This window comes from Bactrocera oleae, chromosome 4, assembly GCF_042242935.1.
Source record: "Bactrocera oleae isolate idBacOlea1 chromosome 4, idBacOlea1, whole genome shotgun sequence".
NCBI lineage: Eukaryota > Metazoa > Arthropoda > Insecta > Diptera > Tephritidae > Bactrocera > Bactrocera oleae.
The window spans coordinates 64,555,043-64,627,131 of NC_091538.1; the positions used below are offsets into that span (position 1 = coordinate 64,555,043).

At 33.1% G+C, this 72,089-nt stretch overlaps 3 protein-coding genes and 1 long non-coding RNA gene across 6 annotated transcripts; 3 read left to right on the forward strand and 1 right to left on the reverse strand.

The window, feature by feature from the left end:
* The first annotated feature begins 16,939 nt into the window (after positions 1-16,939).
* On the forward strand, positions 16,940-23,225 carry LOC106627822 (solute carrier organic anion transporter family member 74D). Its single transcript, XM_070107732.1, has 9 exons — positions 16,940-17,550; positions 19,070-19,299; positions 19,355-19,687; positions 20,262-20,784; positions 21,380-21,586; positions 21,658-21,805; positions 21,930-22,100; positions 22,175-22,494; positions 22,581-23,225. The coding sequence occupies exons 1-9, from the start codon at positions 17,300-17,302 to the stop codon at positions 22,753-22,755; spliced, it is 2,358 nt and encodes a 785-aa protein (XP_069963833.1). The 5' UTR covers positions 16,940-17,299; the 3' UTR covers positions 22,756-23,225.
* A 1,705-nt stretch (positions 23,226-24,930) lies between these two features.
* On the forward strand, positions 24,931-29,537 carry LOC106627796 (solute carrier organic anion transporter family member 2A1). Its single transcript, XM_014248072.3, has 9 exons — positions 24,931-25,272; positions 25,373-25,602; positions 25,666-25,998; positions 26,744-27,215; positions 27,271-27,477; positions 27,546-27,693; positions 27,779-28,012; positions 28,090-28,409; positions 28,537-29,537. Exons 1-9 carry the CDS (start codon positions 25,028-25,030, stop codon positions 28,703-28,705), a joined length of 2,358 nt encoding a protein of 785 aa, XP_014103547.2. The 5' UTR covers positions 24,931-25,027; the 3' UTR covers positions 28,706-29,537.
* A 1,152-nt stretch (positions 29,538-30,689) lies between these two features.
* Positions 30,690-32,449, reverse strand: LOC118682206 (uncharacterized). Its single transcript, XR_004977928.2, has 2 exons — positions 32,172-32,449; positions 30,690-30,990 (listed from the first exon to the last, which is right to left on the reverse strand). It is a non-coding gene; the product is annotated as an uncharacterized lncRNA (long non-coding RNA).
* A 494-nt stretch (positions 32,450-32,943) lies between these two features.
* Prip (aquaporin prip) lies at positions 32,944-56,652 on the forward strand. Of its 3 annotated transcripts, none has more exons than XM_036369972.2 (7): positions 32,944-33,143; positions 49,388-49,546; positions 50,291-50,394; positions 53,421-53,564; positions 53,660-53,807; positions 54,846-55,129; positions 55,648-56,652. In XM_036369972.2, the coding sequence occupies exons 2-7, from the start codon at positions 49,456-49,458 to the stop codon at positions 55,660-55,662; spliced, it is 786 nt and encodes a 261-aa protein (XP_036225865.1). In that variant the 5' UTR covers positions 32,944-33,143; positions 49,388-49,455; the 3' UTR covers positions 55,663-56,652. The 3 variants fall into 3 exon arrangements, with proteins under 3 accessions (XP_036225865.1, XP_069964004.1, XP_036225860.1); XM_036369967.2 differs by having other exon boundaries at positions 32,945-33,143; positions 55,691-56,652; XM_070107903.1 differs by lacking the exon at positions 55,648-56,652 and having other exon boundaries at positions 54,846-55,597.
* The last annotated feature ends 15,437 nt before the right edge of the window (positions 56,653-72,089 follow it).

Here is a 72,089-nt window from a genome sequence, read left to right on the forward strand (position 1 = left end):
TTAGTAGAGGGGAAAAAGCAAAAGCCAAAAAATACGCATCTTAATGAGTTCCCTTCTCAAGTGCGTACATTTTAGAGGGTTGTATGTCCCATTGCAGAATAAATAGGCAACTGGCAATTCACAAAAAAGCCACAACAACAAGAGAAAGTAAATATTACAATAGAAAAAATATAAACCTTTTCTTGCTTGCCATTAAAAGGATTTGACGATGGCTTAAGCTCAGAAGGTTTTCATTGCTGCTATTGTGCGTATGTAATGTGCTGTTTGGTGGACGTTATGTTGGAGCTTTAGCGGAGCATAACTGCTTTTATACATCATTTCTTCAACGCAAAAATTTATAATTCTTTTGTTTGTTTTTGGAAAAAAATAAAATAGATTTGGGGCAATGATGATACCAATTTCAATTTTTTCGGTGTAATGCGGGTATGTGTGTGCTTAGGTGCTTAAGTTCGAATTTCGGCGTAAATCACCTAAGCAACGCTGCAATTTCTGTGCATAAATACCACAGATTTTCATGAAATTCCATTGTTCAACGACACGAGTAGCTATTGTGTTGCACGTTTAAGGCACTGTTTTTTTTAATTTTTTCAATGTTTTCTTTTTTTAACTCCTTTCTTAACCGTTTTATTTCCCATTACTTGTTTGCATTTTAATTTAGCTGGATTTAGCTGTTCGGTTGTGGGCTTGTCCTCCAGCCGCCTTGGGTCACGTTTCCGTTTCGACTTAAATTCGTTATTTTTGCTATCATTTCATAATTCTGCAGCTCAATTACAATTGGTTTGTTATTTCACAACTCGCAGCCTCTTTTCGTTAAACTTGAGTGTGGTTTTGGGCGACTTTTTAGTGGCAACTCGCGCCCACTTAAATATTCTAAGCTCACCACTTAATCCTGCTACTCAGTTTGGTGTGTTGTTGTACAACTTTGTACTTTGGTGGTGGCAATTGTGTTGTTGTTTCTCGATTGTGCGGAAAAATAATGTGAATAAACGTTGGAAAATAAGTATTTTCCCCTCAAGATTTTCATCCCGTTTTTTGTACCGAATTTTCATATACAACTTCACTGAAAACAAAACCGCACATCAACCAGCTAGAGCAATATTTCACACACACACACACAAAAGCTTGTTTTAATATTTGAACTTGCACGCGTTCTATTTTAGCAGCCGCGTCTGTCTGTCTATCTCTAACTATGCCAGCCAGTCCATCCGGCCGTCGTGTTGCCGATTGTTCTGCAGCGGTACAGTTCGCGCATATCCTTATAAGCAGCTAATTTAAAAAGCAATTTTAAAAACTTAATTTTTCAGCGATTATGTTTGTAAACAGCCAAGCGCTTGTTATTATTCCTTGAATTATAACTGTATACACACACACACACAATTATGCTTTCATATTTTGCCTCTTACCTTGTTGTTGTCGTTTGTTAATAATAATATTCTACTGTTTTTATTATGTGAAATATGGTTTATTTTACCGCCTGCTTTTCAACACTCGCCTTTACACGCTATCTATCGCTTTGTTTTGTTTGCACGCATTGCCTTAAGTCCTTGGCAAAGTGACCCTTTTAATTTTTCCACTTTACGCTTAGCGTTCATGGCAAAAATCGTGTTGATGTTATTTTCCGCGTTTTATGCCTTTTTTGTTCTAATAAACTGCTATGATTTTAATATATTCATGAGCATATTTTTCAGCATTTTGACACGCTCCTTCTGGCGTAAATTCTTAAGGAGAGCTGAGATTGTGTCCTGTGAACTTTGCTTGAGCATTAGCGTTTGAGTGAACTCAACTGGATGTTAAGACATATGGTTTGAAGGAACTTGAGGGACCAGAAGTAATATGCTTTTGCCTTTCCGGTAGCATAGGTAATCACAATTTGTTGAAGATTCGAAGAGTTTTTTCAGTAGTCGCTATCAGTGAATACATTATTTTTCCGCTCTAAAATCCATAAAACTATCACTTTTCTTCTCGAAAATTAATTGTTGTTTTTTGCTAAAAGTTCCTGCGTAACTTCGATTACATCTGGACTACAGTGGAACCTACTTTTGGTGATTTATTTTTTACGCACATACCGGCGGAGCACATGAAAGCGGCGCGAAGTTGCTGGAGAAGAGGCGTAGTGAGAGTTTTTACGATTTGATTATAGCTCAGGATGAAGCTAGGTAAGGATTCTTCTTTCGGGAGCTCTAAAACAACTCTAGCTTCAATCTCAATTCAGTGTCACTCTGCACGGCTCTTGGAATGAATCTAGCTACTTCGATGTGAAACTTCTTTGTATAACTGGTTATAGGGTACCGTCAACTCATCATCTTAGCTAGCAAAGAAAAGCACCCTTGCCCTAGTTTTATCAGATTGGGAACGAGTTGCTGCATCTTAGTCCTCTTGCGTTGTATCACTGAACATATGCAGCTAGCGTGAGCTTGATTAGTCTTGGCCAACGACCTTTACTCGAGTGGCAGGTTTCTCTGCTCCAAAGCGGAGCCCAAGATGTCCATAAAATAACTTGCTCTTGGCAATTTTCACGTTGACGCAATTGTAAAAATTCTAACCGGAAACTAGACAATAAGCATATATGCAGTGAGATCAGATAAGGCTCTTGACGGACGCAAATTGCTAAAATCTATGAATGAATGTGAGGTCGAAACATATTTATACCTTTTCCATTGTCCAGCTTTCGCTAGATTGCGGTTGAAATATCTCGGCAGTTATGCCTGCGGGGAAAATAGGAAATTGGCTCGAATCCGCCTAAATAAATTACTGATAGGCTCAAAGAGCTTAGTCAAGAGTATATTTTGTTACATACTTAGGATATTTTGGCATCATAAAGGAGCTATCATTCAGCTATCCAAGAACGATCAGCACCGTAGCATAAACTAACCTAACTTTTGTTGTCTACCTCATTACCCTTCCTCTTATTGAGTACCTTGTAGAAGACATAATGGTGGTTTTTACTTAATACGAGGAGCTTGAGTTTTGATGTTTCTCCTACTTTGTACCTTCATATTCCATATTGCATTTCCATACAATTACTGGAGTTATACGCTTCCTCTGTTTAACTCATATTTTTTTGGAATGCATTACTCTAGAAGTAAAAAGAGTTCGTAAATAATTTTACTTCGACTTATTCCTTAATTGAAAATCTATGACTTGATCCAAAACATTCATTTTCTCCTCTTACTAGTTAATATCTAATATAAAAGAAGCCACTAACCTCATCCTACTCAACCTTAATTTCTTGAAAATACTTCGTCTTTACGTTAACCGAATGCTGTTGTTTTTGCTTTCTCCGAGCGTGAAGGATTTTTAAATTGTACTTAACTCTATGGTATAAGGAGATAAATGTCGGCATGAAGATGTCAGAAAACCAGACGAAGTGTAAATAAATAAGCACCGAATAGGCTTAAGCGTAAAGCGTAAAACAAAAGCAAAAGAAAAGTGTAATATAAAGCTTCGCACCAAAGCGATGAGAGCATGAAAGCGACTTAAGTATGCATGTCAGTTAAATACACACACATACACATGTGTTAAGCAAAGTTTACTAATAAAATAAGCCTACAAAAAATATGCGCAGGAAAAGAAAACTCAGCGTGTGTTTGCGGTTATTTAAAAGTGATTACTTCCTTTGTAGGAACCAAAAAAAAAAACACGCAGTAAGAAAAGTGAAAGGGTGTCGGCAAATGTCATAGAGCAATAAACGGAAAATTAACCCCAATTTCCACGCGTACGCACACATGCCACACATGAAAATGCCTATGTGTAAGGGTAACAAGGTTAACAGTTGTGTTGTTGTTAGAAAAAAAAAACGCGAAGAAACTCTTTATTACCTTCCACATATGCCAACTTCCAGCGAATAATGCAGACATATCTATGCTTCATATCTATGTCAATTCACATATGTATATGGGCGAGTGTGTGAGATATTTTGCACACCACCGCAGCGTTAGAATGAAGTTATCTCCGAATCCAAACAAAAATCTCACAAAACCGTAAACATCTTGACACATTAGCGTGCGAAAAGGGCTGTGAGGCGATAACGTTTATATAGCATGGAATTTGCTTAGCGAAACGGAAACACAAACGACGCGTCACCGGAAACGGAAATCACTACAAAGTGATGACAAACACATGAAAAGTTATGTTTGAGTGAGCATTTATTTATTATGTGTCGACTGACATTTACAAACTCACAGTCACACACAGCAAATGAATGGTTTTAGTGGCTCAGTTTCGCCAGCAATTTGTGAGCTCAAGCGGTTTTCTTACTAAGTATTTTCAGCACAACTGTGGTTGCCGTACTTTTGCGTATGCAAATTACAATTGTTCATATGTATGTTTTTATCTTTGTCAGTATGTGTGTAAGTAGGAGTTGCTTGAATGACTGAGACCGCGCAAAATTCGCAAAATCTTACGCGTCTAAGAATCGCATATGTATGTGTATGTACTTACAGATGTGCTTCACAAGCTTATGCAGATGGGAGCATATATGTAAACATATATAATTCAACAATTATGAAGTGCAACTATTTGTCTGCTAATAGTGTCAGTAAGCTGTTTGTAGTATAATATTAGGCGTGAAATACACTTAAGTATTCATTTATCCGAATAATTGAATTAAGTTAGAGGTACATATATATATATGAGATCTAAAATTTAGCAAGAATGTAATGGCATATGTTACTAAAAGCATCTATTATGTTCAAGTAGAACACTAGGCTATGTTTTATTCCCAAACCCCGGCATAAGAGTATGTGATAATGTTAAATATATTCCGCACAACGACGAGAATATTAAGTTGTTAGAGGCATTGATAATAGCTTTTGCTTACAAACCTAATTAAAGACTTTCTTTTGACGATTGCATATCTGACTTAATTGCAAAGATCTAAAAGATAGGTAGGGTAGGTTGTGTTATTTTAAAAAAATCCGCCTAAATACAACAAGCCTAGAAGTCTCTAACTTAATACAATTTTTAATTTTAAATAAAATTTCCAACTTGAGTCCACTCTGGTTTACTTGTTTAAAGGTTAATCTACAATATCTCTTCCTCAAGCTTTTCAGCCAGTGCTGAAGCCTTGCGAATTGTTAAAAGTGACAAAATAATAAAAGTTGGAGTTAAAAGTCGATAAAAGGATGACTCCTGTTGGAAAAGGAAGATGAAATAACGAGAAATTAAAGAAAAATAATCTTAAATCCTGACGAGGATGGGAGAGTCATTTATTGGCGTCTTTTTTGACAACTCCTGAGTAATTATTAAATTAATAAAATTAGTATTGCATATTTTACATTATCAGAAGGTAGTGGCTACTTTAATAATTATACCCTATTCCGGGTATAAAAATTACAATATATATGGGACACAAAAATAACATAGTTTATCTAAAATTCCATGAAAGAAAAAACGTTTTTGTAAAATATAAAAAACCAAAAACACGGTTATTTGAATTTTTCACATAGTATTGCATATTTTACATTATCAGAAGGTAGTGGCTACTTTAATAATTATACCCTATTCCGGGTATAAAAATTACAATATATATGGGACACAAAAATAACATAGTTTATCTAAAATTCCATGAAAGAAAAAACGTTTTCGTAAAATATAAAAACCAAAAACACGGTTATGTGAATTTTTCACATAGCCATTTACCTTTTTTTCCTTAGGACTGGTAGTTTTGCTGGAATCGAGATAAGCTGTTAAAAAGTCAACCAATCCCCTCGTCCTCTTACTCTTCTCGACCTCAGCTCGCCCGTAATTTATGTTTTCTTTGATTTTTGTTATTTTATCTTCTTATTCCAATGGGTTTCATTCTATGATAATTTTTTTTTGTTTTCAAAAATTGCCGACCCTGTTCTATTTATTCAACATGGATTTGAGTTTATTAAACAGTTTTATTATTGACATTCTGATATATTATGGCAGGTTCGGAGCCGAATTTCGGAGTAACCCTTTTCTAGTGGGCCTTGACAGGCGACCGTGATTTTAAGAACTCATGCTATCTGAAACAAATTAAAAACCAGAGTTCCCTAAAGTGTTTAAGCCAAATTTCCATACATAGGTACATATAATGTGTATTTATATAAAATTTCTTATCTAAACTTAACTCACTTGAAAAAAAATCAGTTTCCAAATTAAAAATAAAAGAGTGTTTAACCAACTCACCCTTAGCTTTTGCAAATGCTAATGAAGCGGTTATGAAGCTAAACATTTCACGCTGATAAGCGCGTCACTCAGCATTTCCTGTCATTATTACACACATTTCTTTCAGTCAGCATATTTATGTGTGTATTTGTCCTCGTCGCATTGACAATAAATTGTTTTTCTTTTTTTTTCAGCGTAGAAGATAACAACTGCGACGCGCTGCCAGATTTTTATTATTCATTGTCAATTTTATTGCATGTGATTTGCGAATATTATTTATTGTCAACGCATTGCCTACTTTTAGGCATATCAATGACATGTATTATGTTTCAGCTACAAACAAACATACAAGCATATGCAAATGAGTGAAACGCGAAATTTTTGTTTTCTTGGTTCAAAGAAGCAGTGCACGAGTCCATGTGGAGAGGGTAAGCCGCAAAAGAATTATTTTGAGAAGTGAAGCAAAGTAAAGGGAAGAAGGCATGTATGCCAATTGGCAGTGCAAAATCCTAGCAACCACAAACCGATTGCATACAAACAATGAAAATCGGCATTTAAGTACACATTTATATATGGTACATAAGTGCGTAAGTGTCCCTGTAGGAAATTTTTCCAAAAAAATGTTATTGTTAGAATTAGATAATATTATATAATATATAGAATAATGATTGTATGTCATGACATATACATACATACATGTCGAATGTTAGCATAATACAATATATAGAATTAAACTAGTTTTTCCTATATTTCTTAACATTTTGCAAATTATTAAGTGCTCGTCGAAAAACCCATAAAAATGCGTTGCACAAAATTTCCTCACTGCAATTTTCACTGTAAAGATACCGAAGAGCACACCCGGGCGCAGAAGATCCAGTTCTAAAACTAAAGCAGTTCCAATATCTCCAGAAACATTGTTTTCCATTTGAGGTGCTCTTTCTTCACTCACAAAGCAAGTGCAAAACATAAAACAAACAACAAAAGAAATCCGTGTTTATAAACTCGGAGGCGGAGTTAGCAAAAAGAGCAGTAGAGTTGGCATGAGCGATAAAAATTTTGTAATGCCAATGAAGCAGAAAAATATTGCGAATTTGCATACACATATCTTAAGCACTACTCATCTTCTACCACTAATGTGCAAAAGCCAGCATATCGCTAGGGGGAAAAATGAAAATCAAATTTTCGCAAACAAATGCGGTCCACCATAATTTTATTGAGGCTGCACACGTTGGTCTTAGAAGCAAAGACACACATACACATCATCGAATATGCATCTGTTCCATGGACTGTGTGCTTTTCTTTTCTACCAGTGTTTTCTGTTTTGTGCTCACACTGCGTTGCATAAGCAAAGCGTACGCGATAAGAATGTCTTCTGCTATTTTCATCGTGTTACACAACCCAACTGGTGGTCTGGCATGCAACTGAGCGCGTCTTTACGGCGTTTTATTTATGCTCACCACTTTTTAAGGCATACCAGCAAACAAACATATGTATATGTGTAAGAAAATCTCGCCCGCGCCTTTCGGTATGCTACGAGTATGTTCGCTTACACTGAAGGTTGTGTGTGCTTCATATATGTATGTATATGGTAGAGTGTGTCTGGCCGTGTGTTCGCAAGCATTTCGTTTTCACCAAATGAAGTTGTTTGCCTATCTTGTTTGTCCGCCTATTTGTATGCTTGGCGTTGTTCCTTTCTTCCTCCCTTCACCTCCACCCTGTGCCCACATTTGTGCGCGCATAAAAGGCGTATCATGTGTAGTACTTAAAATCAATGAGCTATTCAAAATACTTGTACAATTGCCTTACGGTATTATATACTTAAGTTCGTATTTATTTATTTGCTTGTATTTATTTCGCCATTTTCCCCCTTCTTGAAGAGTTTTGCTGCGTGTAGCTACGAAAATGTTCGAAAGTGGATCATAAAATTATGTTTTGATTTTTATTGTCGTACACATATGTCCGCTTCGCTATTATTATTGCTCTTCCTTGAAAAGTAGCGTTGTTGCTTTTGTAAACAACAGGCGTGTGTGAGATTTGCCTTCAGGTTTCAGTGGAATAGCAGAGCGAGTGTAGTTGGTATGGCTTTTGTTTTGTTTATTTTTATTGGTGCGGGTAAGATTACACATACACTTATGTACATGCGTTGTAAAATATTTGAAATTTCTATGTATATAATTATGGCAATTTGGAAAGATTTATTGTATGTATGTACGTATGAACACCTTTTGGCTTTAGTTAATATATTTACTGTTTTGGAAAAATGTATCATAACAAGTATATGATAGAGTAAACGAGATTGTAGAAAACAAGTTTTGGATACTCTATAAAGTATATAACGGGCGATCCAAGTAGAGGTAATGCTTTCAATAGCCTTATGTTTTGACAGATCACGTGTGAGTCGTGTCAAGCTGTCATGTTCTTTTTATTCAATATGGTTTGGCATTTCATCATGGAAAGTCTTACGCCTGAATAACGTTTATAAATCGTTCAGCGAACAGCAACCTGAAGAGAGTCAAAAGCTGCCATTTCATTTAGAAAAAAAACGGGTTGAGTGGTTTGTGGGCCGGTGGATTAAATGATCTATATGTCTTCAAAAATAATGCCGTGGAGAACGTAAAAGTCAATCTCGATGGCGCTATGATAACCGAATATTTGATGCCTGAAATTGAAGCTCGTGATCTCGGCGACATTTGGTTTTAACAAGACGGCGCCACTTCCCACACATCGCATCAATCAATGTATTTATTGTGAGAACACTTCGATGAGCAGATAATTTTACGTTTTGGGCCGGTCGATTGGCCACCAAGATCGTGTGATATCACACCGTTAGACTTTTTTCTGAGATGATATGTAAAGTCTAAAGACTATATGGACAATCCCCAACTCAGGTTGTAGAGCAAAATATCACGCGTATCATTCGCCATTTAACAGTCGAAATGCTCGAACGAGTCATCGAAAATTGGACTCAACGGTTGGACCATCTGAGACGTAGCCGCGGCCAACACTTGAAAGACATAATCTTCAAAAACTAAATACCAAAGAATTTTCTTTCGATTGATAATAGACATTCCCCAATAAATTTGAATTATCTGTGTTGTTTTCTTTAAAAAATTAGGAAACCTCGAAATGGATCACACTTTATAAGAATGTTTGTAAATGCATTTATTTTTATTTACACATTTAAAAAAATGTACATACATATGTACATATGTATAAGAATTCACCAGCATTTTTATCTCCTCTCAAGTGTTGTGTGTTCCTTAAATTTAAGCAAATACTAGATATTGCATTAATGATTTAGATATCTGACGCTACGACATTTCAAACTTAATAGGTGTGTTGTGTACGATCCGGCAGCTGAGTGCTGTCTTAAGGCGACAATATGCATTTAGCGGCTTGCGGTTTCTCATGTGAGCATTTTAAATCAAATATACACACATACAGATGTGTAGCGTAATAAACTTAATCAAGCGTAAGAACAATTGTAGTTACATCTACCATACACTTATGTACGTATAAGCTTCGAACAAAATCATCTGGTTACATAAGTTCTGTTACGTGTACAAATTACTTATGTACAAATATATTTACATTAATGTTAGTAAGTTGATATCATTAAGTACCTTAGTAAATTTTTGTAAACAAGTATATTTGTGTTATAAATTGTTTGTATGTTTCATATATATACTAGCATTACATATATTTGTATATGTGTATGTATGCATCTACATTTACTTATCATTTGAAATAGTGATCTTTATCTTCTGCTCCACATTTCTCTCAACTATCTTCTTGCTTGAATGAGTAAAACGATAACAGACATTTTGTAGGTAACATTTAAGTTCTCATTTCTGCGAAGAGCACATTCGCATTATAATTTTACTACTTGTAAAAATAACAGTCTGTGAACATACACCTCTGCTGCCAACTAAACATAGCGTAACTTAAAGCTAAGTTGTTATGAAAATTTTAATTTTTTTGTATTATTTTGAATAAGGAAGACATATAATATGTAGTTATAAGAACTTCTTTATAAAAAATATAAAATTTTAAATTTTACATCTTTAGAGAAAATATAATATATAAAATGTTGCAGAAATGTTTTGGGGAGACCACTTTACACCTTAATTGAGTGGCACGAAACATTCAGTGAAGGTCGTAAAGTAATCAACTTACCGCATGTAAGTTCTTCATCCACCTATATTATTGACGATGAAATCAAAAGAGTTAAAGAGAAAGTATTTGCTAATAGTAGTTTTGACATCGGCATTAAATGTTGGTTAATGTTTTGGGTATGGATCATGTCAGTGCTTGACTCGTACCAAAAGACCTCAATCTTTTGTTAAATTACGTCGCAAAAAAGACACTTGACAGTGTAAAAAGTTTATGGAAAATTGAATTAAGCATTGGCATATTTGTATTGGTTTAAAAGGAGTCTATGTTGAAAGCAGTATTAAATAAAAATCTATAAAAATACTTGAAAATATAATTTTTGTTTGTATGTCCGGATCTAATATGATCAGATGGTAGGTCATAACAATGTCCAAAGCTATGGTGCTAACCAATGAGATTCGAATTTTCGAAAATAGATTTTGCAAATTCAGTACTCACTAACAACAACAAAAACATTCGGCTAACTATTAAAAAGTTGATTGAAAATTGTTTTTCTTTTAAACAGAGAATGAAGTAACTTTAAATTTATGCACAGCTGATTGCAAGCTTTGAATTGCAACAGATCCGCGCAGTAAGACGTAACTATAATCATTCGGACTGCGTAACTATATATATATATGTCTGTATATATATTTATTGTTAGTATATATAGTTAGTATATATATTAGTCTGCATATAGTGTATATATATATACCATATATGTGAGTACTTTTACATATATATATTGTATAAACATTTTTTACTGCACATGCAAGAGTATAAAAATTAGTTACGAGCTATGTACATGTAGCATGTTTGTGTATGCAAACACCCATAAATACAGTTATCGCACAGCATCATATGTAAATTCCATAACTATTCGCAATTTCTTTTTATCACATCTTTCGCTACTTTCTTAAGCTGCGAATACAGAACGAGACAAATGCTTACACATCCACATACTTATATGTTTATAGGTATATATATATATTCATTTGTACATGTAAAATATATACACACATATGCAGTTAGAAGATCATCTAAGACAGATCGTTTACGGCAAGTTGAACGAATTAATTTTGAAGGCTCAACTTACAAAGTGTGACTTGGTTTTGCGGCGACAACGCGAATACCTTTGTGGGGGGTTGCTTGATTGCATAGGCGGGGATGAGTCGCTGGCCGTCGGGCACTTAAGCAATTGAATTATAAATAAAATTTTCATGAAATACAGTAAGAAATGTGTATAGACTTATATTACATTTAGGAGGCATTCCATATACATACGTTTATACTTGCATACATATATATCAATGTGTTTATGCATGCCTTACTTATTTAGTGATTGATAGTCTTGCTATCCATATAAATACAAATTCATACATACTTGTATATACATATATATGCATGTATACTGTCGTTTGCGACATTTTTAGTCTGAATTGAAAAGAATCAGTAGCAGTTAAGTTAGTCGTTGAGCGCGGCTTAGTTGTGACGGTGAATTATTGTTGGTGAACTTGTGGCGATTCTGTGTCCAGCACATAAATTTATATCTACTAAAAGAAAGGGCAGCAAATGCCCTGTAGTAAAAGAAGCGAACATTGAAAAGCTAAATGGAGATCAGTGTTAAAATTTCTTTAGAAAAAAAATATAAAAAGTGAAACTTAAATGAAGTATTAAAAAAAATATATATATAAATTAACTAAACTAAAAATACAAATGTGAAAATTGTAATGAAACAAGTGTTGAGGTTATATGCAAAATATGGCTTGGTGTTTATCTTATCGGAACGCAAAGAATTATTTTATAAAACCAATGTGAAACTGCCATTAAACATGTGTGAATTAATAACTCGCGTGTAAATAATAATAGCCACATAAGTGAATAATAAGAATAAAAAATAGGAAAATCATTGTATGCGTGGTCCAGAGAAATTTTATAAATTCAATTTCATAAAACATTTTGGTTTTTTAAAGAAAGTGTGAGGTCAATAATAATTGCACATACGAAAATTTCACACTTTATATTAAAAAGTCTACATTGCGCTGCCTAAAGAAGAAGTTATATCCACTTGAAAGTCAGAAAGAGCCCGTTTTTTTTAAATAGACATTTTATTAAATAAATATATAAAAATAGCATACACTTTCAGAATTAAATGTACTTTAATAATCGGCGATTCATTTTGAAAAACTTTGAGTTCCTTTTATCCCGTAACCTGCTGGAGGATCTCGGAAAAAAGGTGTCAGGTATCAAACATCTTATTCTTTTGATCGTTATTTGACAAATACATATATGTAAAAAGGGAAAACAGTGAGAAAAACAATAGCGTTCGTGAAAAAGCAAAAAATTATGCTGAAAGCTTAAAAAATATCAGCATAAGTAATGCTGGAATGCTTAAATAATATATATATATATGTATATATACATTTTGTCGGAAAAAGTATAGTTTGCATTTAATAAAGACAATATATCTAATAATAAAATTTAAACTTTAGTTGAATATTTTTAGTAGTCCGAAAGAGCCTTTAATATAAGGAAAACTTGTCTGCTTAATTGAAATCCCTCTCTACGCTTTGATCTAGATTCAAACTAATAAAATATTTTCTTAATTACATATGTACATATATATGTATGTGGTATACAATTTTTCTGAACTCATATATTATTTTAATTTAAATGGCACTAACATATAATTGGCATTTCAGATTTTAAAAATAAACTTGCTTTGAAACGTAGAATTAAACAACAAATATATGCCATATAAACTAAATATAGAAACAAAAGTCCCACAAGTCCCATCTACCGCGCTTTGTTGAATGACAAAAATGTTTGTTTAACACTAAGACGCATGTACATACATATTCAAATAATTAAATTGGACTTAAGAAAGCTTAATCAACAAATAAGCAAGACCATATCTTTGTCCGGATATTATAATCAACTAAAATTTAAATAAACTTTTTTATTTCAACTCTTAATTTATGCGAAAGTAGGAAGAATTGCTTTGCTTCAAACGTGGGGATGTATGTATGTATGTATATAAATAATTGCTTCTTAGAATTGAGAAATGTATGTGGCTACTAAATAAATAATAATCTATGTATGTATGGATATGTGTACATGTGCTGTGAAAAAATATATAAATATAAAAGCATTACTGTATACTGAATTCATTATACGCCCTGTCCAACCAACTCTTGGCTTCATGTTTTATAATGAAGAAAACCTTTAGTGTATACGTGATATTAAAACCGGTGGGGATAAATAACGAACGCTGTAATGATTTTAAATTACTCATTGATAATCTTCAGAAGAACGACTTACAACGTGCGTTCCAAAGTAAACAGGACTTTAAAAAAAAGACAGAACAAATGGTTTTATCGGCAAAATCAATTAATTCTTTTGAAAATAGTCTCCTTCTGCTTTAATACAGCTTTTTGCATGGTCTAAAAGCATGTCGAACGAGTGTTTTAGCTCGTTGCCCAGTATGGCCGCCAGTATGCCGGTGCAAGCCTTTTGAATGGCCTTCACGTCTGCATAACGCTTTAAAATGTGATTTTGGTCAAATAATCGGCCACAATCGTCGGTCGATGAGACGGCGCATTATCGTGCAACAAACGCCAACTTCCATCTTCGCGATATTCGGGTCAAACACGTCGAATACGGCGCACCAAACGCTTCAAAACTCCAACTCATCAATTGAAACGTTTCGGTAAAAGTTTTACCAATTTTAAAACAAAATTTAATGTTGACTCTTTGTTCGAAGCTCATTTTCGCACCGATGACAAAAACATACTGACACTTAAAACGCAATAACTTCACTTCCAATAGATGAAATGTCATGAAATTTTTACTGGAAGTCGAAAAAGAATAGCAAATTCTAACACACTAGTCGACGTATAGATGGCGCCACTAGAGTTTAGTTTTTTACTGTTTACTTTGGAACGCACCTTGTATTATTCATCATACTCTTCCTAAGCTAATCCAAAGTCCAAACATAGTCACTATTATAACTTTTCTATATTCATTTATATAGTAAACTCCTTCAGTGAAGTTCATTCATAAAACGATCAGTTCATTATAACCCACATATTTTTTTAGTTATTGTTATTTTTTATACATTAGATAATGTTAAGTTGAAGCTCACTTGGCATATCAAAATTCGTAGTATGTAGATTGTAAAACTTTTCACAAAAAAAAAAGTTTTTTTAATAAGATTTTTGTTCTTTTTTAAGCTCAATTTTGTTATTTTCAAAATTACGGTTAATCGATTCTTTACACTAATTAGGTAGAGCAACAAGACATAAATAAATAAAAATGATTACATTTAAGATTAGTTCATAAAACTATATTCATTTACTCAAATGCTAGACAGAAAGACAAATCAACAAAAATTTGGAAGCACTTTGATAAAGTTGCTACTTATTGGGGTCTACATTGATTTTATTATTTACTTTGTATGTACCGAGTCAACTTTTGCTTGTTTAGATTACATTATAAGTGAGTGAATACATATGTTTAACGTAAAATCAGATTGGTTTAGCCAGAAGCAGGTGCTGATTTTGCTTCTGTAATATATTTATTTATTAATTTTTAAAGCTCTCCATGAAGTTTATTGCAAAACAAAGTAAGAATAAGTGCCAGAGAAGAGGATGGATAATGGATATAAGTTCAGCAAAAATAAATTGTAATTAGTGCTGAAAGTGTGAGGAATTTATTTTAGACTTTATATAATACTAAAAAAAATTATAAACAAATTATAAAGCCTTTGAATAGTTTCATAACCTAAAAAAATATTTAGATATCCGTAATTTTTTAAAGCCTAAGTCCGGGTTACAAATAATGCATTAAAAAAAGAATTAAAATTTTAATTACATTTTTAGTTTTTTTTAATCCCAAATGCAGAAAAAATTGTATTCCCGCATACTGGATTAAAAAATAATAAGAAAATGTAATCCCAAAAATCGTATTAAAAATGGTTTTTTAATTTTTAATCCCAACTACCGGATTGAAAAATAAAAAATAAAAATTTTAGACTCAAGCACATAATTAAAAACTAATTTGTTTTGGAATTAACATTCATTAAAATTAAAAAAAATAATTTCCAGTTTTCAATTTTTAATTCCAAACATCGGGATTAAAAAATTAAAATCTAAGTTTTAATTCCAAAATCGGGATTAAAAAATGAATATTTAATTTTTAACATCGGGGTTAAAAGAAATTTTTTTAATATTAAATTTTAAACATTATAAATGATCACAATAAATTTCATTAGCATGATAATGTCTTTCATTTACTTCCATTTAAACGGTTAAAAAATATCTAAAATACAAATATTTTGGATTCAAAAATAAAAATTTTCTTTTTTATTTAGAAATAGTAGGTTTCTACGTTCCAGTAGATCATTTTTAATGATGATAGAGTCACAGTGTGTCACATTGTGTACATAAATCATAAATACAATATATTAATTTAAATATGTCAACGCTCGCTAAGTTTTTAAATGTTTTCAAAATGTCCGACACGAGCCATAAAGTGTATAACATCTATTATTTTTACACTAATAATCCACTTTACAAATATAGGTTCACATTTGTTTGTCTACTGTTGATAATAGCTATCGAGTACCACTGCGTGGTGTCTGTAACAGAATCACAAAACAATGGCCCTGTAGGAAAATTTGTCAGAGACTTTGATTGTAATTATTCCCTGATTACTATATTAAAAATAATACAAATAAAAACGCTTTAAAAAGTTAAAAATTAACGGATATACTTTATTTTGATTTTATACTATATAATAAAAAAAAAGTTTTGTTGGAATTTAATTATCTAAGTTATCAGTTTTAGGCTTCCTAAATAATATATTTTCATCAAAAAAAGATATTTGTGTATAAAAACAATAGCCAACAACAGCCAACATCCATAATATATTTTTATTTGAGTATTCAATATTCTTCCACACCCTACCAAGATCCAAATATATATTCGATTCATTTTCACTGAATTATTAGAAAATGAGTAAGACGATTATATATATAGATAGGTATAGTCCTTCACATATAATCGAAAAAATAAAATTAATATTATACTTCTCAAAAAAGTATAGAAATCGATAAAATCTATCACACAGCAGTTACGCATATAATAAATATTATACAATTTTTCCTACATACCTCACTATCACTTTGAAAATGCTCAATCATTCCTATTGCCATAATTCATAAAAGATGTGAATCTGTAATTATATAAATTCTTCGCGGATTAAAATTTAAGAAAAATTAACCCGCTTACATAGTACACACACCAACAACGTTATCATAGTATCTAACAGAGTGTTTATGGCAATTATATGTAATATACATGGGTACACAGTAAGTGTGACAAGCAACAACAATGTTTGAAAGACTACTAAACAAAAAGATTAACGGTATTTACATCGCATGTATATACGAACTCACTCTTATCCACCGTATTATATATATGTATATAAACATGCACATTCACACAAATATATGTGCACACACACATACATATGTGCCAAAGATAATATTTGAAACAAATATGTAATCTTTAGATAGGCAGCCGACAATTTGACGGTCTACTTGACATTTATCGTTGAACAACATCGCTAAGGCGTCATCTCTAATGCAAATTTGTTGCTTGGTGTTTGTTTGTGCACTTGGATGTTACTGACACTTTATCTCCGCGCCTATCGAAGGTGCCGTGGGATCTTACACCGATCGCGTAGAGTTTATAAAATAGCAATAGCTTTCACGTTTTGTTGCCAATTCATAATTTGCCGCTCATGGCGCTAACAGAACAGTAGTGAATAAAGAAAAGCGCTAAAGTGTGACGAAAGGGTTCAAGCTTGCCCGGTTAAATTAATAAAAGTGTCAAAAATAATTTCAAAACGTTAAGCGGTAAATGTGAAATATCGAGTGTGTGTGTGTGTTGGTGCGTTCCGAAATTAATTTAAAGTTTTTAGTGTATATTATATAAAAAGTGCATTTGCAACCATGGTTGAGCTTGAGAAGGATGCACAGGACAATGGTGGTGATACTTATCGTGAAAATGATGTCGCTTCGCGTTTGCTCGATAATGGCAACGTCAAAGTTGAAAACACAAATGGTGTACAAAGTAAAGAAAAACAGGATCTGGATACGGATCCAACAATGACCGAAGAAATTAATAAATTATTAAGAGATATGCCATTAACGGATGATTTGACCTGCGGTTTTTGGATATTTAAAGGACGCTTCTTTCAAAGGTAAGCCGAAGAAGCTAAAAAATTATATTGTTTAAGGTATATCATTATTAATTGTTTTTTTTTTTTTTGAGAAAGGTATTTACAGAAATTAAGATATTTTCAAAATATAAATTGTTTGAAAAAATACGGAAATGTAATCAAATTGAGATTGAAATATAATATATAGATTTTAACAGAAAAAACCACTTATGATAGGAAAATTCCTATCGGATATGAATAATAATAAAAAAAATTACAACTATGATTAAAAGTAAAAAAAATATTAAACCAAGAAAAAACGTTAACCGAAGCTATAATACCTTTCACAATTGCTTTGGACAATAATTTATGCCAAATTTTGTGAAGATATCCTGTCAAGTAAAAACCATTAGATATAAGGACTTCAGTTTGATCGGTCAGTATGTATGGCCAATATATCTCACAGCTGTCCAATCTTAACAATTTGCTAGGATTTTTTAGCGTTGGCTTGGTCCATAATCCCTCAAAAATTTAGTGAAGATATCTTGTCAAATAACACAGTTTTCCATACAAGAACTTGATTTCGTTCAATCAGTTTGTATCACAATAACATCCTATAGCGGTTCAATATAGGTGGTTCCGCCAAATGGGCAGCTGCTTTGCGAGAAAAGAACGTGTGCAAAATTTCAGATTGACAACTCAAAAACTGAGAGATTAGTTCGCATATATACCTATATACAGACGAACAGACAGACAAACATGGCTAAATTGACTCAGTTCGTCACGCTAAACATTTACATAGCTACTTTTATAAGTGTATAAAAAGATTTAACATATTAATTTCAAGGGCTCATACTTATTATTCTATCAACTTATGTGTAGATTATTGTATTGAACGATCGGAATAAAGTGGTTGTGTGGAAAGCTTTCTCATTTGGCGAGATATCTTCACAAAATTTGGCATTGATTATTGTCTAAGGTTATGGTTCAGTTTGCGAAGCAATATTTCAGATCGAGTCACTATAGCGTATAGCTGCCATACAAACTGACCAACCAAAATCAAGTTCTTGTAAGGAATCTTTAGTATTTATGTATTATAGCTTCGGTGCAACCGGAATTAACGTTTTTCTGGTTTTTTTTTCAATTTAATTTTCTAGAGCTCCTTAGAGAGTAATAATGACCTTTTCATACTATTTAATTTAAAACTTCCAAAAATTACCCTTTAGTTGAATAAACGATTAGTTAAAATTTTCAATAAAAATGTTTCACAAGAAAAAATTTCAGATACCCATTTTAAACTTTTTTTTAGTGATATTCTTAAATTAGTCCGACAGTTTCTTTATTCAATACATTCAGGAAGTAACGTATACCTAAATCTTGATAACACAAAGCTTTTGAGTTTTTTTCATGGGTCTGAGATTTTCATAACACATCTGGACCTTCCCAAAGTGCACAAAATAGAGCACAAAGCCATTTTTCAGGAACAACTTTCCATTTTCGAAAACACTACTAGATAAAATGCAAATTCGTTATCGCTAAAAATATGAAACCTCTTCCATAGATTTGCGAATCAAACGGCCTATGTGTTACTCTATGGCATTGTGGGTTGTGTTTTCTCAATGACATATGCCTACTTCAATGGCACCATCACAACCATTGAGAAGCGCTTTAAAATACCATCGAAAAATACCGGTATCATATCGGTGGGTAATGATATTAGTCAAATGATGGTATCAGCGGTGCTTAGTTATTATGCGGGTAAAGGACATCGACCGCGTTGGATAGGATTTGGTAAGTGAAACTAACCGAACATTAAATTTTTTTTATTTACATGATTCTTTGTCAGGTCTCTTAACAATTGTGGTCTTCTGTTTAATGACTGCATTGCCGCATCTACTTTATGGACCTGGTGATGATGCGCTGGCGTTAACTGCAGAGTTTGGTGCACAACCCGCCGAAAATGCGACCCTGGAAGCGATTGAAAAACAAGGCTCGAAGACATTATGTCGCCTGAATGGCGGTGGTGCTGAGTGTGAGATAGGTGAAGGTAATTTAGCTCCACAACTGGTACTGTTCGTTGCACAATTCATCTCTGGGATTGGTGGATCTCTATACTATACTTTGGGTGTTTCATATATGGATGATAATACAAAGAAGTCGCGTACACCAGTTTTGCTCAGTAAGTATTAGAAACTATAGTGTTTAGACAGGAAAATGTTCTCTTCAAGAAATCCTTATCGCGCTTAGCATTCTGCTCGGCTAAATTGGATGCTGCAAGTAAAACGGCAATGTCATTTTAGTATTAAATAAAATTAGAGATATGCATATATGCTGATAACGAATTATCGCAAAAACTTTTTTTGATAAAATAAAAGAAAACTGCAAGCGAAAATTTATGGAATTAGGAGCTTGACTTCTAATCTTTATTGCTCAGCTGTTTATTTAACTAAATTTAGAGCAAAGGTGTAAAATGTGAAATTTGCACTAACACCATTTACAACTAGGCAATATATCAAAATATTATATATAAACTTTTACAAAGAGATAATGAGATTAAGTAAATATTGAAATTGCATCGGGTAGCCTTTCTACACTTCTATTGAAGTGCGCTAAATGCAAGCAAATAAGATAAATTTCTGACAGCTAATGTCAGAAAGTGGAGCAAATTAATAAAGCTTTTTCTTAACAACACTTTTTAGCCGAAGAACTATACATAATTATTAATGAACTCCTTTGATTGCTCCAACTTTCAGGCTTATCCTACTTTCTACGCATGTTAGGACCAGCATTCGGCTATGCGCTTGCCTCCTTCTGCCTACGCGTCTATATCGCGCCAAATTTGCGACCGGTTATTAATAATAAAGATCCACGTTGGTTGGGCGCTTGGTGGTTGGGTTGGCTGGTCATTGGTGCTATGATATTTTTTTCGGGTATCTTCCTTACAATGTTCCCAAAGCAATTACCACGTGCTATGGCAAGACGTATGGTCGAAGAGGAGCGTCGTAAGCGTTTTTCATTGAAGGAAAATGCAGAAAATGGCATCAAAGAACCAACAGAGAAGCAAAAATTGACCGCAGAAATGGAGGAGAAACCGAGTGAGGACGCCAAAGCTTCGTTTTGGGATATGTTGACGACTTTCAAGCGACTTATAAGAAATAAAACCTTGATGTGTAATAATTTCTCATCGGTTTTCTATCTGTTCGGCTATACACCATATTGGATATTTACACCGAAATATATTGAAATACAATATCGGCAATCTGCAGCGACTTCAAGGTGCGTACGAACAAGTGAAATTGTGGTTGTTATTTAACTTAGTATGAGTAGCGGAATTTTGAACCCCACGAAATAATTTTTGTTATGCTTTATTGTAAAGATATTTTATTTTGGAATAGTTTAAGTCTCGAATGCAGCTTATTACCTAAAGTATTCCATACTACCTTAAATGTTCATATATAACTAATATTTTAATCGGCCTTATAATATTGGTTTAAGTACAATAGATCCCTTTTATATTCCTTTCTTTGCTTGTTGATCTCTACCAACTAACTATTTAAAACGCTTCTGTATAAAAAAAGTCTCCAAATCTTCAAAAATTATTCATAAAAAGTTCGGATGCCGTCATCAACAGTTTTGGAAAATGTTTCTTAACTTCCCTTCCGTTAAGTATTCAACTAACATACTGCTCTGGAGAGAATAACTCCCTTCAAATTTCCCATTTACAACGATTTCCGATGTACCGTTTGGTTTCAATGGTTAAGCAGACAGAGAAAATGTTTCTAACGAGTCTTAAGAACTCTCTAACTAAATATTTACTTAAACAAATATTTTCAACATATTTTCTTACTCTATTCTTCCATCTTCTTCACAGTTTGGTGACTGGTACAGTTGCGTTGGCTTTCTCCGCAGCAGGTATTTTGCTATCGGGCTTTGTAATATCACACTATAAGCCCCGAGCACGCTATATGGCCGCCTGGAATGTGATTGTGGGTTTCTTGACCGTAGCTGGTATCCTGGCATATGCATTTATCGGCTGCCCTGGTAATGAACAATCGGTTATCGTCAATATACATGACAGGTAACTTCTATATAAGATGTATGTATACTTGAACACAGAAACTAAATTTATAATTTTTCTTCAAATCCTAGCGCTTTGAATAGCACACCTACCTGTAATTCTGTATGCCATTGTGATTATGTGCGCTACTCACCAGTATGCGGAGAGAACAATATGACTTATATCTCGCCATGTCATGCGGGTTGTAAGAAGCAATACAAAACTGCCAGTGGAAGAAAGGTAATAAACAAATTAATTTTGTTGTATTTCTATTAATTATACAGTATTTATTATAAAGCATAACCGTAACTCATTTTCACTCTTTCTCTCTCTCTCTCTCTCGAACTTTCAATTTCATTTTCAGATTTACTATGATTGCTCTTGTATACCGAATGACAGACGTCTCACCGTTATGGATTTAAAATCAAAGGAATTAGAGGTTGATGAGAATTTCACTACAACGGTAATGCCCGACGAGTTGTCCAGCACAACAGTGGCGTCGACTCTACCTACAACGCTGAGCACGACACCTGATGTAAGTAGAATCGAGATTCCCAAAAAGCTATTAACAAACAAATTCTACACTTTTTTCTTCCAATCAACCTTTAGGTTCTACTTGGCGGTCAGGCTATAACCGGTGCCTGCCCGGTAAACTGTTTCGCTCAATTCGTCACTTTCCTATCGGTGATGTGTTGTTTGAAATTTGTCGGCGCTACTGGGCGCGCTTCGAACTTTTTGGTGTCTGTACGTTGTGTTTCTGAAAAGGACAAAACGGCTGCAATGGGTTTCGGCATGATGATGATGTCGATGTTAGCATTTATACCCAGTCCGATCTTCTTTGGTTGGGTGCTCGATCGTCTTTGCCTGGTGTGGGGTAAAACGTGTACGAACAAGGGCAATTGCTGGCTTTATGATCCTGAATCGCTAAGGTATTGATCTCTATCATATTAATATACATATTTATTTGATTTTATGTTTTAATCATGCAATTTTATATTTATACAAATTCTCCCAGATACACTCTCAATATAACCGCTTCGGTATTTGTTGCTATAGGCGCTCTGTTCGATTGGGGTGTTTGGTATTATGTAAAAGATCTGAAAATCTTCGACGAAGAGGTGAAAGATTTCGAAATGAAAGTTGTACAGCATGAGGAAGAAGTGAATTCAATAAAAGATTTGGAAGCATAACCTAAATAGAATAGGGTATAATTCGTTGTATGAAAGTATGGGTCTGTTTGTGTGCGTCTAGTTTGGTTGTGAGTGTGGTTGACGTATATACTAAGTAGACATGTAAATAACAAATACCAATGTGCTTGATCTTCTATGTGTATTTTTTTTGTTTTTGTAATAAAAAGTTATATAGTTGCAAATACATTTAGTAAATATCTAGCTGATTTTGTATATAAACTGCAGGAATAAAACAAAAGAGTTTGCTAATTTACTAAAGTTATTGCTAAACAATTTTGTAAATAAATACATTCTGTATTATAACTCTGTATCAATATTTAGTTGTGTACAACTTGTAGATGTCTAAGAATGAAGTATTAATAGCTAAGTTTTATGTATCAATCCATCAGTTTAATGTAAGTTTAATAATTGTACATACATACATTCAAAAATACATTTACTACATTTTCAATAAAATAAGAATTCTGAAACTGTTGATTTATTTATGGTAATTCTGGTGACGGTACAATCTCATCATCGATTTCAGAAACATATCTTCAACAGTGGTCCACGAATAATTTAGTCTTAATTGAATAAAAATTCTTAGTTTAAGTCAGTTATACATGAAAAAGTTGGCAGCAAAACTGAAGCAACCTAATTCTCACAAAGCTTTCGGTGTTGCTCAATGCAATCAGTCAAGCTCTACGCGCCTTTCTTAAGATTTGAGAAATAACTAAGAGCCTCGTTATGAAAAAAATTTAAGTCTCTCATGTTTTTTTGGACATGTGATTTTCAGGAATAAATAAACGCATATAGTTTAATGTCATGTCCAAGAATTTAGCTTCATTATAAAGATACGATTTACCATTTTGTGCTACAAATGATTTCGGGTTAGTAATCGCTGCGGCTGGCACGAATAAATTCCAGCCGAGAGGCCCAATTCATTCGACCACTTTTTGCAGCAATTGAGGCCGTATATTAACAATAACGCACTGTATATTGTCTTTCAATGCGTCAATCGTCTAGGGCTTATCTGTGTCAACACATAACCCCATAAAAATAGTCCAACCAAAGGTCGTCCACATCAACATCCTCCAATTCATGCACGAAAAAGTTATTAATCATGGCTCTATGGCGTTCTTCAATGACTGTAACATTATGGCCGAATTCATATTTGAAGACATATGGACCAATGATTCCCCCTGCCCATAGAACACACTAAGCAGTGACTTTTTGTAGATGTAATTGAGTCTCAGCAATGGCTTGTGGATTAACATCACTCCAAATGTGACATTTTTTTTTTATTAACGTTCACATTCAATTAAAAGTAAGCTTCATCGCTGAACAAAATTTTCTTGTGACATTTAAAAAAAAAACACGAGCATTAAGGCTTCAAATAAACGGTATATTTGGCGTATCGCGTCGTAGTGTCAAGTGCAGCATTAAAAACCATAGCATTATTTGGCTATCACCAGATCTCACACAAAAAAATAAAAATTATTAGTTACATTAAGTTAAAAGATCGATCCTTGCAACAAAGTGCCACTAAGAACATCACTTGGCAAATACCTTTCAGTCTTTTATAAATATTTTATCAATAGCGGACCAGATATGACTACCGAGATGTTTCAACCGCCGTCTCACAATAGCTAGACAACGAAGAAGGAAATGCGTGGATGTTTCCATCACACCTTCCTCCATACAATTTTGATAACTTGCGTCTTACCGCATGTGTGTCTATTGAACAATGTCCCATAAGAACTCCTACAAATGTATCAAGATGAACTTTGCTAAAAGTAAGTAGTTCTGTATTCAGTTTTCAGAGCTATTCCGCTTTGAGTAGACGCTCAAACGAGTCTGATAATGGCATAGTGAAGACAGACACTCCTTGACTTACCTTACAAGCCTTAGCTAGCAATGCTCAGTTTGCCTACACGCTAGAATTGACGTTATCGCAGTTAACGCTCACCTCCCGGTCGGATTACTCTCCGAAGAAAGCGCTAATACTTACAAAGAATGTAGGCAACCCATCCAAAATATTTGATTAGATTAACTATCCAAATACAATTAAAAAGTGTGCCATTTGCACTATTAAGCGTGCTCCACAAAACTACACAACGCAATTAATAATTAAGATAATGCAATATTTAAGATAATACAAACTGAGGTATCATCAAATGTGATAAATGTCAATTAGATTTCATATGAAAACAGTAGTCTGCCAATTCACACCCTCAGTTAGTTCCAGCAGCTGTGTCCAAACGAGTTTAACTCTCTTACCGACAATGCAAAAATGGTGCAACTTATGGATGATAAATTGAAAACGGATGCGCGAAAAGATAGTGCCGTCGAATTAAACCTACTAACTGAATCGAAATTGGAATCTCAAACGGAAGCGTGTGCACAGGAACAGCGCAAAAAAGCTGAGGAGACGAGTGACAGCAATAAAAGAGAGATTCATGCCGTTGAACGGGATATGCCGCTAACTGATGATGTGAGATGTGGTTTTTGGTTTTTTAAAGGTGCATTCTTCCAGAGGTGAGCGACTGAAAAACGTATTTTCAAATATTGGTAATGTCGGCCTTTACTCATATGTGTTAATGTATTAATATTATTTTTTAATGTGGTGTTCTAATAGATTCGCCAATCAAACCACATATGTAATGCTCTACGGATTAGTGGGCTGCGTGCTATCCATGACTTATGCGTACTTCAATGGCACGTTGACCACACTTGAAAAACGTTTCAAGATACCTTCAAAGAATACAGGCATAATTGCGATTGGAAATAATATCACTCAAATGTCTGTATCGGCTATGCTAAGTTACTACGCCAGCAAAGGGCATCGACCGCGTTGGATCGGATTTGGTAAGTGAAAAACAGTAATTCGAAAAATATTTAAATTCATCTACTATTCAACTATCCACGCAGGCATTATGACATTTGTCGGTTTCTGTGTGCTAAATGCAGCGCCGCACTTTCTTTATGGGCCCGGTAAAGACGCACTTGCGCTTACAGCCGAATTTGGTGGCGTTGTTAATGAAAATACCACTCAGGATGTATTGGAAAAACAACGCGCCAAGGAGTTATGTCGTGATCGTAGCAATGAGACCGCTTGTGCACTCGAAGAGGGTAACTTCGCACCACAGGCGGTGCTTTTTCTGGCGCAAGTCGTATCTGGCATTGGCGGTGGACTTTATTATACGCTTGGCGTATCCTACATGGATGACAATACGAAGAAGTCTAAAACACCAGCTCTATTAAGTAAGTGCCGCAAGTTTTTATTGTTATTTATTGTTAATCTAGCTATGCAAAACTGCCGTACAAATGAAAATTATCACAAAATATATTGTTTGTTAATGGTTTAGAGTTGTCATAAAGCGAGATAAGAGGAAATCTATGTTATTGATATTATGATAGACTTCTTAGAAAGGTAACGACAACTTTTGTTTATTGTGAAATTAAAAAGTGATGGAGGTGAAAAATCAGAAGTTACTGGGTATCCTATCAGCGTAGTTAACAAAAAACAATCGATTGATGCTCTTTCTTTTATAGTGATTAGATAACTGAGAAGGCTCAATTGTTGTCGAACTTATTTCCTATAGCTCTTAATACATTGTATAATTTTTATTGTGTTCGGTTCCTGATCTACAGTCACCTCTGAGTGACATATTATCTGGAGACTGAGATCTATGATAAGTATCGTTCGGAGACTTCGACCAAACAGCTTTCTTAGTGTAATATGAGAGTGGTAATAATAATAAAGTAATAGTTAACGGTTCTCACGATCACTTCGCAGGATCGGGGTTGCCTCTTTCGAAAAAGGCTCCTTAAAAAAATTCATCAGCCATTTTCGTATTAAGGCGTATGAATCAGGGTCAATAATATAGCAAATTGTATGCAATATTTTTTAGTTCGCATCACATAAATATTTCTTCATTTCATTTAATAGTGAATTATAGTATGTGATAAAGTTTATACTTCTATTAATATCCCTCTCGCTATCTAGGCTTATCATATTTCTTCCACATGCTGGGCCCCGCCATTGGCTACTCATTGGCTTCATTCTGTCTACGTTACTACATTGCACCACAATTGAAACCACTTATTAATAATAAAGATCCGCGTTGGTTAGGCGCCTGGTGGATGGGTTGGCTCCTGCTGGGCACTGCACTCTTCATATCCGGCCTAATATTCAGCATGTTACCCAAAGAGCTGCCACGCGCAAAAGCACGCCGCCTTGTGGAAGAACGCAAACGCAAAGAGGCAAACGCATTGAAAGCTGTTGCAAGTGAAGAGCATGTTGTGTCCAAGGCTTCTATTCGTGATATGGTGGCCACATTCAAACGACTCGCCATGAATAAGACACTGATGTGTAATAATATATCGTCAATTTTCTATTATTTCGGTTATACGCCGTATTGGATTTTTACGCCGAAATATATTGAGGTACAATATCGACAATCGGCTTCGACGTCAAGGTAATTGTAATGTTCATATGTGTTTCACAATTATTTTATATGATATTTACTTCAGCATGGTCACCGGTACCGTGGCGTTGGCTTTCTCCGCGCTTGGCGTGCTCATTTCCGGTTTTGTCATATCAAAGTTTAAGCCTAGCGCCCGTTATATGGCCGCTTGGAATGTGCTGGTTGGTCTGCTTAGCGTTGCCGGTTGTATTGCTTATGCTTTTATTGGTTGCCCAGGGAATGAACAGTCGATGATTGTCAATATACCGGCGAGGTAAGTTTGGAAAATACCCACAAATTTAACAGTTATACCATATGTAGCTCTGCTGCATTCCATTTCAGTGGTCCAAACAGTGTTGTCACTTGTAATACTGCATGTTATTGTGATTATGTGCCATTTTCGCCAGTTTGCGGCGAGAATAATATGACTTATATATCACCATGTCACGCGGGCTGTCGACGTTCAATAATCGACGATAGTGGCGCTAAAGTGTGTATTTGAATTACCATTTATTATAAACCACAATCTCTTGTAAATTTTTGTTGTAATTAAACAAATATATACTTTTTTTCAGACTTTTACTGATTGCGGTTGCATCTCTATAGGTGCCACAACAACAAACCATGTTAAGCGCTCAGTTGCAAAATTTCTGAGTGTAACAGAGAGAGAATTGCAAACAAACTCCAATAATACATTGCAAGAAGCAACAACAATCAAAGCTTTAACTACAGAGAGGATAACAAATGATGGATCCTTTGTATCACCTATCACCTATTTCACAGCAACAAAAACACAAGAAGAACTGAGTGTTAGTATTTATGTCTTCCTTTGCTGATTGAGCTCTAATAATCTTAAATCAACTTTTCTCCCCTTTCTCTCTAACAGTCCTCATTCGGTGCTTACGCCAAACCAGGCGCTTGTCCCGTTAACTGCTTCAAACAATTTGTGCTGTTTTTGTCGGTTATGTGCTTTTTGAAGTTTATCGGTGCTACTGGACGCGCATCGAACTTTTTGGTAACGGTGCGTTGTGTGCCGGAACAGGATAAAGCCGCTGCCATGGGTTTTGGCATGATGTTGGCCTGCATGCTGACCTTTATACCCGCTCCGATATTCTTCGGCTGGCTGTTGGATAGTATGTGTTTGGTGTGGGGCAAGACGTGCAGCAATAAAGGCAACTGCTGGCTATACGATCCACTCGCCATGAGGTGGGTAATGAGTGGCGTTAATCGATATATTTATTTTAAAAAATCAGTTCATTATTGTTAAAAAAAGTTCAAATTTATATTCTTTAATGTCCCAACTTAATTTTTATGTGTCACTTTATCTTTTCAGACACACATTAAATTTAACGGCAGGAGCATTCATTTTTGTTGGCACTGTTTTCGATGGTGGGGTGTGGTATTTGGTAAAAAATCTCAAAATCTTTGATGAGGAGAAACAGAGTGCTGAAGAAGGTACCAAAGAGGAGAAGGATGTTATGCTTTTTGAAGGAAAGGGCTAAATATACAAATTTCTTTTTATTGATTTTATTGTTTAATCATTTTTTTTTATAAATATAAGCATAATTTTTTACGGTTCAAAAGCAATGGAGGAAAAACCAAAAAAAAATTTTTATTATGATATATTGTATTGGTATTGTTCAAATTTCATATAGATCATTTCAAATATTGGTTCATGGCCGTGGCACTCCTATTTTTGGTGGTATGGAAATGCATATAGTCAATTCACACCATCCCTTCGGCCTTACACAGAAGATTTGTATTCAAAAAATTTATATAAATTTAGCCCGCTTGAACTTAAACTAAATATCTTTAGATATCTATACACACCTAATAAGGAAGTCGGCCTTAAGATATAATAAAATGGTATAGAATTTCGTATTATAGTATATTTTTATTACAAGCGCATAGCTATACAATTTTTGTTTTTTTACTGCAGTAGAAAGTATATCGAATTACTACTGTACTACATCTGCATAGCGCAGTTTAAAGTCGAGTGTAGTAGCATAGCACCCTTCAAAGTGTTTAATATATCCGGTTTGCGCCTTTGCTAAGCGAACTTTCTCTCCTGTTAAGAACAGTGGCCTCAATACCTTCGCCTAAATGTAGGCAAGCAGGCTGTTGATTTATACAGACAGCTCTAATCTGCGTACTGTGTGCAATTTTATAAATATATGATATTTAAACTCTTGGTTTATGCGTTTTTTTTGGCATTATTCTACTTTATATTAAAAATATTTATGTGTATGCGCTAAGAAACTCCTGTAAAGACATAATTAGAGCTGTACGATATTTTGTAATTTGATTGCAATAAATATTATTCTCAATATATAATACGTTTTTAGTTCTGTTTGTAATGAATATATAAAAAAAAAAAATATTTACGAAGCTTTGAGAACTTTGGTGATTGTAAAATTACTGCATAAGGAAATGGGCGTGGTAGTTTGGTAGTTTTCTCAAAAGTTTTCCTTATATATGGATGTCTCGAAAGAGATTTGTATATATATTTTTTTTTAATTTTATTATTTAAAACTTGTATTGCATTTCCTTATGTTACTAATCTAGTTATTTATAAAGGCAATAATTAAATTTTTTGTAACTTGAAATGTTATAATTTTCATGTGATGCGAATGACATGACATTTCAAACTTGGTGGCAACTCTTTTTATTAAAAATTTATAATTTAAATTGGTTCACTCTACACTTCATGTTATAAAAAATATTTTATTTTATGCATAGTTATTAAGTAAACTGAAAAACTTTCCACAGTTATAAAAATTATGATTCTTTAATCAATTATTTTTACTCTTACAAAAAAGAATCCAAAAGTGACGAACAAAGATAACAGCCAGAAGGAATGCCTACAATAATAAGTATAAATACAAAGGCGCAGTCAGCTACGAAGCTCTTTTCATTTCATATAGGAATGCATAAAGAATAATCAAATTATAGGAGGGTTTAATTATTATTATACGCAACAGTAGAATAAAGGCAATTATCATAAAATTGTCTAAGCACAATGTCCAATGGAATCGAAAGATGGAAAACCAAAACTTTTTCTCACTCATAAGTGCTCATGTAGTACTCTAATATGCAATACTTGTAATATTGTATATAACTTTCGAAATTTTCTGTCTGTCATTATCGCGGATTTTGAATTTTCGCGGGCTACGTATTTTGGTTTGTCTTCGATTATTGCTTATTCCAAAAAATGGATCAAAGTATTTATTTAAAATTTGTTGTGAAAAACAAAATTAACATAAGTGCGCTGTCACATTCCGAATGTTGACTGTGGCATATGTCGAAGCTACCTTGAACAATCATGAGTTTATGGTTGTGACGTTATTACACATAATTTTATAAAAATCTCTAACGCAACAGAACAATCGAAAATCGAATGCACGTAGCCCGTGAAAATTCAAAATTCGCCATATTTTTTGAACAATCCTCTATCTACACTCTACATTGATTTTTTGACGTTGGGTATATGGTAAAACTCATTAAATCTGAAACACTTTAATTGACAATCCCAAGACGCGAATTATTTAGGGAGCAGAATATCAACATGGGCTTGACATATTCAAACACCTTTTTATACTGCTGATAATGTTTCTACATATGTATTTTTTGATTTAGCGATTATTAAATCAGTTTGAGTGCTTTAACATGCATTTTTTACGTTTACTCTGTGAGATAAGATATCAGCGGAATGTTTACCAAAATTTGTAGACGGAATTCGATGTTCCCTCAACGGTGCTACCCAAAAGGTGTTTGACATCAATACAAACTATAATAAGGATAATAATTTTTTGCTTTTCGTTGCGAAAAGCGTAACTTAAATATTTGATTCATGAGCAGGAATTAATGGTTAAATTTAAATACGCTCAGTCATGCCTTAATTCAAAGACTAATTGTACTTAGTTGTAAAAATTATGCATATTTAAATTATCTTATCGGATATTAAAGTTGATTGATTTTAATGTAAATAGTATGTATGCTACATTTTTAAAATAGAGAAAATATTAGATTATCGCATAAATTTCACATACCGTTGATCCTAGTAACTATTTAAAGAATTTGTGACATCAATACAACGGTCTTCCAATATTTCGATGACGGTTTAATGATGTAAAACTTCAAGAGCTTTAAAGTAGGAGTTTGCTGTCATATAGACCTCTCATCTTATTTCACCGAAATCTTTTTCCAGCCGAACACTTTTTAAGATTTGGTAACAGGAAATATAATCTGGGGACCAAATCTGGCGAATTTAGTGAATGGGGGAATAATTCGTAAGGAAATTCCTTCAATTTATTGGTCGTATATCTTTATCATTTGTGAAAATTCTTGCGAACGGTTGGATGGAATGTTATGACACTTTGACAGTATTAGATACTACAGCAGTGATAGACATTTTATATTTTGTGACGTGTTCTCTTCATAGGCACCGTTGCTTGGGTAATAGTAAATAATATAATTAATAACCTATGCCAAATTTAAAGAAAGATATCTCCTCAAATAAAAAAGTTTTCCATGCAAGCGTTTGATTCCGAACGTTCAGTTTGTATGGCAGCTGTATGCTATAGTGGTCCGATATCGGTGGTCTCGACAAATGAGCAGCTTCTTGAGGAAAAAAGGACGTGTTCAAAAGTTGAGATCGATAGCTTAAAAACTGAGCTACTAGTTCGCGTATATACAGACAGATGAACAGACGAACAGACAGACGGACATGGCTACATCAACTCAGTTTATTATACTGATTATTTCTGTATACACACCTGTATATATTTATTGGGTCTCCAATGATTTTTAATGGTATTACAAACTTCGTGCCAAACTTAATATACCCAGCTTAGGGTATACAACTACAAGATTAATAGCATATATATTTAATATGTCTTTTAATGTAAATTGTTTAACAAGAATCAACCATTTACGCAACGTTTTTAAGAGCTCTTGTACAATACTTACTCGCATACTTAATATTAGATCAAACCATCTAAAAACAAAGTACTGATGAACTTCAAAGCAGCAGCCAAGGTAATTGGAAATTACTCTTTACAATATTTTGAATTACGCATAGCCTGTAAATTCACAATCAAAACTATTTATTTTTAGTTCCTGCTCTGGCGCGATTAGCCAACGAAGATTGGATTGTCAACAAAAACAGCAGCAGCGGCAAAAAACAACAACTGCTGCATGTGATACCCTAAGCAATAAACGATAAAAGTGTTAAAGATAGCAGCCAACACCAGTAGTTGCAAAAACAAAAGTAAACAGCAACAAACAGTGCTTTACAACAACATGTATGTATGTTTATCATAATTGTAATTGTATTTTTCGTGCCTTATTTAATTACATACACACTTTTTAAGCATGAAGGGGGTTTTGGTAAGGGGAAGGTGATTTTAGTATGGGTGTGAGAAGATGTGAGGCTTCGGAAGACAACAACAATAACAACAATAACAATGTCAGTGACATTGTCATTTCCACCAATATTTTTGTTAAATATTGTTATTGCTATTGTTGTTTTTTCATATTATTGCTACTTGTCGACGCTGCCAGTAGCTCTGGTCATCGCTGTTCTTGTTGTTACTACCATATTCATCTGCTATCGGCATTTGCCGCCGCAGCTGTAACCGTCGCCGTTGACGCCAGCGTTTTAGCTTTCTGTATTTATTGTTGTTGTGCTTTTTGATTTCGCTGTTGCTGTCGGGTTGGCTTCGCTTGTGCGAATTTTCATTACTGTGTAGTATTTGTTTAAACGTTAAAGCGCACACAACGCCAAGAAACACTCAGCGGATCAACAGGTGGTGTTAGTTGAATAAATCCTCCAGCAGCGGCGAATTAAATTTCGATTTTATTTTATATCAATAAGACTTTACGTGAAGTCGTGCGTGTGTTTTCTGCAAAGCCTATAATAAGCTAATAATCGTCGCAAAGGTACAAAGAAAATCCCGTTAATTTGAAATTTTAATTAGTATACGATAAGTGCTTGAAGTAGTTTAAATTTAAATAAATAAAAAATATTTGTGAAACGAGTGTAATTGTTGTACTTGTACTGTGTACTGTAATTACTACATAAATATTGAGCGAGAACTCTTTTTTTTTATAATTTTTGTTCTTTTTTTATTTTCCCACATATTTTCATTGCAGTTATGTTTTAGTGTATATATGTACATATATATATATACATACAAACATACAAATATATGTGGTAATAAACCGCTAATCGATCAACAGTTCCTTATTGCCATACAAATTCTGATTACCAAGATTTTTAGATTGGCTATTTTATCGACATGTTTTAGGTTTTTTTTTGTATTTTTCAAGTGTTATATTAATGTTTTTTTATCAGCAAATACACAAGCGCATATGAATTGTTATTTACCCGATCCAACTTAATTTAAACTGGAAGTAGTTACTGGTTTACTTTTTCGATTAGATAATCTCGCAAAGCGCTGATAAAAAGCACAGCTGTGTTATTTTTGGTAGAATATTTCAAGTGCTTTGAAACAATTCTAGGAATGTTGTGCGATTTCATAAAAATCTTTAATATTTTGTTTTATAAACACGCTTTGGCATGTCTTAATTTAAAATCACGTTTGCACAATTAATTTTTAGATGTTTAGCATTTTTATGAATTTTACAATGTTTGCAATTAACAAAAAGGAATGACTTATTCTAACCAATAAGCAAACAAAATCATTAGTGTTGTTTGTTTTAGCTCATAAAAACCTGCAATAGAAAATAATTTGAATGCATCTAAGTTTTTGTAAAAAGAAGAAAAAACGTTAACTTCGGTGGCAGGATTCCTAAAGATTTGTATGGCAGCTATATGCTATAGTGGTCCGATTAATTTCTTCGAAGATCGTACCGTCACAGTAATCCATGCCAAATTTGTGAATATATATTATTAAATAAGAAAGTTTGCATACAAATGTTTAAAGGTACTTTTTTCAAAAGTTGAAATTTTGAAAATTCATAACTCTAAAATTTAGCATATTGAGTCGAAATAAAAAATACGTGTCCAATATTTTGCCTCAAAAAACACAAAAATAATATTTTGTATGAAAAAAAATTGTTTAATGTAAATTTTCGATAGAATGACCCATACACATTTATATGTATTTAATAGGGTTTTCCATTCTCCGTTACATTCATGTTACAAATTTCTTGGCAAAATTAATAGACACTGTTCAGGGTATAAAAACGCGTATTATAATTAAAAGTAGGGGAGCTCGAATAGACACTTCTTACTTGAAAAAGGAACTAGTACTAGTTCTAACGCATTGTTGCCTGATAAATTGGTTGACCCAACCCAACAACAATTAAAAGTCCTTACAAATCCTTTATTATTAGGAAACTTTATCAATTTCAAATGGAAATTTTTAATACATTAATTTAGAATTTTCATCATCAAAATGCGTTCAGTTAGTTGCTGGCGATCTGACATATTGTTCCTCGATGTTTTGTTTTAAACAAAGAAATAATAGTAAAAAGTGAAGACATTGGGTGAGCTCTTCAATTTAAAACTTGTATCTCTACACTGTCCTAAAACTTGCTTTTGGTTCTATCTATAATTGCCTTATAAATACTTCGAAAAAATCATGTTTGATAATAAACTAGGAATATTCTCGAGACGTTGTTTCAAGTAATAAATTCTGGCTAAAAGTTGTCATTATCTTTTAATATAATTTTCGTATTAAAACTGGAACTTCTTCATATTTTTGGGCTAAAAGAAAAGTGAACACTACAAATAGGTTAGGTCATACATTTCTTGTAACGAAACGTTCATACAATTACATCGCTTATGTCAGGAATGCAGTTTTGCATTCGGCCAAAGATTGTTCAAATTTACTTGGAGTATATTTTATGTTGTTTAAACAAAAATATGCTGCAAGGGTACATACCTTGCTTTTAGGCTGCAAATAGTGAAGAAAATAAGAAAATTATATTTATTATTTATATAGAAATTCTGATTGAACTTGAACCAATAAGGGGATATGGGAACTCCAAAATTTTTACAAAATTAAAAAAAAAGAAGAATTTAAAATAAATATTCTTTATCAAAACTACAAAATATGTTTTCGAAGGTACGAGCTGGTGTTCGTACAAGTCTAAACCGAGCATAAGACAAATTTAATAATAAAACACATCAACTCAAAATTCGTGACGAAAGAAAAATATTATGAATTCTACTTTTCTGAAAAATGTTTGAAGAGTCGTAGAAAAAAATTAATTTTTATTATATCGGTACTGTATGTTAGTATAATAGAAAAATATTTTAATTAATCAGGTATTTTTCGCACCACAAAAAAATTTTTTAATCGCAGGTTTTTTTTGTGTTTATTTGTTATTAAAGCTAATTCAATATTTAGCCATTCATATTTGCAAGTAATATTCAATATTTGTACAATTGTTAAAGACTTTCTTATCATTATACCCTGAACAGAGTATGTTAAATTTGCCACGAAGTTTGTAACACCAATAAGGAAACGTCGGGGTCCCTATAAAAAATATACATAAATGATCAGCATGATGAGCTGAGTTGATTTAGCCATGTCCGTCTGTCTGTCCATCTGTCTGTATATATGCAAACTAATTCCTCAGTTTTTAGCTGAAATTTTGCACCTGTCCTTTTCTCACTAAAAAGCTGCTCATTTGGATTTCACGAAATTAGATCGGAATCAAGTTATTGTAAGGAACCTTTGTATCTGTAAAGGGTATTACGTTTTTTCTTGTTATTGTATTAATTTCTGTTTCGCATGACGTCGAATGTGTGCTCATATTGCCATACATATGTACATGGTACATATCTCTGCGGTTGAAAAAATTGGATTTTTATTATCAAATAGGTGCAGCTAAGGAGCAAGTCGGTATCATATACCACACATGTTCAAATGTGCACGCTTGTGTTTATATAGAAATTCAATAAAAGCTTATCTTTGAATTTCGCGTGACTACTACCGCGTGGCAAGCGGTCGGATGTCGGAGGCACCTCTTTGAGACAACTGTACATGTGCCATATTGGTGGGAGAGTTGCTTAAGTAATTGGTTCAATGAAATAAGAGCAAGAAAGATCATTTACTTCGACTGCACCGAAGCTATAATACCCTTCACAGGTGCGTTTCTTATAGCATAAAAGGTATAAAAAGAGCTTTGTCTTGATTTTGACTATTCAGTTTGTATGACAGCAATACGCTATAGCAGTCCGATCTTAACATTAGCTTCGGAGATTGTAGCGTTGCCTTGAATGCAAATCCATACCAAATTTCGTGAAGACATCTTGTCAAATAAAAAGTTTTTTATACAAGAACTTGATTTTGATCGATCAGTTTGTGTTTCAGCTATATGCTATAGTCATCGTCTATCGGCGATTTCGACAAATATTAAGATCGATATCTTGAAAACTTAGGGACTATTTTACGTGTATACAGATGGACAAACGGACGTGGCTAAATCGATTCAGCTCGTTACACTGATCACTTGTACTTAATAAAATTGTTGTGTTGCAAACTACGTAGAAAACTTAATATACCCTATACAGGGTATAAGAAGTGTAAGAAAATGAGGAACCGGGTTTAAGATTAAAGAACGCCACGTTGAAATCTCATAAAATATTAAATATTATATATAATAGCTCATAAACATAAAATCTTTTATAACACTCTCCTCGTCCATTTGAGGTTTCAATACTTTGAGTGATAAAGATTTTAAATTATTGGAAATTTTAATGATACAGCTAGCCTCTTCGAAATATGTACCGCAAAAATAATTTAAATTTAATTTTAAATTTTCTTTATCATTTAAATATGTACACATCATTTATATTATATATATCCATATGTATGGTGACATTATAAATAAATTTAAATTTAGAATTCGTATGAAGACATTATCACTATGGAGAAGCGTGTCCAGCGTGTCATTATACATTGCTTAATACTGTTGTCGGTTGCTACAAGGCGTAGAAGTGTTAATGAGAACTCAATGAGAACAAATGAGTTTCACAGTCCTCTACTAATTTGTTTATAACCAAGCAAGCAAGTTCAAAGCGTGGAATAGTGGATTGATGTGGCGGCATTTTTAAGTAAAATTTTTCACAAAGTTTAACTTAATTGTAGACATATATATGAATAATATTATATTTATGGGTATGCACACATATGTATATATGCAAAAATGATATAAGCAACCACAAATTTTATGAGCATGCCACAAGATTCGTAAAACATTTATTTTTGGCTGAAATGAACAATGCAATGAACTTAAAGAAACCGCAATTTTGACAAAAAGATATGTTTCCACAAATGGTTGAGGTTTTAAAGCTTTTGAAGCTATGATGAATAACCATACATATAAGGATGAATAATTATGATGAAGGAAAAGATAATGTCAACATTTACGAAAATCGAATACGTTATATATAGTCTTGTTTAATAGTCTCTCAACACATTTTAATGTAACTGTACTTTAATCTAAACAAATCTTGTATGCTTTCTTAATTTCAAAGACTCAAAGAGAATTCTAAATTCTTAATATGTATATAAAATATTATTGTATTATTTATGGAGACTATTACACTTTAGCGAACGCGTTCTTTTATTTCACGTACATAAGTAACTTGTGCACTTACATTTTAATTGCATTATCTTTGCATTACAATTCCATTTATTTTTTTTAGCGATAAGTTTTGTTATAAATTTGTCAAAATGTATTAATGTCACTCCTTTCATGTGTCTAAAAGTAAGTTATTTAAGGCTGTGTACATTTGGAAGTAATAGACAAATACTGAACTAAGCTCAAAGGTGTATTTGCGAATTGATATCTTTGTTATCAAAAACAAACACACAAATCACTTTCAACAACTTGTTCAATATCAAAAAGAAAGTTGAAAATGCATATATAGAGGAAGAGTGGATATTATATCTGCGGCAACTAACAAATTTATACATTCAAATTAATAATTTTTGTTAATTATATAACAATCCGAATATAACATAATTTCCTACATTAAAATTTAATTAAATAGTTAGAATTTTTTTTAAATAACTAGAAAAAAAAATGATTTTAAAATAACTTCAAAGAGCGGTTAAATTCTTCTCTTTATATTTTATTGCAAAATAATAATAAAGTGTATGATTTGCTGTTATTTATTACTTAACTCATAAAAAGTTTAGTCACGTTTTGATAACTTTTATAAATCTAGAAAATTTGCATATGTGCAAAAAAAAAATACGAAATACTACGGAATTCTATAACGCCATTTCAATAAATAGCTTATAAATGCGTATAAAATATTTTATATGGGCAATTAAACGCACATAAACCCATTTATGTGGCCATATAAATAACATACGCCTTTATACATACATATATGTCATGTATATTAACCTGCCAATATATGTTATATATAAAACAGCCTGCTCAACTAGTTACAAACTACTCTACGGACTAGTTTCCATACAGCCAACTGTTATATTTTCAAATAGCCATTTGGAAGTTAGTTCATAGTTCGAAGTAGGCAAAAATTATTTATTTCTTTGTGAAGGAAAAACAACATCTAGTTTTGATTTAATAAGTAATAAATATGAAAATAAATATAATATAAAATGTTAATTCAAATTTATTAGAAAAACTCAGATTACCACATTTCTTCCCACATTAATATAAAAATTTAAATAAAATAACATATTCATAAATCTTTCTATAATGAGTTCAAGCCTGATGTTTTTCTGACGGTTCCCTTTCATTCAGGATTTTCTAGCTGTGAATTAGTATATGTATGGACTAGTTTGATTATTCACTACGGGGCCATTACTTATGTACAAGTATATACCTTATAAATAACACATATACTCGTACGTGCATACCTACTGTACCGAAAGGGTAGTAAGCTCTATGATATTATATTTAACGGCTTGTCAAAAATAAGTGATTGACTGATCGATTACTCAATAAATGAATATAAAATTGAACGTGATTTGTAATTGCTTATAAATATTGCGATGATTGTCACAAAAAAGCTATTCAAAGTTGTGTGTGGATGCTAAATGGCAAAAAAAAAAAATAAAGAAAAGCGTGTTATTCTTTTGATTTTAACATTGCAATCTATTTAATTTTTCAGTGAAATGAAACGCCATTTCTAATTTCTATTTTTTTATTTAAAAGCTATTTCTTAGAGGAACAGCGGAAATTTCTTTCAAACTTTATTTCATGTGATTTTCTCTTTAGCTTTGATTAGTTTTTATACTTTTTAAAGTCGCTTTGGCTATGACCAACTTATTGATTAGCTCTTAATATTTACTTCAAATAAATTACCCTTCCGGCTCTAGTGGTATATACATTTTCTACCTTTTAGTGTGTTCTGAGTGGTCAACACAGCTCAAGTCGTTATCGTTGCAGATTCTCTTAAAGAAGAGATCTCATATTGCTGTTTTTGAAAAAAAGTTTGGTTTTTATAACAAAACATCGTAAAGTGGTGCTAATAATAAATTATCTGCAGAATAAATTGCCAAAAGTATTCACTATAGCTGTCTTAAATTTGGCATTTCTCTGTTGGCTTGGAATCGCTTGTAAAAAAAAATATATGCATAAGCAACCACAAAATTTTCGGGTTAAAATACCTACAAGAGAATATGCGGATTCCTCATTAAAGTGGTATAGCCGCTATCTTAAATGCAATCAAGTTTTGTTTTACATATTTTAGATCAGTTCTACTATTGTGAATGGTTTGATTGATAAATGAAAATACAATTTTTTTTCTTGTATTTTTAAAACATTAGACTTTAAATCAATTATAGCAATATATAGAAAAAAACTATTGTACTCTGTAGCAACATGTTGCGAGAGTATAAAAATATAGAGTTATAGCAACATTTTTTAACGCGAAAAAAATTTATTTTCCACAAAGAAAGAATCATATTGTGCATACGTCAGCATCTGGTATAGTTTGTTTGATTCGCTGGATAGTAACACTTGGCGAATCGAAGGCAGCTTATGTTTGACATAACATAATTTGTCGCACTTTTGTCTTGAATGACTTCTTCGAGTGAATAACGTACGTTTATCAAAAGTAGTTCAATATATCGATACTTTTTATCCAAACCTAATATGGATCGTTTCTACACAGATTTAGGCTTGCCCTCGTAGAAAAAAATATGTGCCATTAGGTCACTCAAGTGCTGCGAAACAACCTCTTAAATATTCTCTGTATAGTGTTTGTTCAAAGCATATTTGTACATTATAAGCATAAAAGTACTTGATATCCATATTAGGCTATTAGCAACTTTTTCTTTCTTCTCCTACTAAAATTACGGCTTATCTCTTTTTCTTCATATAAATCCGTTATATGTAGAAAATATGTGCGCTTGCGCAGCTTAACTCATCATGGAGGCGTATGTATATTCGCTCCATCCAACTACTGAGTTACGCTTCAAGTAACAAATATTTATCAGTAGCAGTTTTTTTGCTTTTATTTACCTTATTTTAACATCAATCACTTGAATTGATATGAAATGAGCTCCTGCTTCTCAATAAGCTAAACTCATAAAGCGCGACACAAATGTCAATTGCGATTACGTCTTTTGTTTTTCTTCATAGTTCTTAATTACTTTGTTGTAGATACTTTTACTTTTTTTCATCATAGCTGATAAATATTTATATATCTATATAGTACATATACATATATGTTATTGTTGTTTAGCTCTTACTTTTGTTCGCAAATATATTATATCTGTGATATCACATATCTCTATATGACAATATATGCATATGTATGAGCGTATGTAACAAAAATTGATATTGAATGGCAAATTCAATTGTGGATCATAAAAATTGAAACATTTATGTGCACAAAAAGTTGAGCGGGCAACAAGTATCCCAAACAAGTCTGGCATTCGATATGTCATTCGTTTATATACTTTTATGTTACATATACAAGCACACATTTACAAGCTATGTGTGCATTACACTGTTTGTTACAAATTAACTTGTGTGGGCAACATTTTTATCATTCTGCCATACATTTTTTTCAACAATACAATACAAAAATTCATTAACAATCTAGCTCGTGCGTTACGATTGCGTGTATGCAATTTCTAAACAAAATTTTAAGTACACACACACTTTAATATATATCTAGTGCATGTTTGCATATATTCAGTGATTTTTAATTTCACGTTGTTTTGTGCGATTGTTTTTTCTTTTGAAAAGTCGTTGCGCTTGAACATACCTATATGTATATATATATATGGTTGTGTATGTATGAGCATATTGAAATGCATTTTGAATAACAAAAAATCGAATAATTTACATATTAATTAAGACAAACAATGATTTAAAAATTATTTTAGTCACAGTCATAATTGCCATGAGATCAGTGCTAAAAATTGTTAGTGCAAGTGAATGCGAAAATAATTGCCTCAACTTATAATACGACTGGCAGTGAATGTACTATTTGCTGAAAGTGAAACATATTGCAACATTTTGCGGCGGATAGAGCAGTTTATTGACCTTTTCCGTGTAGAAGGCCAATTATAAGCACATTAAAAGCTAATTTCGAATTTTTTTCCTAAAGAGAGCGAAATGTCAAAAGGCATAATCAGAGTTCCCGCGATTGCTGATTTTGTGGTGAAGGGTTTGATATTTTGAAGCTAATATTGGTCTGGGCAGTCAATATAATTTTGAGAGAATTTATATAGTACAACGCCCTAAAAAAACCCGCTATAATTTTAATTTCAATTTTGATTTTGACTACAATTTTACTTTTAATTTATATTTAATTTCAGTGCAATTTTTTTTAAATTTTTATTCCAATGGCAATTTTAAATTTTATTAATTGTAATATTGTTGAACTTAGTTACATTTTAATTTTAATTTTTGTTGTAATTTTAAGTTTAATTTTATATCAATTTTAATTTTGATTTCAATTGCAATTTTGACTTTAGCTGAAATTTTAATTTTGTAATTAAGTATATTTCAATTTTATTCAAATTTATTTTATATAATTTAATTTAATTTTTAATATTAGTTGCAAGTTTAACTTTAATTTTTAATTAATGGCAGTTTAAATTTTATTAAGAATATTAATTTTACTTGTAATTTTAAATTTAATGTTGATTTAGGTTTTATTTCAATATTAATTTTAATTTCATTAATAATTAATTAATTCTTAGCTGTAATTTTAATTTTAATTCATCATTAATTTTAATTACAATTGCTATTTTTTAGTTAATTTGCAATGTTAATTTAGTTGGTTTTATTTAATTTTTTATTTCAGTGGTAATTTTTGTTTTAATTTTTATTTAATTTCATTAAATTTTTTTCGATTTTAATTTTAATTTTAGTTGCAATTTCATTCTTAAAAGTTTCAATTACGACTGCAAATTCAGTTCTGATCTCTATTATATTTTGGTTCAGTTGTTTTTAAAATTATAATTTCAGTAGTAATTTTATTTATAATCTTCTTTATTATATATTTAATATTTTTAATAATTTATTTTTTGGTTAAATTTCTATAATTTTAATTTATTAAGTATTTAATTTAATTATTAAGAATTATTAAGATATTTCCGTATATATGTATATGCATGTATATATGTACATGTATATTCTTTTGTCTTTGTAGTACATTTCCGCACCAATTAAAATTGCTAAAAAACGGCAATATTGACTTTCTGTAATACTTCGTGAACTTCACACCACTAATGGATACGCTTTTAGCACATTCATTCAATATCGCGAATTTCCTATTACATACACGTATTTCTTTTTCGTAATAACCACTTTATTTAATAAACCCGCATATACTCAATTATAACACTTAGAGCCTTAGCACAAAGTGTTTTCCTCGAGTGCATTCATTCATAGTTTATAGTATTGCCTCCTCTTAAGCTAATTAATCACGAGTTGTAATTGCGATCATTACAACAATTACGCGCGCATTTACAGCCTGATTCAATGAAAAGGTGAAACAATGTAAATTTGATCTGACATATACATGTACCCTCGGATTTTTACCATATTTATTTAATTGGCTGTCTACGTGAGATATTTGAATGGCATTTCCACTTTGCTCTACCAGCTTTGCAGTGGTGAGAAATTATAATTTAATCAAATATTATGAATAATTATTGTAATGCGATAATATGAATCATGTAAAAATGTCGGTGATACTTCAAAATACCAGTGGTGCTTTAATTAGAAACATTTGTAGATATTTATTCACCTTTAAATATAGTCAGTAAATTTGGAAGACTTCAACATATTTGAGACTAATATTGAAATGCTTCCTACAACTACAACAAAATGGAAAAAAGTCTCGACGATAAATCCAATGAGGGTGTATTAGTGGCAATCCTATTTTTTATAAAGGTTCTGTGTAGCACTAACTTTGTTATTGTTCATGTATTGCTCACGCGAACCAAATGACATAACATGAGTCTTAACAATTAATATATGAATAAATGTTTCTTTAATATATTAAAATTCATACAAATTAATTATCACTGTTATTCAGTTCCATGACATCATGTGCAAAAAAATGAAACAAACGCTGGCGTCATTCTGAAAAAGAATAATAATAAAAAATATATATATGGTGGTAGTTGCTCGTTCTAATTATCTAATTAAGACAAGGTCAGCATTTTCCTTTCATTTGCAGCATTTGCACATTTTAATTTTAAATAAAAAATAAATTATCTTACGTACCATAAGGTGCGGCTATTAACCATTGCAACAGCGGGAACTTAGCTCTATTTTAATCTAAATAACCTCCAACCTATTTTTCATAATACATTAATGAAATGAGTTGCCCTTATGTTGCCATGTGTATCGAGTACTTGGGTTAAGATAAGACTATGCTATGTAGTAAAAACGCATTTATTATTTATGAGACGAAAGTAATTATTTATTCAACCGATAGTAGAAATGAACATAATATATCAACAACAAGAATGACTGTTCGAGAAGACTGGTGCTTAGGGCATTAGGTTAAGATTGTTACATCTCACTATCAATCGTTACACAACATATTCTAACATGTGATCAACAATCCGAACTGACAAGCAAAACATACGTTTTCACACAATAATCGCCTTCAAAATAGGCTTCTTTTGAGCCAAAAGGATTCAGGTATTTTGGTAAAAGTCTAGCATACCGCATCATACCTAAAACATTAACCATAATGTGTTGTGTCGAGCCATAAGATATGTTGAGATATTCTGCCATCTCTCTGATGCCAACACAATGATTTTCAAGCACTGTTTCTATAACTTTTTCGATGTTAACACGAACATAAAGAAAACGTTGTACCAACCTAGAAAACTAATTTTATCGATTCCTTTTGTGCGCGCAGTTCTAGTCAAATTTAATCAGATGGTAAATAAAGGAAGCTGAATTTGATAAATTTGCACCACTACAATTATTAATTTATGTCATAAGCTTCCTTCTAAAATGGTTCAAAAATAAGAAATTCGTAATTAAATGCCCTAGAAATTAATATCTGTAAACGTGATCCTTATCTGGTAATACCCAGTATCAACTTAATACTAAAATGATCTTAAAAATTGTAGAACTAATATTAAGTTATTTGAAGAAACCCAGTCTTGAAGTTTTGTTCATAGCGGATATATGGAATCTAAATTGTCGACAGTCAATACCGGCATTAGAATGTGAACTTCTTCGGACAAATTCGTTGCTATTTATACTCCACTAGACGTCGGGAATTGCAAGAATCCACTATTTCTTAAAAACTTCATTATACACACAGAAAACCATAACAAAGTAATGAACAACTAATTATTACTTTTATAACCTGTTTATATCATAAACATTGGCTTAAAGTAATTTTCATGGAAACAACAATGACAACATTTTATGAACCAATAGTTTTATTTTTATTGAAATGATCGCCCATAATTTTGTCAAACTATTAATTAAAAAAAAATAGTCATTTTATTTTTATTACTATCTATTAAAAAGTGTTGTTCAACATTCTTATTTGACACCTAAATGGGAAAATAACCTTTTTGGCGCATGCGTGCGCGCGCCACTGAACAATAGAGCCAAAAGCGGTGTATTTGTGTCAGCAACATTTGTGTATACAAAACAACAGCTGCGGCTTCTACTTCTCACTTGAATTAAACGTATCAGCAGCAAAATGCTTTTATGGCTTTTAGTTTCGGTTTCATTCATATCAAGAAGAATAAAAACAAACGAATGACTCATAAAATGCCAACAAAAGCAAATACTCACTCTAAATTGATTTAATGAAGAATTAAACTTATGAGCGAATGAGGTAAGCCACAGCTGATGATGTTATAAAATAAACTTTTTTTGTTTATTAAATTTTTTTAATTTTGGTTTTTGCTTAATTTTGAGTGTAAATAGTTTGACTATTATACTATATGTTTAGCCCCTTAAGTACCGTAAACAATAAGAGAGGTGAAAAAGTAAAAGAAAATTGCGAAAAAGCTGACATTTGCGCCTATAAATTTTTGTCAATAAAAACCATAACAAGAAAAAAAAATTTTAACTCAAATTCAAAAGCACAAAACTTAATTAATTTTACTTATATGTACATCTATACATATGTAAGTTTGTAAGTATGTAAAAACTGTAAGTAATTAGAAATGACCGAGAGTTGCGTTAAAATACTAAAAATAGCCAAACATTTGAGACGAGGAAAACTTGTTTTCTTGTTATTCACTTTTGTTGTATTGCTCATGAAATGTTCTTGAGATGATTTCATTTTTTCTGTTTCTATTTTATGTCGTTTTGTTTTGGCGCGCCGTTGTTGTAACGCCTAAAATCTTGTACGCCTTATAAAAAGTTTGTGTGGAAATGGAAACATTGCCACTGATGTGTTGATTTAAATTAAAATATATGACATAATTCACTTTGTTGCAGCATTCAAATCTAGTTGAGATCATTAACTCAAATCTTGTGTGTTGTGCCACATAAGTATTGCATACTAAAAGTAAATGTTGATACATATCTGTGTGTATATAAGATTATATGGGTCATTGGCAACAATTTAGTATATCTAAAAATTTTATGTTTTTCAATATAGTAGTTTTGATTTATGATTTTTAAACTATAATATCATACTGTAATATTTTTTGTTTAAATGAACTTTGCTAGACGGAATGAGTTTTTTTTTGAATATTTTACACAAAAAAATATTTCGAATTGTTAGTCATATTATCATGAATAATTGCTCCATTAATTTACTAAGAACATTTGGCAAGTGAACCTGTAGGGGATTATTGTGCTACGCTTCGCTACAACCTAAGTACTTATCAGTTACAAAAACTAGATGTTTTACTGACGTCACGCTAGCGCTAGTCTACAGAAGTAGCAGTTCTGTTTGAAAGGATAGAAAAATTATTTTTTAATAATTATCATCTCTCACACCTTCAAGAAAAAAGTTTTGTTCGCCATTCGAAAGTGGTAAAACCACTAGTTTAGATTGAAGCGAAGAGAAGAATACATGTTTTTAAAACTTGATTTGCCATATGAAAATGCTAGGGTGGCATCGGTATTTTAAATGACATGAAATCGTTGAAACTTTGCTTTTGTTACTATCGGGTCAACTTTTTTTATTGAATGCCATTCTGCATATTGCCGGAAGGGGTGTGGCCGCGAAAGGGGGCAGTGACCTGCTTCACGGATATGTCAAAGCTCGGGTGAAGGTTGGAGGAAGAATTCTAATAGAAAAGTAGGAAAGAACTATCTATCAACAATATTTTTAGATTTTCTAAATACTGTACCATTTTTCAAGCCGAGGTTTCTACCATTAAGGTAGATCAATAGATCTATCATCATATATATATCAACTCTAATAGTAGAGCGGCGATATTAGTCTTGAGCTCAGTAACCGACACCAAAAGGCAACTTAGCTCAGCTCTCAATATAATAGGAAGGGGTCGGAGCTTCGCTTTCTTCGTGCGTTCTACTTCTGGATATCTGGCGTTCGCGAAACTTGGCCAGCGCTGGACTAATATTAATTCTAGCGTTGTCGCAAGATTCTTTCGGCCTAAAGTGGATCGCAAAAGGTTTAGTGAACTACTAATCCTCGGTAAGGCCAGCCTTTTGCTAGTTTTAGGGGTTCTAATTGGTCATTGCTCGATCGGTGTCCATGTGTTAAGGTTAAGTATCTTAAAGTGTTTCAGTTGTAAAAATTGTTTGGAAGACTACGAGGTAGAAACATATCAACACTTTCTGCTTGATTGTTCCGCCTTTGCAAGATTAAGGCTTCAGCAACTGGGACACACTTTTAGATATCCTCCTAGTTGATGAGAATAGCAATAGAACGCCTAAGCAGATTTGCTTTAGCCTGAAGGCGCTTTGTCGACAAGATCGGTAAGATCTGATTATAGCAGTTATACTTTCTAGCTTCGCAAAGGACTTTGTTAATGGCCCAAGTCGATTTGCTTCTTGAGCATCAGCGATTGAATCTAATCTAACCCTTAAATGATATATAAATGATATATAAATACCATTTTTGTTTTGTTGACTAGATTTATTATAATACCCAACTTTAATAATCAAGTCTTTACACGCACTTGTTTAAATGTTACTTCATTTAAGGAATCTATTTTCGTCCATCAGTAATATCTTAAAATTAGTTTTTATTCATTCATGCTGAATGTAGTGCAAAATTTATAGGGATTGTTTAGTTCGACAGTTGATCGAAGCCTATGCCGGTTTTCAGGTCAATACTATCGTCTTTTCATTGTCATCTTTTATCAGAGTATCTGCATAGCCGAGAACCATGATTATCCTACTCTTGCTTACCTTGCTCTTTCTCATTCTACTAGAAACTTTTGGATTTGCCAATTGGAAACTAATAAAAATTCCAAGAGATATGCCTGAAAGAAAGTGTTAAGTTGCTTTTGTGCCTGGGAGAAGTATGCCTATTCCGGATTAATCATTTGTATATCTTTTATGCTTCCTTAGAGGCTTTTAAATACTGTTCTCTCCTATATATATTGGTATTAAATGTACTTTCTAAAAAAGTCAAGATTTTCCTGAACAGCGACTTTTCCAGGTATTAAGGGAGAGTTTTTGAAAACTTATAAATTTATAAGATACATACTTGTATGTTGCAATGGAATGCAAACTTATTATAAAACTAAGTTTATTCGTTTCTTCTGAGTGAAGGGTTACCATTTTTCTGAAAATTTTGTTTAATTCTTGGTGTAAAAAAAAATGTATACAATTTGAAATTAATATTTTTACGATCTATTCATAAAAGTTGTTATTTGTAGTAAAAATCATTTTTCAAGTGTAGTGAATGCAGTGAAAATTCATTTGCTACTTATTACTGACTGTGCTTTTGATGTGCGACGATCAACTGAAATGAACGGCAGCCTTGTCTAGTGAAAATTGTGTATGCAAATCAAAGTGAACTGTAAAATTTAGACACATTTGCAAAAACAAAACGAAAATTATGCATTTCTGCAGCTAAACTTGCACAATTGGCAAGAGCGTTGCAAGACGACACATTCGCAAAAGTCGTTGAATGCAATAAATATGAATGGGCAAGTAGGCGGCAAAGTGTTTATGTGCGATTTTATGTCGTGCAGACAGCCATAAGCCAAACCGTAGTGGAGACACTATAGTGGACCCAGCAAGTGACAAAACTGACACGCTCACATATTGTTGACTGTCTTTTGCATAAAATATACAGCCGATTGACAGTTGCTTATTTAGATATAGGTAGCTGAACCGCTAAATGTAAGTCACGCCTGGTTATAAGCATTGCTATAAATACTAGTGTGGCGATATGCAAATATGTATTGAAGGCGTCGAATCGTCTCGTCTTGGTAATTAACACGGCAATAAAAGTTTGTGCATACAAATTTGGTGATAGACACTGCATAGAAAATTATGAACAAACTCAGCGTGTGTTTTTGTTTTTATGTATGTATATGTATGTATATATGAACAGCCGACCAACAGTCAAGTTTATTAGTTTGTTTGCCATTTTAAGTAGCGCTTTTTGTTATACATATTACCGATTCATTAGGAAGCGCTTATGCATATAATTATTATCACTTTAACAATTTGTTTAAAAATACAAAAACTTGTAAACTTTTTTATTATTTTAAAATTTTTCCTCTTTTTCTATTTTTTACATAAATTGTATATAATTTCTTTTTATGTTTTTTTAATTACAGTAAGAGAAAATCACTGCCGGAAGTTAACTGCTAACAAAAAAGTACTTCATTCTAGCAAATAACCAGCCATGCCAGCAAAATTTGAATACTCACTGGGCGTAGATGAGCTAAAGTCAAAGCAGCATCGCCTTTGGCAGGCGCTCATAGCGGAATTTCTGGGTAAATGCTCCTTGCAAAGCTTAAAAAATGAAAATATTTAAATTTCATCTAATTTAATGCAAAAAAAAAAAATATATTATATTCAACGTTAAAGATGTAATAATTTCAAAAAATGTATAAAACATTGTAAATAAAAAATAATTTATCAAAATAATTTTTTATTAAAAAAAAACTTTTATGAAAAATTTTATTAAATAAATAATAATTTTTAATTACAAATAATTTTTCTTGATCAAATTTATACCTACATTGTTACTTTTATTTTTTTTTTTTAATTTTTGGTATTTGTTTGATAAATTAATCAAAAAAAAATATTTTTGTGGTATTTAATAGATTTCAAATAAAACATTTTTTCACAATAAAAATGTAATAAAAAAAATTATTATTTTTTTATTTATAAACAACTTTTAAGCAATTTCAAATTATTATTTTTTTATTTATAAACAACTTTTAAGCAATTTCCTTCTTTGCATTTTTTATAAAAAATTGTTTTTTATTAATAAATAATAATTTTTAATTAAAAATAATTGTTCTTGATAAAATGTGTACCTACGTGATTATTTTTATTTTATTTTAAATTTTTTGTACTTATTAGAAAAAATATATATTTTAGTTTTATTTAATTAGATGTAAAAGAAATTTTTTTGTTTCACAATAATGGTATATAAAATAAATTATAAAAAACTATTATTTCTTATCAAAAATTAATATTTTTTTTAATAAAAACAACATATTAACTTTTAGGTAATTTCCTATTGAATTTCTTTGCGTGCGGAGCGTGTACCCAACCCGAGGATGGTACGTTTAAGGCGTTCGCTTTCGGCCTGGCGGTTTTCATAGCGATAACGGTAAGCATAAAAATTACAATGACAATCAGTCGCCAATTAATGAATTAGATATAGGTAGCTGTACCGAGTGTGTGTGCATAAATTGACTCTTAGTTAGATATTGATTTTATTACTGTTGATTGTTTCTTTGATTTTGTTGTTAGAAAAATACTAAAAAATTAAGAAAAAATTAAAAACAACGATACAGGTACAAATTTGGTTTGCTAGAATTTTTTCGATGTCACTCACTTGCATATCCTTAAATGGTTTGCTGTCTAGCTATGCTTGAGAGTAAATTGGTAATGTATGTTAAATCATCTATACATACATGCATACCTATACATTTTACCGTAAAAATAAGTTCATAATGTTGTTTGCTTGTTTTCCTTGTTCCAAATACTTTTTACGAATAGCAGCATAAATCATTGAAATGTTAATGACTATTTATTTTGGTCAAAGTTACTCCTTTGGGCTTACATGCCACAAAATTATGGTAAAATATATCCAATAGAAGTTAGACTATTTTTGAAAAAAAAAATTAATAGCCAAAGTGTTTTTTTTATTGATTTTACCTATTTGGTTTCAAATGCGAAAACGTTCAATACATACTAACTTTTTTATATCTTTCGGTGGAGAAATAGCTTAAAATGCTGAATGCTAAATCTTCATTTTATTGATCCCTTAAAATCCAACTTCGAACTTCGAAGTGAAAAATTTCGATTTCAAAGGCAAATTTCGAAAAACGGAGAAATACATCTTTAATTTCTGGCACAATCTCTCGAACAAATTGGAAATGTAATTACTGTAAATGTTACGGAATCCAAAATGGAGATATTTGCGGATTAACTTTTGTTCGGAGGTGAAGTATCTATCGCAAAAATACTTTTTACATTTATTTTTATTTTTTGTTGCAACAGCATCAAACATTCTTTGAATAGTTTTAGAGAATGTTGATTTAGTAACAGTCCTTAGTCATATATAAATACCTGTCGGTACTGTATATAGATCCGATTGTGGTGAAAGCAAGGATTTTTCTTTATATTCTAGTTCCGTGCCCTTGGTCATTATATGAGCGATATCTATATATTATATATATGTCATTATACTTATGAAGGGCTATATGTAATGATCTTTTCCTTAACAGTTTTTTTCGATAGTGAAGTTATTCTCGTGGAACTTGTCCGCTTAACTATAGAAAACTTGGACTTTTTAAAACTAACAAATTCTACTACTTACTTGCAAGTGGTGTTGACTAAAAATATAGACAGAAAAATCTGAAAATTTCGGCCTTGTTTGTCATATTATATATGTATATATATATGTATGTATGTATACCATATACGAGGTGTATTCAAAGGAAACGGTGAATTTTGATTTTTCGACGGTTGCGTACATCCGATTATCGATATTTGGTTTTTATTGTAATCGGACACATACGAGTATGTTTATCCTGTACTTGCATTAGGAGCCAACTTCGATTAGGAGTTTGTTTTTGACAACAGAAAAGATTGGTTACGTTTTTGTGTGCTCTCCGATTTTTGACATTTGAAAGAAATGAATCAAAGAATATGTATTAAATTTTGCGTTAAAAATGGAATAAATTGCTCCAACGTACTTGAAATGTTGACTGTTGCATTCAATGAGTCCACTTTGTCTGAAAAATGTCTTTATAAGTGGTACAAGCGTTTTACAGAAGACCGAGAAGATGTTGATGACGATTAGCATCCTGGAGATGCGACCAAGCCCACAAGCTAAGAAGACATCGAAACAGTGAAAAAAGTGTTCTTGAAAATCGTCGAATCACTATTAGAGAATTTGAAAAGGATATTGGCATATCAATCGTCTCATGTCATTTAATTTTCTCAAATGTTTTGGGCATGTAACGTATGGCAGCGAAGTTTGTTCCGAACTTGCTAAATTTTGAGCAGAAGCAATGTCGCATTAGTATCGCTCAGGAGTTGTTGAATGACGTTAACAACGATCCGGGTATGCTCAAACCACCAGATTTGGCTCCCTGCGACTTTTTCCTATTCCCAAAACTGGGGAAACCAATGAAAGGTAAGCGTTTTGCCACAATTGATGAAATCAAGTCAGAATCAAAGAAAGAGCTGAAGGCCATACCGAAAAGCGCATTTCAGATGTGCTTCAAGGACACACCTCGTTTATATGTATTATATGCATATGTTCAATGTCTCGTGTAATTTTACTTTTCTGCGGCTCGCCAAAAATTGATGCGGTCCATTACGGCCACAACAAAAATTACTACACAAACAAGTAAATGTACTTATATATTATATATATTCATACATCGCATACATTAGGGTGGAGCGAAAATTTTTTTTTTTTACTTAGCCTGTGGTAAAAATCTGTAGATTACAGAAAAAACAATTTTTTGTACAAAAAAAAATTTTTTTAACATCTAGAAACTCAGTTTTAAAGTAAAAAAATTTTTGTTGGACAAGAAAAATTTTTTTTGGTTTAAACTCTTTACATGTATATAAAAATTACCGAGTATGTCGGTTTTTGGTTCAAAATTTATTTTAACGCTTAAAGGTGCATGTTATCGTTAAAAAAAAATGTTTTCGCTCCACCCTAATATCCATACATTATAAATAATATAAATGGCGGCAAATTAGTTTCTCAGATATATTTTGCTGCATTTCTACATAAATCAAAACTTAGAATGCCACAATTTTTAGTAGCGAATTCAGAAATTAAAATGTAATTAAGTGAAAATGGACGGCGAGCGAATTACAAAGTTTAGTTACATGAAATGCAAAATCACAAGTACAAATATTATATATACAAATACATATATATGTTTTTGTTTATATACTACTCGAAGCATGTCTATCCAAAAGCACTATAATTACTTAATATTATATTATTGTCATTTAGTACATACTTGTATTAGTGGAGATGATAAACAAGTACGCACACTCCTATTACAAACGCATACTTGTAAAATAAAATGTGCATATATTTTCAATATATATTTATATATAATTGTAAATTTTTATTATTTCAACAATTTTTTAAATTTTTAGGTTATTGGCAATATAAGCGGTGGACACGTAAATCCTGCCGTCACAGTTGGTTTGCTGGTGGCGGGACGTGTAAGCGTTTTACGTGCCGTGTTCTATATCATATTCCAATGTTTGGGTTCCATAGCCGGCACGGCAGCCATTCGTGTACGTATATTTTGCTTTGCTGTTTATTCTACGTAATTACCAATTATTAATTTTGATTTGACTTAATTAAACATGACATTTTCGCTGTTTTTCAGACCCTCATCGATGAGGTTTACTACAATGGCTTGGGTCATACACATCTATCACCAAATATTACCGAGCTACAGGGTCTCGGTATTGAATTCTTTTTGGGTCTAGTGTTGGTGCTCACCGTATTTGGTGCTTGTGATGCTCATAAACCAGGTGAAGTTGATTTAGATTATATTTCAAATATTTGAGGTTGGGACTAAAAGTTCGGGTGACTAGTTTGTTTATGGTAAAATGATACTAAATTATATATTAATGATCAACTTTCGATTACTTTCTACTGCAAACATAAGATGTCTTCGGCAGTTTTCCGAGGTATACCGCTCCTCATCTTACCTTTAATTATGGTCAATTTGGTTGCATGCTCCTCCATAGCTTATTTATTGGGCATGAATATCAACTTTAACTATAAATATTTCCTGGAATATTTTACCCTATTTACTCTCTACTAAAATATAATAAATTATCAAATTTGAAAACAGCTTTCTGACAAGGTTGCAACAGTGGTAACTCCAATTCCGGGTTGTCAATTTAATTTTATATACACGTTCGTTGAATAATGAAGAGAAAAAAACAAAATTAATACTGTTAACATTACTACGATCGCATAATTCGAAGATAAATGAATGGTTAACACCAATGTTTCTCTTGGAAAGGGTTGCCACACAACAATGTAAAATCAGAAATGATAACAAAATATTAGCGTTTTTCGTTGCCTTTCTTAATTTATAAACTTGCTCAACTGTTAAAACGTAGATATATAATTTTTTCATTTCAATAAATTAGTATAGAGTTTCCAACTATTTCACACTAAGATTGGGAGAACAAGAAATAGACATTGACTTCGGTCAAACTGTGTTTAATACCATTCACAAATAAAAAAGTTTTCCATTTCATGACTTCATTCTTAAAGGTCAGTTTGTATGACAGCTATATGCTGGATTGTAAGGGTTTTTTGAAAAATAATCGTTGCCAAATTTAGTGGAGATAACCTATCTATATACAGACAAAGGGGCAGACAGACGGACAGGGTTAAATCAACTCAGCTCGTCACTCTGATCATTTTCTTCTGGGTGTTACAAATACATATATTTAACAAAGATACGAAATAGGGAGCCCAGATTAAGATAATTTACGTTTTTATCCAAGAGTAAAAATATTTAAAATTTATGACTGTCATTTTACATATTCCAGACTCCCGCTACACTGCTCCACTCGCTATTGGTCTCTCCGTAACACTCGGTCACTTGGGCACAATTCGTTATACCGGTGCCAGCATGAATCCAGCACGTACTTTGGGCACGGCCTTCGCTGTCGACAATTGGGATGCACACTGGGTGTACTGGGTTGGACCCATTTTAGGTGGCATCGCGGCAGCGCTCATCTACACACAAGTGCTAGAAAAGCCACTTATGCAGACCAGTGTTAAAGTGATTGAGGTGTCCGAGAAATATCGGACACACGCTGATGAGCGTGAGGTGAGCGTTGTTAAAACCTGGAAAGACTCAGATTTCTACTAAAAACAAAAAAAAAAAAAAAAACAAAACAAAAAAAAAAATACATATACAAAAACAATAGATGAATTCCGAGTGTTTGATTGAGCGGATAAGCGAAGAGTTGAGTAGAAAAATCAATAATGCTGCTTGCATATTTAGATTATATAACAAGTCATTATGTATATAGGTATTATATATAATGCGAGCCGAACAATCGAATGCTGGAATTCCGAAAACATATGTATATATGTATATAGTTCATTAATATTGTATGATTTAAAGAGCTTATTTGCTGCTATCACACGACACACAACACTTCTCTAACGCTATGCACAGCATCTTGCCACATATCACATACTACATACATATGTACATATATATTATATATAATACTTACGAATGCCAAATCATAATACATACATAAACATACTTTTGTGCATACTTCTTTAACTGCTGATCTCATTTGCTTAATTCGCTTATCTTATTTATTTATATCATAGATTTTTGTCTATTAAAACGTGTCTCACCTTTCTTAAAATACAGATGAGAAAACTGGATAGCGCACGTGATTACGCTTAAATACAATTATACATACAAACAACACAAATAAATGAAATTAATAGGTGTCAAAACAAAAGTAATGATTAAATCGCGTTGAGCTGCGTTCCAATATTTATATTTATATAAAAATGTATGTCCACAAAAACCAAAAACTACAACAAAAATGAAAGAAAAGCAATATGGAAAATTCTACGAAAAAAAATTGCAAATATTGCATACATACACACAAATTTTTCATTTTCGCCACAACCTGTTGCATGCCAGATATATATTCAACATTTAGTTGTAAATCAAAAAACAAGAAAAGTGAACAGCAATAAATTGCTACAGCTGCAACAACGAATCATCGCACAACGTTAAAAATGACAGGTAACAACAAAAATAACCGGCAACAAAGTGGAACTTCAACATAACATAGTCCGGAACAAAGCAATTGTAACACTGAAAATATAGGCATAATGCAGTATTTACATATCTACAATCTATATAGCATATGCATATGTATTTATCGATAACTTTTAGTATTGTCTACTTCCTCCGCTCTTGCAATTGTACTCAAACATTAATGTAATTATTTATGTAAATGGCGACTTTCTGCTAGCTTTTAGCAATTTCTACACTCATATACATTTTTGTTGTAATTTTATTTATGTCTTTATAACTAAACTTCTCAGATTTTTGTGTATTTTATTTTTATAAGTATGTAAAAGTTTAAAAGTTCGAAAACTTACAATTTATATGAGTAATACATAAGTGCCTATATACAAAAGAGTATTTTTGCAACAACATAAAACTGCGATTATATCGATATTCGATTATTTAACAACAACAAACTAACAAAAGAAAATATTATAATTATGATAAAGTACTAATTAAGTCGAAGAAAGAGGTTTGTTGAAGTCAAATTGCTTTCAATAAAAAATTATAAAAAAATTAAATAAAAAGCAAATTTTTTTTTAATAAAAAAAAATTAAATGATTATTTCTAAAATAATATAAATAGTTTTTACATCGTTGTAAGAATTAAAACTAAATTTTAACAACACAGTTTTAGGCGTCGGAGAGAAGACGCGCTGAATATGTCGTTTAAACGAGGTGTGCGACGTAGCTTAGTTCTAATAGAGCAAATGTATTTTCAAATTCACCGTATTCATTAACATTCTGTGATGTTTTTGTGCTTAACTTTTACACTTTTTGGAAGCAAAACACTCCGCATATTTAAAAATATAATACTTTTGTTAAGTTTCCATCGTTTTAGCCCTGAAAAGGAATCATACAATATACAAAATTGACGTTTATGCATATACATATGCATATAAATATATATGCCATATATTTTTTGTGACAAATATGATTTCTGGGCACCCTGCAACACAGCACGTGGTGGGTGTCTCTACTACGAGAACATCTAAGCACTGAGTTAGTTCGTAAACCACTTTCTAAGCTTCTTAATTTTATTTAACAATTTAAAAGGCACTGCCTTTTTGCTTATTATTTCAAATGTGAAAAAGATTTGAACACATTAGAAAAGTATACAGTATTGCTCGAAGGAAAATATTTAATACCCTGTAAAAAAATTATTTATACAAATGAACTATATTTTCTTTCAAAAGGCAAACAAATAGATTGCTGCATTTTTACGAGGGTTTTAATCACGTCATCATTTTGACGTTATTTTCTCTTGTTTAGTTTAAGACCAACTATAATAGAAGTCGTTGTGCTTTCTAGCTTTGAGCGAGAGTTATTCATTACATTGGCAAAATGCCGTTATAATAGCTCTGGTAAAAATATATTCACTATTTTTCTAATAGTTAGCTTTCGTCATTTGTATGTTGCGTTGTATAACCGCGGTTGGGTTACGCTATACGGCGTTACTAAAAAATTTCTCAGACAATTTTGTAATTTCTTGACACAGTACTATTTGAGCACGCGTCAAAGATGAACACCAGCAAACAGCAAATATGTCATACAACGTAAGCGTAAGCGGTCGTGGCCATATCTAGGATTTACAGGTCAGAGTTTTTGGTTGTGTTTTGTGGGACTTGTGGGATTGACAGGGAATTATTTACTTCAAACTCTTACCCTACGGCCAAACTCCAAAATAGGATTTGTACTGTCAACAATTGGAAGGTATGAAGGAAGCAATCTCCAGCAACAGCCAGCTTTTACTAATAGGAGAAAACATGTGTTCGATTACAATAACGCGAGGTCACACACATCGATAGTGACTAGCCAGAAGCTCCGGGAGTTTGGTTAAGATGTTCTTATGTGTCCAACTTATTGTCCGAATCTGACAGCAAGTGATTACTACCTGTTTTTGTCCATGGCGAATGATTTTGCTGGTGAAAAATTCGCCTCAAGGAAACTTGTGAAAATCGACTATCTCACTTTTTTGACAAAAGGGACAAAGGTTTCAAAATAGCAACTAGTTATCGAACAAAACAGTGCATATTTGAAGTTTAATTTAATGCAAAGTAAAGAAATTCTTTTTACGAGACTTTATAAGATAATAGGTATGGTTGTTGCAAGATTTTCATTTGCTTTAAAGAACTTTTTACTTTATATTGGAAAATAAAGCGCATTTTTCACATCAACATACATTTACCTTGAGCCCTAAATATACCTATGGAATACAAATACAACTTGAGTTAAAAGTTGTACAAGTTTCATGCAGATACCTAAACTAATGATTTCTTAATTACAATCAGAACACGTCGATCTCTTTTTTTTTGGAACACAGTTTAACGTGTTTTGCTTAAATTTTACCAACACAATTTCGTTTGTATAGAGAGTATTTAAGTGCTGATTTCTTCTCAAAGAAGAACGCTGTAGTAGCTAGTAATTCACTTTGATTCGCATTATATTTCCATCATATTTCACGGGCTTATTAAAATCTTTGAGAATTTTGCTGTTCTGTATTTGTACTTCCTATAAATCTAACGGTCTCATTTAAGAGAGTTGTCATTAAAGTCGATTTTACATCTGTGACATGTTTACTTCTCAAGATAAATGAAAAACTACTTACGCAGAACTTTAGAATTCGATTATAACCCTTCTGATTCCTCTTCTTATGATAAAAACCTTATTACCACTTTTAAAATATCATAAATTAATAATATGTAAGATGTTGTTTTTAAAAGAAAACAAAAATAATTATGTAATCACAAAATTTGACAACTCTTAGCTTTCGTCTGCACAATGTTAATATAAATATGTAAGTACATACACACATAGGTCTAAGCGCAGTCACACATAACAAGCAACAAAAGTCAAAAGTTCGAAAACTGTGAAATGTCATTGAGTGTACAAATAAGTCACTTAAAAGATAATTTACAGTTACAAATTAAGCGATTTATAAATAAATCCACTTACATACATATGGATGCGGAATACAATGAGTATATTTGAATATGTGTCAATGAAAGCGGCTGTCTCGGCGCTTAGAACTTTACATCTTTGCCTCTAACAAAACATTCTAAGCAAAACCATATGTGACATACAGATACATCCCATTTAGAGCTGTGCGCCCCCACAGCACGCACATATTGCCACATGCCACTACACCCCACCGCCTGTTAATGCAAAGTATTCGAGTAATTTATTAAATATGAATGTCAACGAATTAACTCCATTGCGGCTACGCGATCGTCTGCGAGCACAAACGACAAGTAAGTGAATGAATAGACACCCCCGCATATGAATTTCATTTTCCTGCTGCACAGACGAGCTGGCGCAACAAACAAAAGGGCCATGGGCCGCACAGTGAACCTATGTAGACCACAGACACGCGTAGTTGTATGACAGCTGGTAGTGGTGAGGGGTAGGTGAATTTTATGAGCAGCACGAAACGCTCTCATCGCCTCATTGCACGCAGCGCCTAAACGTACGTGTGTGTGTCACTTTAACGACCTGTCTGTCCGCCAGCTTGCTTGACTGTCACAATAATAGCGCCTAGAGGGAGCTGAGCGCTATTCCATTCACTGAACCATGCCAGCAATCATCCAGTGAGCAAGAAGACTGGGAAGCCACCAACTCATAACTACTTGTGCATTAGTGTGCTTGGTGTATGTGTGTGTATCTGTGGCACGCTAACGCGCTCCTCTGCAGAACCATCCATCGCAATGGGCATCCACCTACGCGGCAGCCACTCACTGCGCTGAACTGATGAGGAAGTAACTAGAGCGTACAGCAAGATCGTTTGCATATTTTCATTATTTCCTACAAAGTATTTCTCCCCCTTCGCCCCTCACACATACACAAATGTACTAATGCATACTAGAGCGATGGCGTGATCTTCTGTGGTGATGATTTTGAACTGCTTCCATTTGTCACTCACTCAGTCAGAGGTCGCAGTGTGGGCATGTTGCTACATAGACACATAGACACACACACATATATAAAAGTAGAAATTGATATTTTGTTGACATGAACTTTTCGATTACGTGTAATATGTGAAAAATGCAAATAAAACTGCCGCTTATATTGAATATCTTTGTCAATAAATCTCTATAATGGAAATGCGTCGCTCGCTTTCGGCGGACACATTGATCGATGAGTCGTTTGCATGTGGCATGTGGCGATTGTGGAAATATTTATGGATTTTTTGTTTTATTATTCTTTATTTTATTTATTGTTTTGTGAAATTTGTCATTGGCGCTTTGTTGGTTCCTGCTGTTGTTTTTGTGGTTTTTAATTTATGTGTTTACAAAATTATCTATGTTAATTGAAATTAAATATAATGAGTGCAATAAATAATGAATTATAAAAAAAATTAAGAAATGTGTTGGTGATTTCCATCTCGATAGTATTTAACGGGGTGAGAACTAATTTTTTTATAGAGAACAACGAATTAATAACGATCTTCTTGCAACCTACGCAAGAATAAATCGCTAAAAAAGGGCTTAGCTTTAGTAATCAGATGATATCAAATGTGGGAGATAATCAAGTGTGAAGAGCTGGAAATATCAATCCCACGACATTCCACGAATCTACATGATCGGAACGGACCCGAATTTGTATTTAGCCGAGGATAGTCAACTAGACATCACTTCGCAAAATTATTTGGAAGTGCAGCAAGACAAGAAGAGTGTTCCCTCAAGTTGATGCTGCTCAATACGATGACAGTCGAGTATATGTAATCGGAAGCAATTTATAATAATTTGGTTTTCTGTCACGACTTGGACTTGGACTTTAGGAAAACTTAAAGCATTACTCTCCTGATTGAAGTCCCGGGAAAGATAATCAGTACAAACCTAAAATACTTCGAATAACGAAATCATCACTGAAAAATATTGATAAACAAGTTTAGGTTTTCAAAAACTCGTCGCAAGTACAAAAGTGAATACAATCGATATTAAAGTATTTTAATTTTAGGTCTAGTAAAAAGAAATACCTTATTTTTGGGATGAATTGAAAGTTTTATTAAGCATATTTGGAATTATCTAATTAAGGTGAACTACAAGTATGAATTGTTTTGTTCGATAACTTTACAGAAACAAGGCATCAGTTGTATGCTAATAACAACTGTGACACTCGATTTTCACAAGCTTCTCTTGAAGAAAAATTTTCAACAGTAAAATTATTTGTCACTAGAAGCAACAGGTATTAATCACTCTACTATACGGTGAATGCATAAGATTATCCCAACCAAGCTACCGGAGCTTTTGGTGAGTGCAGAAATGAAAATTCGAACCTTGAGATATTTTTGCGATAACATGTGTGCAACCCTTCTATCGAGCTTTTATTTCTTACCGAGTCATATTTAAATGGTGCTAAACGAGTTTTTGCGTCATGCTTAGCTTCTGGACAATCGGAACTGTAAGCATTGTCTGTCGGTCTCGACGATTTACATTATTTTTTAGATTTTTGCGACAATTTGACGATTTTGGAATGGACGATACCAAGATTACGCATGCTTTACTCATATTACAAATATCAGCACCATTAATTCTATCCACCTGTTCCGCCGCCTGGTTTGCATTTTAAGAAAAACTGTAAAATATGGCAGAATTTCTCTTTGGTTATGTCCATCTTGGACGCGTGTTCTAACTATATCGGATCAAAGCAATCACAAAACTGTTTAAGAGGTTTGTTTAGTACGAAATCCCTTTCTAACACCATATTTCGTAACTTGATCGTATTTACATAATGACAGGTACACATTACTAATGCCATTTATTACAAAATTATGGATACTAGACTTAATATTTTAATATGAAAATTTTACTGTTATACTGTAATAGATACGGGCTTATGGTACAATACAAAAAATAAAGTTCAACACCACCTTATCGGGCCTTCGACTTAGGGACTTCTTTTTCGGCTAGATCGAAATTCGGCATCAAAATTTCAAAGAGAGACTAGAAGATGCCTGTATGCTTATTAGCTCTGTCTGATTTGTTTCTGCAATAATAAAGTCTCGAAATCAGAAGAGAAAATGATACTTAAAGTCTAATTGTGAAATAGAGCAAATATATTTAATAAAAGTTCGACTACAGATGGATTCTTTACCGGTCCAATATGTTTATATTTTCCAAGAAAATATTGTATAAAAAATATTTTTAACGACTCCATAAATCAGTTTCATACGCACTTAGCTACCGATCTCCACAGGAAATTAACATAAATTTGTTTATTAAATGAGAATGTAAATATTTCACGATCTGCCAAAAACAAACATAACTTAGCACTTACAAATGATATTTTCGCAACCAAAAAGCTTTTTAAACCAAGTCACCTGTCAGATGACAATGGAAAATTAAGCAATTTTACGATCGAAAGCCAAAGCAAAGAATACATTTTAAGAAAACACAACAAAAGAATGTTTATTTACTTCTACAGCCCTCGCAGCTTTGCCTAAAGCATTATTTAAGCAGAAATGGCACTTTTATTAAAGCGAACACGCTTATGAATTCTTTATTTATGCAGAAAGATATTTTCATGGAACAAGAAAAAAAAACAGCAAAGTTGAAGAACTATTAAAAATGAATCAAAGCATTAGCGAAGTTGGCTGGCTGATCGATGCGGTGGATCGCACAAATACATATATACTTGTATATGCGTATGTATGTACAGATATGAAGCTTGTGTGTACAAACAAATGTATGCATGTATGTTCATGCCCATCAAAATGAAGGCAATAAAATGAAATTAAGAAGCTGCATTGTGTCGCGCGGAAGCTTTCAATTTTCAATTTCAAGTCAAGCAGCACATAAATACACACACGCACACAAAAAGCAAACAATAAACATTCTGCTTTGAATCGAATGTAAGCAAGAATGAATAAGCGAAAGAACAAGAAGATAAGCGGCGGCGCTGGCATGCGCTGCACATCAAAATCCAACGTGCGGTGGAGCGCTTGATGGCGCAATGCATTTAAGAATACAAAAACACCTACCCACTTTGTACACACACACACACCTACCTACATGCACACATACATGCGCTTATGTGTAACAAAAGTCATCAAGAGAATGTAGAAAAAAGCAATAACGATAATAATAACAATAGCCCGGCTATATTCTATATCCGCATAATAAGCTATCGGGCGATCTAAGATGAAAAGCTGAAAGACCGCTGTGACGCGCAGGCGCAAAGGCCGCAGAGCAGAGCGCGGTTTTCGTTGGATATTTGCTCCATTTCAAATGAATGTCGGCCACTAAAGCCAATGCAACAACAACAAACAAACAAATGAATACCAACAATAGCAATAATACGTATCTACAAAAACACAAATTGACAATGGCATTGACTTTGAATGCAGCATTGTTGTTGTTGTTCTAAAGTGCGCGCTACGCTGCAACTCGGATTGTAGCTGTGGAGTCCAACAATTGGCTCGCCTGCTCAGACTTTTATGTATCGACAAGTCGGTATGGCGCAGTTGCAAGCATGCCTGTGCATATGTGTATGTATGTATGTATGTATGCACTCGTTTGCAAGTTTTTGTTTGTGGAAATTCCTTTGAATACAGTGCATTGCTCGGCAGCTGCCAATTTTAATTGTTTGTGTGCTTGTAGCGCTGCTCGAAAATATGGCTCAAACGGGCATTAAAGTCGCGGTCAGATGCCAGTTTTGATTGCTCCGACATACTTACAACAACAACACACACACATATGAATGTAAACTTGTATAAATACACATCCGTAAATAGTTCATTGTTGTTTTTGGTTCGGTGAATGTTGCATGCCTGTACGGCCGGCATCGCCCGAGAACACATTTTTCATTTTTCACCTAAATATGGCTCTCTCTTTGACTGTTCGCTGTTTGCCGCCATTGAAGGCTTTTTATTATCAGCTCTTGCTAAAGGTCGGGAAGGAGGCAAAATGCGCGTACAAAAAGGGGTTTATCATTACGATTACTTAGAAGCAATTATTCTAAACTTTCTATGCACATTTGTGCTCCTATATACTGGTCCATTGTTTTGTAAGCGGAAACTACTGCATGCTGCAGGGTTGAATAATTATGATTTTTCATAAGCTAACTTGCTTGAATGCACAAAGAAGCTTAAGAAACAGTGGTTAATTCGCACCTCGTACACCTTTTACATTTTTGCCAGATTTCTTTTATAAATTATATATGTATAGCAGCGGTGGCAACCTTGAAACAGCTAAATAAGATAATAAGTAATATATTATGTACTTGGTTTTTTAAAACCTTTCTGAAAGAATTTTTATATACTAAAGTCATATTGTAAGTATAGGATTATAAGCTTTATGTTCTTTCCGATCGGTTGAGATGATTTACTGAGCTCTTGATAAGAAATTCGAAGTCTTTAACGAAGGAAAATTTTGGAAATTATTACCTTTTCTATTGGTGAAAGCTGGCCGTTTCTGGGCTATTGCTTCCTTTAGACGCTCTAATTTTTGACAGTTCAAATCCGAATTAAGGGTTTTACCGTATCGGAGCAGCGTATAGTAGATGATTAACTACCAATCCCATCAAACACATAGCAAAACCTTTATGACCGTCAATTCTAGTATGGCTACCGTTTGTGCTCATTGTGATTCAACCACGACCATTTTCGTTTAACGTTATCGTAAGTGACCCACTTTTCATCAGCGCTTCAGAAATTGATCGATTTTATTACAAAATTCGGACCATGAGATTGTTTGTATGCACTCGTGTGTCATCTACACATAGAGCCTTTTTTCTATATCCAGCCTTATTCAAATAGTTCCAAACGATCCTTCGTGCCATGTTTGGCTGCTGGTCGATCGGATAATAGCTCATGCCAAAAATTTTTGACAAGCACTTCATTCAGACCGTTCAGTTTGTATGGCAGCTATAACCTATAGTGTCCGATATCGGCTGTTCCGACAAATGCGCAGCTTCTTGATGAGAAAAGCAAACGGTATCATAGTCTGCCACTGTAAACTGAAAATACAAATATACGTTGAATTCAAACATAACCTCTTCCATTTACTCGAAACTGCTCGCATTAACTGATAAATAACTCAGTTGGCGCATAAATCGTTTACTGCTTCAGCATGCAATTCACTCAACTACCACCCAAGAGAACGTTACCCAGCATTATTCCAGTATTAAAAAGTAATACGTGAATACGTGGATCATAAAATTATAAGCAAGTTACCAGTATGCAAGTGAGCTCGTAAATTTTAAGAATTTGCTCCGTTATTAAAATTCCGCCCTCATTTCTGCAGGTGCATGCCACTTATGCAGCCAGCAGTCAAGTTCAGCGAATTTAAGTTAAACGTCGTTGTGGCAAGTTAACTGTTGCAACCGTCATTTAACATACATACAAACATATAAATATAATTTTTGCAACAGTCGCCATATTTTCTTAGACTCTATTGAATTTAGATTGTAAAGGCAATTGCTTTGCCCCTAAGTCGTATTTGAATATAAAAATAATTATATCTTGCATTATCTTAGTACCTATAATAATATCCCAGGTACCTTTTTGAAAAATCGACCTTTTAGGTTTAATGTAGCAAATATATTATATTTTGAAAGTGCCGATTTGGTAAACCTTAAAATTAGTCCATTTTTTGTAAATAAAGATGGTATTTACATCCAACTCATCTATGGTAATTGAAAAAAACCTATAACTGAATTATTGCGTGTTGAGATCTTTGCTATTGGGAAAGCTGCGGAGCTAGCCTATCAGTAGACAACTCCACAGGAAATAAAGGTGCGGAGCGATTTTTTTTTGCTTCTAAAATCTTAAACGCGTTTTTCTCGAAACGCTGTTTTCAGGGTCGGTGTGAAAAATCTCTCTGAAACGATTGAATCGATCGACTTTAACTTTTCACATGATCCTCTTAGATACGATGTATTTGTCAGAAAATGATTGAAGTAATCAGGTTTTTGAAAATAATTTCGATTTTTAAGCCACTTTGAAAGATAATTTTTTTCAAAAAAACGACATTTTTTGGGAGGCCCTTACTTTTTTAAAAAAACAAAATCTTTACTAGTCCTTCAATCCTATATACATCAATAGTATAATATTAAACTTTTTTTTTAATTTCTGTATTTGAGATAATTTTAAGCAGAAAAATCTTCCTCACCGCCATACCCTTTTCCTCGAAGGTTCATCTTTATTTATTTATTAAATAAAATCCCTTTACAAAAAATTAATCACAAGAAAAACAGTTTTTTTCGAACTTAAAGTCACTTTAAGACTTATAAGACCCACAACCAGCCGATGGGCATCATATTGTAAAATCGAGTATAAAATGTGATCTAATTTAGCGAAGAACTAAACATATCTAGAGTTAAACTGAATAACAGAAAAGCCGATTCCAAATATAAAGCTTTTTAAAGCATTCTCATCACTGCTTGGATTTGGGCTCCAGAAACCTCTTAGCGATTGGATAAAAAATAGTATAAAGATGATATTCTTGAAAATATAAGAAAAAAAAAAGAAAAAGAAGGACACTAAAAGGAATTAGTAAACTAGCGCTAAAAAAAATTACCATTTTATTTCTTCATTGAAATGTTATATTATTGACTATTACCTGTTTGATAGTCAAAAAGTCCGTCTAGCAACTGAAACACCACTATTTGTACAATCGCTTAAACCTTCATTAGCATTTAAGAAATTTCTGCGTTATCACATATGAAAACATTTACTGCCATTCTGCAACATGCCTCACCCCTGTTAGCAAAACCATAAAAATTGCAGGCTGAACATATTGAGTAGTAAATGTAGGCGCACCGCAGGAATGATTCTCATTAAAAACCACTAAAAGAAAAACAACACGCAGATTAGTGCAACGGATAAAATGCCGTAGCTCCGCATATTAATACAAACATAGATATGTCCATATGTATGTGTGTAGGTGTGCATGAATTCAAAGGTACTTGCGCATTAGTATAAGTGCCATCCATTTGTAAGTATATATGTGTGTATAGATTTTAGCACATTCATCGCACCAAGTAACAAGCGACGCGACGCGCCGATAGCCTCGACCGCTTCTTCAGTCGGCTGATAAATGAGAAAATCGCACTGCACAGCGGTGAGTTTGCATAATAATTGGAAATCGTACGTCGTCAGCCAATTAACGAACCAATGAACGAGCGAACGATGCACAAAAAAGTGGCTACTTAATTTTCACAGCGCCAATGGCGGGAAGTTAACAGCAGCGTAACGGAAACAAAAAACGAAAAAAAAAACAATGGAAATAAATTACATACATACATATGTACATGCAGACAAAAATTCAGCAGTAACAATTCGAAAGCAATTGCCATTTCGGGATTGTACGGTAAAACGGTGCGGCATGCCACAGCGTGGTGAACAGTTAATGCATCTACACATTGTAATAGAGCAGCAAGAAGCAAAGCAGTAGCGACAACAACAACAACAACAGCGACAGCAGCAGTAGTGAAAAGCCATAAATGCTGCAACAACAATTAAAACAACAGGAGAAATAACAGCGTGATTCCTGTTCATTTGTTGGTGGGAGTGCACTTAGTGATGCAACGAATACTTGACGCAGTAGGCGAATACTATATGCATATGTATATACATATTTGGATATACGTATGTGGGTGAATTATGACTCATAACCTGGTTATGCGACAGAAATGTTTAGGAGTATGAGTACTAGGCATAGTTGAGAGCGCGAGTAATTAGATTTGGATTCGGTACAGCTGAGTTTCTAGATTTGGGAACACATTTAGACTATAAGATAGAACTTAGTTAGGTTGGTAGGTAGACTGACCGTGTGACGATGCACCTAGGCCTTAAGGAAGCCCATTGTGAAACCACCGGTGCCAAAATCCCCTCAGGACTTAGTTACATCATAACTAAAGCTTAGCTAAGCTGTCTGACGTAAACCTTTTACTGCTCTCTAAGGGGCACATCTAGTGTGAATTAAAAAAATCGATTTTTGCTTTTTTGATAGGTAGATACTTTCAAAAATCGTACTTTGACAGGTCAAAAACTTCCAAAATTTTAGGTAAAATTCAACTTTTATTTTTAAAGGACGTAAAATTTTTCATTAGGTTTCATCCACGAAGAAGGCGGAATCAATAAAAGAACCTTTTCTTGCGACATCGGAGAAAATATTTAATATTTTTTTAATTTTACTGTGTATTTTAAAAATTTAATTAAATATAGCTTTATTTTAAAACAACTGATGCAGTGGTTTTTTTTACTTCTTAAAAATCGCTATTTTTAGGCTAGACATACTTGGTGTGACACTTAAGGTTTGCAACGTAAATATATTGTGGGGTCCATAAAAATGTGTAAACGAAAAAACAGGTAGTCAATGATAGATATATAAGTAGATTTGCTTTAAGTGTGTAAAATTCATTAATTCGGCTAGTTTTTACAGTTACTGTTGCAATTTGATGGAAATGGGCTATATGCTGAGCTAATATGAAATTGCCACGAGATGAGGTACAGGGATATAACAATATTCGTCGCAATTAATCGCTGACTTTCGAGTCAAAAGAACAAAATGTATCACCCGAATTTTTGCGGCGTATAATTTGGAATAAGTTTTCGACCGAAATCGAATATATACGCACTAACCGTTTTCGGAAACATTGTACATGATAATATTACAACAACAAAAACCACACCATATTCGGTCCACTGCTGCAGTGGCCAACGCTCGTATTGTTGGATACGTTGCAGCTACTGCAGGCAAATATTTGCGCGCAACGGTTGACGATGCGACACTGGCAATGGCGAAACTGGATGGCGAACGGATGCTATGAGCGTACAACGCATGGGCGGGTTGCGGACGAGGCTCATAACAAAAGTTGTATTGTACGGGCCATTTCCACTATTTATTAGCAATTGCTGGCTGACTGCGAGCAGCTGGCGTGGTGCAAATAGCCACACATATACGCGAACACCCACCGGCCGGCGAACGGTGGGCAAACAAAACGAATAAAACAATAATAGCAACAGACAAAACTACATACATATATTTTTAAGTTGAGGACAATAAAAACGTTTTCATGACTTTTTACGCGGTTTTGGCATTCACCTTTGTTGTTGTTGTGATTGCTGCTGTTCTTGTTGTTGCACGCGATTGCTTGTGTCGCTAGCCATTCCTGCGTTGGCAGCAAGAAAGTTTTCGCTGACTTTGTAGGTTGGCAGATTTGCAGGTTTTCATGTTTACATCACTCTTTCTCGCTCTCTCTCTCTCCCTCTTCATTCATGTTGGCATGTATACATATATGTATGGGCGCGTGTTTGTCCGTGTGATTGCTGCATGTTTGCCGTTTAATTGATTATTTGTTTACTGAAATGTCAATGCAATGACAACTCAGCCACCAGGATTCCGCACACAATGCGCATATTTAAATAATAAAACTGGTTATGACTCAATTTCCAGAGTGGCGTGACAGCATTGCGTGCCCCACAGGCAGCAGAGCGCGCGCACACACGCACACATCCGCAAATATAATTAAAAACGAAAAGGAGTAAAAGCAGAGATGTTCGCCTGTGGTTTGGCATGATATCACGACTGCAATCGGCAACAAATAAAACTCTAATTTATGACATGATAGTGTGGCTAATTGGTCGTCTTGTAGCATTTTTTTCTACGACTATTTTTGTTTTTGCGTTTCGAGTCCCGTATTGGTTTCCATATTCATTGCGTCTGCTGTGGAGCCGCAGGCTGCCACATACACACGTATGTATATAGACAAAAGCGTATGAGTGTGCTCTATGTCTTGCGTTGATTAAATTTATCTCCAGTTTGTGCGCATGCGCAGTAAATATTTGATTGCTAGCGTAGTGTTATTTGTTAGTTGCAGATGCTAGCAATTTTCGTTATTTAGCGTGATTGCTCCGGTGTGGCACATGTGTATGTGGGTAAGTATGTATGCGAATGTGTGGTTTAGTTTGAAGCAATTTAGTTTTTTATTTGCTGTTTTCTTGTGTCAAGTATGAACTTCTTTCGCTAAAACCGTACATTTCATAGCGATGTTGCGCTTTCATCGCCTCAGGCAAGTGGAATAATTACGCTTTTATTCAACTGGCATACAAATCTTTGCTTGTATTAATGAATACTTAATTGTATGTACGTTAATATATTTATTGCTTGGGGATTATAACTTTGTGAAAAGAGAGAAAACAAAAAAAAGATCAAAGAAAGACAAGTCATACAGTAGCACATATGCATACATATGTGATATAGACTCAGCAGAATATCGTTATGTTTTGATATAAGACAGCTAGGATAACGTATGATCGATTTAGTTATTTTTCGTAACTAAACCCCAGTGAAATGTTTCTCCTTAAATTCGTTAAGGTATTCTGACCGCTATATAATATTATTTGGCCTAAAGTTAACTAAAAACAATAAGCTGTAATACCCTTTACAGGAAAAATTCTTATAACATAAAAATATTTTTATCTTGATTTTGATCAGTCAGTTTAAGCAGCAGTGGTATATAGTATTATTGTCTGATCTTAACTATTTGTTCTGAGATTCTAAGGCAGGCTTTGACAATAATCCATGACAAATATCGTGAAGAATTGATTTTGGTCGATTAGTTTGTATGGCAATTATGTGCTTTAATGGTCCTATAATGATGATTCCGACAAACAAGTAGCTTCTTAGGGGGAAAAGACATTTCAGATGGATATTTAAAAAACTGAGGAACTAGTATATAGATACAGAGGGACGGACAGACAAACGGACATGGCTAAGTCGACTCAGCTTGTTATGCGGATTATTTATATACATACATATATTATAGTGTTTCCGATGTATACTTCTGGGTGTTAAACATTTTTTGTCAATGTAAATATGCTCTGTTCAGGGTATAAAAAGCAAAACATTGTATTTACCCAAAAGGGTTAAGAAATCTTAAGCAATCTCACATATTAATCAATATATTCGGGTAAAATTAACCGTAGGAATAGTATATATACCGAATGATATTCCAAAGGCTATGTGGGTGGTTTTCCGCCTACTATAAACGGACATCATGCTTACACATTAGAAGTTTACGCATTTCACCGATTCGTTTCAACATCGTGATTTTTTTTTTAAAATATCCATGTCAATTAATTTCAGGAGAATATTCAGACGAAAGCATGCTATTTAAATAGAGTATTGATGAGAGAATACCAAAATTTGACCGAATTGACAAGGAAAACTACATGAAATTTCACGTATTTTAATACAAATCGTTATCATCGCCTTCAAAATAGGCTCCTGAGTCATTACAAGACATTCACGTATATGTATTGATCCGATCCAGAAGATATGTTGAGATAGTCTGCTATATCTCTGATGGCAACACTAAGATTTTCGAACACTTCTTTTTAACTTCTTCGTTGTTATCGTCATTAACAGAGGTGGATAGATAATCGCATATAGCAAGCGATGACTTCACGACCTTCACTAAATGCCACTCTATAATTTGTGTTCGTAATAAAGTAGACTTCCCAAAACAAATCTGCAACATTTCTTTTTTCGGTGATTCCACACAAAATTTCAAGCAGATACCAGTCTAGGAAAATATTCCGGGTCAAATTTGATCAGACGGTTTAGTTAAATTGTAGCGAAAGAATGTTTCAGGCATAAATTATTCTGACACCTCTACATTGCTTTAAAGAAATCGAGATATATTTAAATGAAAAATCTGCTTCCAAAAGGTGGGGAGCTGAAGAGCTGCAGTCTCTTTAAACATGGAGTCGGCAACCAAAAAGGTTTGGTAACAGGCAACTAGTAGTCACAACTTTTTTTGAAGGTAATAGATGATATATTCTAATCCATTTAGCTGACTTTTCGTTTATGCGTGGCATTAAGATACTACTTTTGTGTTAATCGATACTTTAGGACCTTAGGAGTGAATCCTGCTTCCTTTAATGTTTTCAATCATAGGATTGGCTCATACGTCAAAGCTGTTGTGTCGTCAAAAATTAGAAAAAGAGAGCCACATGTAAA

What these genes read in the sequence shown, in the direction of transcription:
- LOC106627822 (XM_070107732.1), top strand. Translation starts at nt 17,300, where the DNA reads ATGGTTGAGCTTGAGAAGGATGCACAGGACAATGGTGGTGATACTTAT. An exon ending in AAAGGACGCTTCTTTCAAAG is followed by an intron (nt 17,551 to 19,069) that starts GTAAGCCGAAGA and finishes CCTCTTCCATAG; the next exon opens with ATTTGCGAATCAAACGGCCT. An exon ending in TATGATCCTGAATCGCTAAG is followed by an intron (nt 22,495 to 22,580) that starts GTATTGATCTCT and finishes AAATTCTCCCAG; the next exon opens with ATACACTCTCAATATAACCG.
- LOC106627796 (XM_014248072.3), top strand. Translation starts at nt 25,028, where the DNA reads ATGGTGCAACTTATGGATGATAAATTGAAAACGGATGCGCGAAAAGAT. An exon ending in ATTGTCAATATACCGGCGAG is followed by an intron (nt 27,478 to 27,545) that starts GTAAGTTTGGAA and finishes ATTCCATTTCAG; the next exon opens with TGGTCCAAACAGTGTTGTCA. An exon ending in AAACACAAGAAGAACTGAGT is followed by an intron (nt 28,013 to 28,089) that starts GTTAGTATTTAT and finishes TCTCTCTAACAG; the next exon opens with TCCTCATTCGGTGCTTACGC.
- Prip (XM_070107903.1), top strand. Translation starts at nt 49,456, where the DNA reads ATGCCAGCAAAATTTGAATACTCACTGGGCGTAGATGAGCTAAAGTCA. An exon ending in CCGGCACGGCAGCCATTCGT is followed by an intron (nt 53,565 to 53,659) that starts GTACGTATATTT and finishes GCTGTTTTTCAG; the next exon opens with ACCCTCATCGATGAGGTTTA. An exon ending in TTGTGATGCTCATAAACCAG is followed by an intron (nt 53,808 to 54,845) that starts GTGAAGTTGATT and finishes TACATATTCCAG; the next exon opens with ACTCCCGCTACACTGCTCCA.